Source organism: Hakea prostrata, chromosome 4 (assembly GCF_041222555.1).
Source record: "Hakea prostrata isolate BN-2017 chromosome 4, UWA_Hpros_2, whole genome shotgun sequence".
Taxonomy (NCBI): Eukaryota; Viridiplantae; Streptophyta; class Magnoliopsida; order Proteales; family Proteaceae; genus Hakea; species Hakea prostrata.
In genome coordinates this window covers 41,565,324-41,637,412 of record NC_142603.1, presented here as the reverse complement: position 1 = coordinate 41,637,412, position 72,089 = coordinate 41,565,324, and the positions used below count along the sequence as shown (strand labels likewise).

Genomic DNA, 72,089 nt, shown 5'->3' with positions numbered 1-72,089 from the left:
TCACCTCTTTTACTTATGATTGAACCTAGGTACCTAAAACAATCGCTCTGAGGAATCTCTTTATCGTCAAGTATCACCACCTCATCATCTGCCCGATCATGACTAAAGTTACAAACTAAATATTCTGTCTTCGATCTACTAAGTTTAAAGCCTTTTGATTCCAAAGCTAATCTCCATGATTTTAATTTGGTATTAATCCCCACTTGGGTCTCATCAATCAACACAATATCATCCGCAAAAAGCATACACCAGGGGACCTCATCTTGAATGTTTTTGGTTAATTCATCCATTACCAATGCAAATAGATATGGGCTTAAAGTTGACCCTTGATGTAGCCCAACTGTTATCGGGAATTCATTACTTTGTCCCCCCACTGTTCTAACACTAGTCACCGAACCATCATACATATCCTTAACTATATTTATATATTTACTTGCAGCACTTCTTTTCTCTAGTACTTGCCAAATTAACGCTCTAGGGACTCTATCATAAGCTTTTTTAAGGTCAATAAATACCATATGAAGATCTTTCCTACATTCTCTATACCTTTCCATAAGTCTCCTAATTAAGTAAATAGCCTCCGTTGTAGATCTTCCCGGCATAAACCCAAATTGGTTCTCCGTAACTGTAGTTAAGTGTCTCAAACGGGTTTCAATTATTCTCTCCCATAATTTCATCGTATGGCTCATCAATTTAATGCCCCTATAGTTATTACAACTTTGAATATCTCCTTTATTTTTGTAAATTGGAACCACAACACTTCTCCTCCAATCATCTAGCATTTTCCCTGTGCTCATAATTTTATTAAACAACTTAGTCAACCAAACTAGTCCATGGGTTCCTAAGCTCTTCCATACTTCAATTGGGATTTCATTAGGACCTTGTGTCTTGCCGAGTTTCATCCTCCTTAAAGCTTCTTTTACTTCGGACATCGAAATTCTACGTATATAAGTTCGGACATTGGTGCCTTGGTGAAAAGTGTAATCGTCCGAAACATAAGTGCTTGAAGAATGCTCATTTAGTAAACTAGAGAAATAGGTTATTCATCTTTTCTTAATATCCTCCTTACAAACTAATACTTTACCATCTCCATTTTTAATACATCTAACATGGTCAAGATCTCTACTCTTCCTATCCCTCATCTTAGCTATCTTATAAATAGATTTTTTCCCTTCCTTTGTGCCCAACTTATTATATACCTCTTCATACTTCCTTTCCCTTGCTTTTCCTGCAATTTTCTTAGCTTCATTTCTATCCAACATATACTTATGAAGATCATCAACATCCTTAGTTCTTTGCCATGTCTTAAAACTAGCTTTTTTATTCCTAATGGCAGCTTGAACCTCACTATCCCACCACCACGTCTCTCTATAAGAATGGATAATTCCTTTTGATTCACCTAGAACATCTTTAGCCACCTTCTTAATACACATAGCCATCTCATTCCACATTGCATTAGTATCCCCTTTAAAATCCCATTTTCCTTGTTTGACTACTTCATTAACGAAGGATTTAGAGTACTCTCCTTTCAAATTCCACCATCTTATTCTGGGATAGTTTACCTTGGACCTTTATGTGTTCTTAGGTTTTAAGAGAATGGATGATTTAATTTGATGCTATTATTAAAGCAAGCATGACGCCTCTTGAACCAATCCAACTCTATTTGGGCTAGTTGTCTCAAGGCCAAGTATTTTCCTAAGTCATCTATTTTTCACCCAAAGGTAATGGTGAAATCTAGTTCTAGGGTGTGGAATAAGTTAGGAAAAATTCTTCATGCTCTTGCAAGGATGATTTTTTAAAGGGTGTGAAATGGAAGAAAGACCTCCTTTTGATTTGACCCTTGGGTCTTTTTGACTTAGGATCATAAGGTCGGAGAGTTTAATCCCAATTTTCAGCCAAGGGGTGCTTGTGTTGCTGATGTGGTGTAGAGAAGATTACTAATGTTTGAGGAAAATTTAGTTGTCTTTCCCTACCCCTGTTTCATTTGTTATTACTTCTTTATCTCTTAATCTCAAAACCCGCTAACTTGAAGTATGTGATTTACAATTTGGAGATTTACTACCAAATTGGCTAAGGGCCTTTTTGGTTACATGAATCCAGAAATTTCAAAGATTTGAAATCTCTAGATTCATGAATCTGAGAATTATACCCGTTTAGTTGTAAAAATCTCTAGATTCACCTTTTTACACTAAAAACATGAATCTGTAGATTTGTGGGTAAGAGGTGAAATCCAGAGATTTAAAAAAAGCTATACATTTGCACATTCACAAAAGTCACATTGATCAAAAAAATTTTAAGATGAATCCACATATTTCATTCCACAACCAAACATTTAATTTTATAAATTATGACTCCATAGATTTGAAATCTCCAAACTCATGTAACCAAACAGGCCCTAAAAGAACTTTGTTAGAATGAAATTTCCAAACTTTAACAATGATATTTCTACTTGGTGGACATATCTATGGAAAATCAAAATTCATCCTAAATTCAAGATGGTTTTTTGGCATGTCTTGCATGCAAGACTACCATTTAATGCTATCTTGTCTTGATGGATTCAATTCAAACTTCTTGTGTTTTATGGTGATGGTGTAGAGTCCATTTTACACATTTTTCTTTCTTATGATTGGACTAAGCGCATTTGGGCTACAAGACCTTTCAGATTGAGAACTGAATTTCTTTCAAAGTTCACTTCTTCAGCTTTACAACTCGGTTTTTTTTTTTTAGTCAATTTTGATAAACCAACGTTGAAACTAACGTTCTTTTATATGATGATAACATGTTATTCATCTTGGTCTATGGGTAATGAAGTGATCTTTCCTAATAAAACCCCTAATCCCTCCAAAACTCTAGACTATATTTGTAAATGGATTAAAGACCAAGAGTTGTACCCTCCTAGTATCTGTGGGTTTATATATATATATATATATATATATATATATATATATATATATATATATATATATATATATAAAAGAGAGAATGTTTACGTTGGCATATCAAGGAGCTAATGATTGACAACTCTACTATTCTAATGTGTGTAGCGATAAATAATTCACAGTTGAAGAAAGCCAGATGGACTTATGGGTTTTTTTCCGAATGGATCTTTGCAGACCATTTCTATGGGATATTATGAATCTAACAATTTTTTGAAGGCCTTTTTTAAAGCTGGTTTAGATCATGCTCTCCTTTCTCACCAGGTTCAACAAATTCAGTGTAATGCACAAGAAGTCCTTGATTTTCTACCAACCCCTCGCTTTTAAACAACTTGGCCAATAGACTTAATCCTTGATTTGCTTAACATTTCTAGCAAAATCCATGATGTAGTTTTTGTACCCTTTTAGACTAGATACATTATTGCAATGATTTACCAACTTGGCCATACAATCCATGTATAGCTCCTCTTCTAAGTATTGGTAGAATCTTTGTCCACAAGATTTTTGTACTTGTGCTATAAATTAATAGATATGTTTTTCTTGTTTTATGATCAAAAGAAAAAAGAAAAATAAGGTTTTTAGTTTAGAATAATAGAAACATTGCACAATATCCATAAAAGATAGATCAGAATGGTCTTGATCCCTCAAGCTTGGTGGAAAGACCTGTTGTTCTTTCAATACTTGGTTGTGGACTGTATAACTTGTAAAGGGTCAAGGTTTTGCTTCCTAAACAATACTGAATTTCATTCATACCACACAAAGTATTATGCAGAGATAAAAACAAAAAACATCAATTTAAGAGAAACTTTTTCCAAGATGGAGTCTGAATGGGGAGATTAGCATAGATGAAGTTGTGATCTCTTTTTATAGAAATTCAGTTCTCAGTCCCAAATGTCCTGCCACCCAAACATCTTTAGCATATTCACAAAAAAGAATAGATGCCAAATGATTCTACACAACCACACAGAGAACACAAGAAGATCGAATTGAAATCCATCGAGACAAAGTGGCATTAACCAAGAGCCCTACATTGAGAACACACCAGAAATTAATTTGAATTTGGGAAGACATTTCAAATTCCAAAAATTTTCCACCAAGCACAAAATTTGTTTCTTAAAGAAGATAATTTTAAAAAGAAGTAGAGATCTTTCAAGCAAATTTAACTCTGCTAGTGTTTGATGTTGGTCCCAAGCCTAAGTAAATGAGGAGGGTTGGTGTGTCAAGCTGGTAGTTGACATTGAAAAAAATATAGCCAAATCATTTTCATGGATTCGACCTTATATAATAAACATTATGCTAGAGTGTCCCTTAACAAAAGAAGCAATGCAGTATGCTATGGCCCGAGTATAGTGATAAGTGGGCAAGGTTAGCTAAGACGACCCGTGCAAGATATGCATTGCATCGGCATTTGGATCCAATAATAAATAGGCAAGGGTTCCCGTGCCGTGGATGAGTACAGGTAAAGAAGCTAGTCAAAAAACGTAGGATCAAATTGGCATCTTGAAACATAGGATTTTCAATAGGTAAAAGCTTATAATTAATAGATGTCATGAGAAACAAAATGATTAATATAGCTTGCCTTCAAAAGTGGACATCATAGAACCCAAATAAATTTCTTCCTAACTAGAAGGACTAATAGATTATTTGTAAGGATTGCAAGGTGATACCAGGGGAAAGCTTAATTTCACAATGTAGACTTGTGGTCTTAGATATGTGTCTAACCCCAAAAAGTCACAAAATGTGCAAGGTTAACTATCCAAGATAAAATGGTGGAACTTTATAGGAGAGTACTTGAAATCCTTTGCTAATGAAATAGTAAAACAAGGAAAGTGGGATTTTAAGGAGAACATTAATGCAATGTGGAAAGAGATGGCTACGTATATCAAGAGGGTGGCTAAAGAGGTCCTAGGTGAATCAAAATGAAAGCTCCATTCTGATAAAGAGACTTAGTGGTCGGTTAATGAGGTTCAAGCTATCAATAGGAATAAGAAAATTAGTTTTAAAACATGACAAATGACTAAGAATGTTGAGGATTTTCAAAGTTACAGGTTGGAAAGAAATGAAGTTAAGAAAATTGTGAAAAGAAAGAAAATGAGAAGTATGAAGAGTTATATAGTAAATTGGGCATTAAAGAAGGGGAGAAATCTATTTATAAGATACCTAAAATAAGATATAGGAAGAATAGATATCTTGATCATGTTTAATGTATTAAAAGTAGAGATGGTAAAGTACTAGTATGTGATGCGAACATTAAGAAGAGATGGAAAATCTATTACTCTAATCTACTCAACGAGCACCCTTCAAGCATCTATAATTTAGACGAATATATCATCTACCCAAGCACCAATTTTCGAACAAATATGTGGGGAATTTCCATCTTCAAAATAAAAGAAGCATTAAACAGGATGAAACTAGGCAAGACACAAAGTCTCAATGAAATCTCAATAGAAGTATGGAAGAGTTTAGGAACTCATGGGGTAGTTTGGTTGATTAAGTTGTTTAATAAGATTATGAACACAGGGAAAATGCCAAATGATTGGAGGAGAAGCATCATGGTTCTAATTTACAAAAATAAAGGAAATATTCAAAACTGTAATAACTATAGAGGCATTAAACTGATGAGCCATATTATGAAATTATAGGAAATAGTAATTGAAACCCGTTTGAGACATTTAACCTCAATTACGAAAAACCAATTTGAGTTTATGTCGGGAAGATCTACGACGTAGGCTATTTACGTAATTAAGAGACTTATGGAAAAGTATAAAAAAATATAAGAAAGACCTTTATATGATATTTATTGATTTAGAAAAAGCTTATGATAGAGTTTTTAGAGCGTTAATTTGGCAAGTACTAAAGAAAAAGAAGGATCGCAAGTAAATACGTAGACGTAGCTAAGAATATGTATGATGGTTCAATGATAAGTGTAAGAACTGTGGGGGGACAAAGTAATGAGTTCCCACTTACAGTTGGACTACACCAATGATCTACTTTAAGTCCATATCTATTTGCAACTATAATGAATGAATTAACCAAAGACATTCAAGACAATGTTCATTGGTGTATGTTTTTTAATGATAATACTATATATGTTGATAGATGAGACTCAAGTAGAAATTAATACCAAGTTAGAATCACGGAGAGAAACTTTGGAATCAAGAGGCTTTAAACTAAGTAGAATGAAACAAAATATCTAGCTTATAACTTAGTCATGATTGGGCAGATAATGAGGTGGTAAAACTTGACGATAAGGAGATTCCTCAGAGTGATTGTTTTAAGTATCTTAGTTTAATCATAAATAAAAAATGTAAAGTATTATGTATCCCAAAGAATCAAAATAGGGTTGATGTAGTAGAGAGGTGCATCTAGGATTTTGTGTGATCGATGTATTCCATTAAAGCTTAAAGAAAAATTCTATAGGATCGTCATTCGACCAGCAATGATATACATTGCAGAGTGTTAGTTGTTAAAAAGAATCATATGGATAAACTTAATGTAGCATAAATGAGAATGCTAAGATAGATGAGTTGCAAATTTAGGAAGGATAAGATTAGAAATGATCATATTAGAGTTGGTCTAAAAGTTGCTCCCATAAGTGATAAGCTACGAGAATTCGTCTGAGGTGGCACGACCACATTCAACAAAGGCATATAAATGCTATTCTACAGAGAAGTGATATAATACAAATTGAAGAAACTAGAAGGGCTGGGGGCAAACCTAAGATAACTTGAAAAGAAGTGGTGAGAAATGATATGCATAATTTAGGTCCTGTATCTAACATGGCCTCATACAAAACTGATTGAAAAACAAGATTCCATGTAACCGACCCCATTTAGTTGGGACAAGGCTTATTATTGTTGTTGTGGTTGAGATCTTCTAGCCAGTTTGGTAGAGTTAGAAGATTCCAGTAAGACATATGACAAATTTCCAATAATTAAGGGTGGGTTGTAATGATAGAGACAAATTAAATTAGCAATAGTAGGCGAAAAGGAGAGTCTGACCTCTTTTGTTGGACCATTTCCACTTCTCACCACGTCTGCAACGCTAGCACCTCATAGTTGAAAATGGTAATTAGCCACACCAATCTTATGTTCTGGAGTACACTAAACCCATGGATCATACTAGAAGGAGGTTCTCTTTCCATCTCCCACACATCCGAGTACCATTCCAGCAAGCAAAGAAAAAACAAAACAAAACATAACCTATTCCAAGTCCTTGATCCTTTCTTTTTCACAGAGAGAGACTGGGGAAGTATCCAGCTCAGCATCTAGCTCCAAAGTGAATCTAGATTTGTTAACAACCTCCATCCTTGCTTCAGTAACAAAGTCTTATTAAAATATAATCCTCAACCAAAAGAATACAAATTGGGTTGCAATCCATCCTAGACCTTCCTCCAGAGTTATGGTCCCCTTGGGTCCCCATTTCCTTGAGAGAGAACCATTTAATCTCTTTTCACGTGTGAAATACGAGCACTTTCCCCCTTTATCGAAGTTAAATCTTAACTCCACCTTGCTTGAAATAAGAACAAAACTCTTTAATCTAAATCAAAATAGATAAATCTATATTAAAATCAAAATATGGACACCCATTTATCAAACCCCAATCGAAAGTGACCTAAAGATATAGTTAGCTTAAAGTGAACACAACCTACATGTCACGAAAATGACCATTTTTTACATGATTCATCATCATTGACCCTTGATGTACATCTTTATTGCCAAGTGAAGCTTCCTTCTTTTTCTTTTACCTTTGTGCCTCTTTACCTGTTTGATAATCAACTACAGTAAAAAGTGGGATTATTCGAATACTATCTTTGACAATGATTAGAGACTTTGAGTCAATACAAAGGAAAGAAGTGAAAAGTCAAATATAAATAAAAATGTCTTTTAAATATTAGCTCACTGACATTTTCTATAGAAAAATTTTAAAAAAAATTAAGTAATTATTTTCTCCTCAAATAACGTGTTTTCCCCGAGTCAATGATTGCTTTTCTAGTTTTAATGTTTTTTTCTATTTTTTTTTCCCTCTCCGGTTTATCCGGCTTTGGTCGGGTTCACATCGCAGTCAAAACCTTATTGTTTCTCGTGAAATTCGTTTTTCTCGAGAAACTACAAATCTCGCCGACTTTAAGTCAGAGGTATGATACAGTATTAATTGTATGACCATAATAACGTGTGCGGCACCCTTATAACCATCGGATTAATACAAGCACCAGGTGGGCCAGATGGGTAAAAAATAGATTCCAGTTTCACAACAGCGGAAAGTCTCTCTTCGATGGTGAACTTTTTTTTTACCCATTAACCAACCAGCTCTCTAAATTACTTGAGATTTGTGAAGAATGTTGTTTGGGAAAATAGTCAAAGTTTGACGGGTCAAAATGAATCTTTACGTCCTTGAAGTATCTTTCAACTTGAGCTGTCATGGATCAAAAATGTCAATTGCGTACTAAAATTTTCAACTCCACCGAATTGTATTGTCTAAAATTGCACACCGTATCATATCGTTCAAAATTCAATACAGTACGTGTAGAAACCAAATTTGACTTGGTACGGTATCGATTTTGATAGAATCATATTGCGGTGGTACAATATAAAATCGTATACAATATCAAATAGAGACTATATATATAATTCCGCACTTAGAAAGTGCTTTTCTACTCTGTGAGAGAATCATCTAGTGTTTAAAGTCTGCATTAAATATTCTTTATTTTGTGTTTAAAGTCAAGTAAGTTAATTAGCCCATTGACATTTAAAGTACACGCTTCTGGAGGTTCCTTGGCGTCTAAACTCCAATTCTACAAACTACTGTGAAATATTCTTCCATTTCAACCTACAAGTTACTGCATTTAAGATCATATCCACAGTGACCTAATAAAAATCTTTTTCTGAGTTATGCTCTTCTTGATCAGATATTTGATGATACAAGTAAAAAGCGTTGAATTATCTTTCATGATCCTATGGTCATAAGCACATATATTGCCACTTTGGACAATAATAACTTTCCTTTAGAGCATATGATCTCAATAAACCAATAATAAAAGTGGAATGGATTATTTGGTATACCGTGTTTAAATGTCTCATACCGTACAATTTTTGTAAATACTGAAACCGTACTGTACCATATAAATATGGTAGAATACAGTTCTGGTTTTCAATATTTAAAGTTGATACCATACTAAAACCATATTGAATTACCAAAATCGTACTGATTGACACCCTTGGCATGGATGATATCTCATGGTTTGTTTGGGGTAAAAAGAAAGTAGGTTTTTGAAAACATGGATACACCTAATTTTCTTGCCAAACACTCAATTTGTTGTGGCCCAATAAGCTTTCCTTGCCTATAAGTAACTTAAGTTAATGATATCTACCATATTTAGGGAACTATGGAAGTGTGGATTGCAATAGGGCACTAAAGATTGGGAAAATGGTGAATAATAGATGAACTACTTGATTCCAAATTCGAACCTTATTTTAGCCTAACTCCTTAAAGAACCGTAAAATTCATTGAATAAAGAAGGAGAGTTTATAAAAATTATAATCCGAACATGTCTCTTAGGGGAAGGTGTGGAGAAATAGAAGTTTGGTCTCAAGACCTCTTTGGTTTTACTGTCTCTATATAAGAGACTGCTGCTATCTCTGTGCTAGAAGCACATTTACAATTTAAAACGTTCGTCACTGCATGATCTAAGGAGAGATTATATTCATAACTTGTAATATTATCTTCTATTTTATTCTCTGATTCTCAGATAACCTTATGAATATCCTCATTTTGTAATTGCATGTTTTCCAGATGAAGTATTTGTATCGCATAGACAATTACAAGACTTAAATAGATTTGCTTCTATTGCTTCTATAGATTTAAAAAGATCTAACATTTTTGTTTGCTTGGTTCTCCATGAACCTGATGCAATTAGCCATGGGTGCATTTGCTATGAATATTACCACCAAAAAAGAAAAAGCATAATGAATATGAGAACTAAGTAGGGATAAATCTAGACATGCATGAGTATCTGAAAAGACCATAACAGATCTGTTATGGTTTGAATTCAATTTTTGAATTTAAATTTAAATATTGTAAACGAATCTTGTACAACAGCCATGTTTATTTATAAATACATAAAACTTACCCATCAAGATAATCAACCTACTTATCAAAATTAGAGTTTTTCTTTGCATTCTTTCAGTATCCATGAGATCCATGCAAACATTATGTAAAAACCCTACATGGTGGGTGCAAAGATAATCTTATGACAAATCTTATTTAATAGATAAGATGAAAAATGATCCCCTATCTAATATCTAATGGAGAAACTTTGATATTGATTACATATGGAAGATTTCTCATTCGTAGTTGATTTTCATTATAAGATATTAGATTTGATATTCATCAATGAGGCTTTCTTATTGATTAAAATAGATTTGCTTAGTTGGTCATATTTATTTTCTCCAAGTCTTTCAACTTGCAAAATTTAATGTTAAATTATATAAAAATGAAAACCACTTTAGCAGATATGATTGTGAAAAATCAACTTGAATGAGGGGGAAAGTTATCACATAAAATAAAGTGATAAAATTTAAAACATTTTTCAAAAACTTTCAAAAACTTTCAAATATATAAAATTCTAGTTGACCCCATTTTAATGTCTTTCAAAATTCATTAGAATTATCAAAAATATCACCCTTGGGTATCCAAACCTCCCTCCAAATCTACACAAACTAGAATCACATAAAATCTTTATCTTCTGCTTTTTCATTTCATTGAGTGTTTTTTGTTGACCCATGAACTCATTCTATAAATATTGTCTGATCAGATTGGAGAGACTTGAATAGCCCTTTTTGACCCAAAAAAAAACCCTTTTCATCCATTGCCATTAACCATTAATCTTTCCCAAGCTTATTAATGGAACTTCAAGAAAGCCTTTCAAAGTTTGAATAGAAAGTCTAATTCCAAAGGAGTTCCATGCCTGAAAAGGCATAACATATCCACCTCCATATCTCCAAGCATTGCATTCATATTAATGGAGCTACTTCCCTTATGGATCACACCTGTTATTTCAATGTAAAGAATTTAAGTTCTCCTAATTGGGTAGGAAAACTAGTAAGTCTAGTTGATCAAGATTCAAGATGAGAGTGTTCTATTTGATTTGAATTTTTATACTCATTATTGAAGATTAATCTACACTGACATATTTTGGTGGACAACTTAAATGATTTAATTTATGAGATCTGTAAAGATAGCAGAGCGTTTGATACTATACGAACTAAGCCGATGGGTTGACTCGTTTATCCTATTAAGTTCTATATATGTATGTACTAACTATACATATACATAGTCATTGTGACATTTATGATTTTGACCTTTGAGTTTTGGAGGAGAGTGAGATCTCTATTGTAATCTTCTTTTTACATAGTGAATGTTCGTCCGTGTACTCTGCATTCCTTTTATTTTATCTTGTTTATGTTCAAAATTTCTTGATGTTTATTTTAACACGAAGAAATGAATCAAGTCCGACGTTTCTTCCGTTGACACAATTCAGGGACAAAAACTAAGAGATCAAATGTTTTTTTTTTCCCTTCACTATTGAAATATAAATATAGGTAGGTGTTTTATATTGAAAAAAATTAGATAATTATAAAAATGATAATCAAGTTCATATTTTAATGATCTAACGTAGTAGTTATAGAAAAGCTTCTTGCATGGGTTGCTGGTCAAGATCTGAGAAGTGAGAAGCATCTCTTCATAATAATAATAATAATAATATCTCTAACAGCAACTCCACCGTCCCCTCTTCCTCTCTTTCTCTCTCTACTTCTCTCTCTAAAATAAGGCAATTGGTGTCAGCTGTTGTTGCACTGGAAGATCTTCCTGTATCTCTAGCTTCTCAGGTTTTGTATTATTTTGACTTTTACAGAGATGTCTCTCATGTCTCTTGTGTCGGTAAAGGATTAGATGCTCGATAAATTCAGAGTTAGAAAAGCCTTTTAAGATCCAAACGTGACCTTCAATCATTGAAACACCTCTAATTCTTATACTACAAGATGAAAATGTGTCGCTTTTCTATTTGACAAAAGGAATCCAAACCCTAATAAGAGAAATCAAAGTTTATAAAAGATATTATTAAAATGTAAACCAACCACCGAATCAAGTTTGAGTGGAATCATAGAGGATTAGAGGGCAGAGGTAATGATTAGTCATTACTGTTTAGTTTAATTATTTTTATTTCATTTTCTTAAAAAAATAACAAATTGGTGTGTCAGTTTTTGTTTATTTTTGTTTTCCCAATTGTAATTCTTTTATAATATAGATGAGGAAGAGTGATTGGCATGCATTTTTATTCACTTTTATTTATTTTTGTTTTATTTTATGGCTAAGGTAGTAATATAAAATAGAATAAGAAAATATAACACCCAAGTATGATTTCAACAAGAAGAATAAAATTTACTTGTTCAGTCGGTAATGGCTACAGACACCTCTTAGTGAAGGGTTATAGGTTTGACTCTCTTTGTGATATACATATAATAGTTTTCACCCTAATATAAAGCTACCAATTACCACAATTTTTTTTTTAATATATAACATAGCTTATGCCCTATTAAATGGAGTCACTTTTATAGATTAGGGGTGTCAATGGTGTGGTTTAAGGAGGTTTTGGGATAAAAAACACTCAGTCCAAACATGGTTCGTTACTATTTATGATTAGCTTGCCCATTGACAGTGAATCTTGTATATGGGGAGAAATTTCTTGGATTTGCACATCCCCAAATCTTAGGGGAACTAAATGTTCAAACTGAATAATGTGTTATGTTGAAGAGAATAACTCCCAAACCTCATAAGCCTTGGACATACACTAGAGGATGTATTTGGTACCAATTTGAGCAAAGATGTGAGGTGAAACCTTGAATCTTTGAAGGCATGAACTGCTTCAGGGCAATTTACTAGCCGTGTGACTAACAGTTGCAAGATAATCGGTTGGACGTATGAGCCTCTCAATTGAAAGATGATTCTTTGTTCTTATAACCATTTTCCTTCTTTCTCAAGAAAGAGTCTATTGTTTTCTATTTAAATTAGATTACTTCAAATGTACTTTGATAATTTCTATTCTATTACGTACTCAACCATCGATACGTATCTTCGATACGATACAAAATGAACCGAAACATCTCTTAAAATCGTCCGACTGATACCTTGCCGATATGTGATACTTTAAACCTTAGTGGGGACAGCCTTCCATGTAAGGGTAGTAAGTTCAAAGAGGTCTTGGATTCAAACCTACGTCCATCACACCTTCTCCCCCCCCCCCCACCAAAAAAAAAAATCCTCTAGACCTATATATGGACTCCAATCTTTGTGATTGGTTTGATGATGACCCAAAAAAATAAGAATTTATCGTAGCTACCTGTCATTTCTTACCTTATCATTTCTAGTTTTGCCACTCATCCAACTAGCATGCTCACTTATATTAAGTTTATCTATATGATGTTTTTTAATAGCCCAACACGTTACACTATACATCATAGCTAATCATACAACAATTCAACAGAATTTTCCTTTGAACTTTGAAAGAATACATTGATCACAGAAGCACTTCATCCATCCTATTTTAATTTATAGAGAAATATCATCGTCCACATGGCCGCCATAGGTATAAAGGTTCTTCACATACATGACTACATGTGAAGCATTCAACTGGTATCACAGAAAATGAGTCCCACACAATAGATTCATCTAAGTGTTCCACATCCGTTAATATTCACTTCCATATGTGAAGATTCACTAAGGCTGGACATGCCACATTTGAAATCTGCGGATCATGAACGAATATACCCGTTTGGTGTAAAATCTCAGATCAGATTCAGACACTTTCCCGTGGTGACAATGCTATCATTTCTATTCAAAAATCCGTTGATCATGTTTTTTTGCACATTCCACACACTTAATTTTATAAATATGATTCTGTTTGTCTTTGTATTAAATTGGCTTGAGTGGCTAGAGTTATAGCCACTTCTATTGATGTATTAAGCTCTCTCATTATCTTTCATATTTTTCTTATAGCAAAAGGAAAAAAGAAGTTGGAATGGGTCACATATGGAAAAGACCTACAAGAGAGTACTTTCACTAAAGCAATAAAACCTAAAGAAAGATATCTAGTTTTGATGGTTATACAAGAAAGGAATCATACATGTGTACCATATAGCCCTCTCTTTGATAGCAAAGGTAACTATTAAATTATGTTTGATCTTATTTTTAATTTTTTCTGATTTTCATGATTTTTTTCACATAAAAATAATTTAAATACTCTAATAAGGGAACTAAGGCTCTTTTTGGTATCAATCCTCATTCTCTATTATGCCTATTTAAAATAAATAAGTACAAGAATTCATTTTTGGTCAGATGAATGGTTTGGTGAATTTTATCGAAAATTATGAAATGGAATAAGTTTGGTGTCAGATAAATTGTTAAAAATGTGTCAGTGAGGGAAATTGGTTGTTAAGATGTGTTTGACTATTTTCCCTCATCTTACTTATAGACTTTAGTAAACTTACACAATGAGATATGTTCTCTCTAATCCATTGGCAAAGTTCTTTGGTTTGGGGTTTCTATTTTTTAATAAATAATTCATAGATGCCAAACATTTTTGAATTTCTCATAATTGACAATGATAATTGATACCAAAAAGAGCTTAAGCTAAGGTAAGACTACATAGAAAAATTATTTTCGAGACTCATGTTTGAGTGAAAATTTTCGACATCAATTTGCCCTTTTATAAACTCAATAAGAGAAGTAAACTTAACAAATTATTATATAATCAAAAATCATTTTTTTTTTATTTTGAATTTTATCTCAACATCTTCCATGATTTTTTTTTGTTGGGTAGAAATCTTTCATGGTATTCACTTGTAAACAAACTAATAAATGTGTTTTCTTTTCTAGATGTTAAAAATGGGTTTTGCCTTTAACCTTGTTGCACGCCCAAACAACCTTTTATTTTTTATATAATAAAATTAAATTAAACAGAAATAAAAGAATAGAGTTGAGAGAGAGAGAGTGACTGTAAAAAGAAAGTAAAAATAATTAAAAAAGAGAAATTATAGATCTGAAGGTAAGAAAAGATTCTTTAAAAGTGAAGTAACAAAGTGGGGGTGGTAGGTGGAGTGGTTTGGTTAGTCTTGTCTTTCAAATTTTATAATTCAAATATAAATTATTCTGTCGGTGTAATCTGCTAAAACCAGAAACAGTTTGTAAAACTGGCGGCTTAAGCATTTCAGACTACGTGGCAAGTGGGTCGTGCTTCAGCGCTGCCCATAATGCTGTTTACGGTCAGGATTCAAAATTGTGGTCGAGATTCGATCTCGACCGCTCATTTTGTTTTTTTTTTCCTATATTTAGTGTAGTTCAAAATAAAAAAGAAAGCAGAATAAGTGTCGAAATTGAATCTCAACCAGAAGTTTTGATCCTGACCATTCATGCCTCAATGCTATGCAAATAGTTTTGTGCATTAATTCTGCAACATTGAATCCAAACGCATGATAACTGGTAAGTGAAGAATAATTTTTTATAAATGTTGAGTTGAACTTAGAATGCGAATGGCACGATTGTCTTGCTTTATTTTTGTTGTATGAATAAGACGGAAGTGTGATTTAGACATTTTTCTTTAACGGTTGAATGATTTGGTCATTTTCATGTTAGGGTTTTCTAAGAAGAACTCTTGCCATGGCTTGGATGTGTGTTACTTGCTAGAATTAGTTTGTTTCTTTGGGTTTCTTTCAGTGTTTGTGTTAATACAAGTTTATATCATTAATGACAAACAAAAGATCTTATAAGATCCATCGGGAGTCTCTAGAAAGGATTAGTTACTCTAGAACTCGTTGTTTTTCTAGTGGGTGTTCCTTTGAAAGAATGATAACATATTTCGATTTCTTGTTAGATCATGCATGAGATTGTCGTGTCAAATTGATATGATCCATCGGGTTTTCTCACCATATAAGTCAATGTTGATTTCATTTATACTCATATGAATGCATTGATTCATAAAATCGACAGATTAGACGGATAATCCGCAGCTAAGTAGAGAAACAAAGAACCCATTACAATAATCTTCAAAGTTCATGATCTTATCTTTTAAAGGCTCCGACGGTGGTTTATTGCAAGGTAGCTTCCTAATTTTTATTTTGTGTTAACATTGACAATCAAAACTAGACTTCATGTACCACATTGAAGTTGACATCCGAACTAATTTATTTTTAGGTCTCTTTCACTCTACTATTGCACTGCATGCTTTTCTATATGCATGCATGCAACCAAAACTTTTGTGGTTAAAATTATTCTTTTTGGTAAAAGACTTGGATCTTTTGACGTGTTAAACTCCTGTTGGCTCATCTCTCAAAAGCCAGGGATCGAATAGAAAACCAAAGTGTCACACGAGATAATGACAGAGCCCTCTTTGCTAGAGCTTCAATTACATTGTTTTCAATCTGTTCAAACAAAAGTGAAATTAATGAGTTGAAAGAAAGTGAGAGTCGGCTTTCTTTCAACTTCGTCATAGCTAATACAATTGTATATATCTACGTAGTTGTGTATAATGTTGAAGTGAATCCTAGCTAGCATTATTGATAACCTTTTAGTTGTGCTAGATGTATGTAAAAAGAAGATGGTGACCCAAGATAAACTTGTGTTCACTAGGCATCATATCCCGACTACTATCTAGAATCAAAATATTTAAGCCTGACCCACACTAATAAATGTGTTTACAGACTATGAAAATGAAGGAATCAAATCTAGTTTTTCGATTTTTCTCATATGTGGTGTTGCTTGCTGATAAGGACAAAATAAATAGTCAACCGGGTTCCACCACAGTCGGGTCAAGGATCCCGGTTGGGACCAGGTTCAACCACGATTGGGTTAAGGATCCCGATCGAGACCGGGTTTAACCACGGTCGAATCAAGGATTTCGGTCGGGACCGGGTTCAACCACGGTCGGGTCAAGGATCCCAATCGAGGTCGGTTCAAGGGTCGAACCAGTAATTAGCGTAAGCACGAAGAAATCCAATGGTTTAGAAAGAAACTTGCTCTTGTCAAATTTGGGATGCACGATCATGCCTTACATGGAAACTACAACTGACTCATTAAGAAGGGGAAAAACCCTACAATCGGATAGCCACCAAGAAGGATCATGAACGAATTCAATCTTCGAAAATAAGAGGTAAACCTTATATAAATTAAAGGGTCGTATAAAGCAGAGATATCTGAATTGTGTCCCTCCATTATTGTTTTCAATTAAAGTTCTGCAACTAGTCAGAGCTCTGTGATGATCCATTATTGATTTAACTTTCGGAGGTGGCTTCCCGATAGTGCGATCGGCCCACATCTAACCTTGTTTTGCATGCTAACTTCAAGGAATCTTTAGGTGGAACAATTTTTGGACGCATCACTAACAAAACTTTGAGTTGATGCAGGTTGTTCGTTAAATAAACTTGCAATAAAAAAAATAAAACTAACAATACATACCATCCAACGGTTGGTTAGTATACCTACACTTGGACTTAATTTCTACCTTAGAATCAATATACCAATGTCATTGATCAAGGCATTGTACAATTATTTTATGGGACCATCTTAAAAGTTAAAACCAAAGTTGCGTGAATCCAATGCAATATGGTTTGAGGTCCCTATCTCGATAGGGATCTTGGTCCCTAAAAAACTCCAAGATCTTGCTATAGGGGTCTCGGTCCCTCAAAAAATTCGAGACTTAGTGAGATCTCGGCTGAGATTTGGTAAAAATTTTCTAATCAACTTTATCCAACTCGAGAATCCATGTCGATGGGTATTAGGGATTAGTTTGGATTGGAATTTGGTATTTGGTCTATTTTAGCCTTTCTGAACACAGCGGTTGCTTTAAATTTGTGAGAAACAAGATGTACAGATGAGTTCAAATTCGACCCTAACTTCGAAACTAATAAGCTGAAGAAGTGAACATGCAACCTTACAAAACATGAAATACACAATTATTGCAAGGTCTTTGAAAAATAATTTTATACATTCTTACCCTTATTTTTAAGAATAGATTGTTTTCAAACTTAAACTCATTACCACTCAAAAATTGAATTATTAACATTTAATAGCAATTTGAGATTAATTGGATCTCTTCCCCCCAAGAACCAAAAACACTAATTTTGATTTAAATAATCACCTAATTGACTAATTGGTTAAATAAATAAAATAGTTAATTAAAGAACTCCCAAGCATCAACGGTTGGAGATTCCCTATATTATGTATTCCAACTACTTCTTTCAATCCTTTGTGCTTTTATCTACTCATCAACAGTTGTGCTTCAATTTTTTTTTTCAATTCACAAGAACCTTTCCAGATTGAAAGATATCATCTTTTTGACCTATTCATATTTTTCTTCTCTTGATTAGCTATTAACATTTTTCTTGATCAGCTAATGATCCATATGAGAGAGAGAGAGAGAGAGGGAGCTTTGCAACTTTAACTTACTTACTAATGGTTTCTACCCGTTGACTTTATCTTACCCATAGTTTGAAGAAAACAGGTTTTTCAATTTTTTATTTTTTCAAAAATATAATATGTTAAATTAATATATTGCTTATGTAGTAACCCAAGCATGGAAGGGTGACTTTATGGATTCCTTAATTTAATTAATGGGGGAAGAGAAACACAAGAGATTAGGGTGGTTTGTTAGTTACACAGTTCTCGATAAACTTGTCTGGAACTACTTACGAATATTCTGAACATGGAATCAAATGAGTCCATGATTTATTTTGTTAGTATTCGGAGGTGGGCCTAATCATAAATGTGTAGTAGAGGGGGGCGTCAAAGTAGCGATGATTTCGATTTGCACGAAACGCGATCTTTTTTCCTCTTCTTAGGTATATTTTTAATGGATATGTGATTTCATGTATCATAATGCAGAGAGTTATGGATATAAATCATATTATCTTGCTAGGTTATAGTGGTTGACTATATAATGAAGCAAATTTCACCCGTTAAATGGGGGTGTATTTCAAATAGTGGGTCCTGCCATTGGGCCATATGGGCCCAAATGTTCACTTCATGACACTTCGAATGGTTCAAATAGTCCAAGCCCACCTCCAAACATATATGTATACATAAAGACAAATGTGGGACCTTATCAATTTCTTAATAGAGAGAAAGAATACTAAAATGTTATTAGAAGAAAAAAGAAAGAAGAGTAGAAAGGGGAAAAGTCACAAATTTTCTTGGCAATGAAGTGGGCCCTTTACAAAGATTTTTCTGGTCCATTTGAAGGCCCACTACAAATGAAACTTTAGGCCCTTTTATTTAATTTTCTGGCCAACAGAATAGTAAAGGTAAGGTTCTTTTTATTCTTCTTTTGTTTTTCATTTTAAAAAACTGCACAATCAAATGCAGAAATGGTGGATGTGTTGCTAGCATAGTAGTGGAGTTTCTTATGCAAAGGCAATATGACTCAAGAGGTACACACTTTTCTCCACCCCCACTTCCCATTTCTTGGGCCTATGGGCCCCCAGTCATTGTGGTTGCCTGATGATGATTGAGGGGAAAAAAGCCAAAATAATAAATAATACAACTATAATATGAGATTTACATATTTCATCCCAAGTCAATGTACATGGTCAAGAATTGTGATGGATTCACAGTGGAAATGAAGTAATAGAGAATATAGCTTTCATTCATTTTCAACCTACTTTCAAACAATGACAATTGATGAGCTTTTGGCACAATGATAAGAACTTTTATGTAGAAGCAGTAAGACCAGGGATGTCTTGGGTTCGAACTTCCGTTCTTTCACACCTTCCCTCCTCCAATCTCGTGGGCCTATGGGGCCCGAACATTGTGATTAATTTCATGATGATAAAAAAAATAAAAAATTCACCTAAGAGAATAATTATAGGAACAGTAAACCCTATTTCGAAAAAAATAAAATAAAAAACAGAATAACTACCCTTCACGCCCCCTCCCTCCAAAAAAGAATCTGAAAAACAAAATAAAATACAAAAAAACATCTCCAAACATTTTTGGGTCCACAACTAGTAATTTTGAAGAGTTGGAAATATTAAACATGACCCTTTAATTACTTGGCAATGGTGAACGATATTTTCTAGAGGTTTAATTTAACCCTCTAAACATAAATTTTTTTTTTTGGTGAAGGATGCTTTATATTAAACTGGAAAAAGAGAAAAAAGGGGAAATATTACATTCTAAGATACCGTTTCCCCTTGGCATCAGACTGAATAAGCTCAGCTAGCCTATGGGGGAGGGCGGTAGGGCTCAGGCTTATCTTAGGAGAGAATCTTGCAAAGTTGGCGAGGAAGTCCGGACAATGGTTTGTTTTACGCAAATGGTGAAGGACAACACAATGTTGGAACGTCGAGCAAATGTCGGCAATATCTTTCACGAGTTCCAGAACTGCCCAAGGGGCACTTATCCTGCCAGTAACAATGTGGACTGCAAGTTGGGAATCAGACCGCACTTGGATTTTAGTCGCATCATGTTGGTGAGCACGTGCTTACCCACATCTTATTGCCTCTAATTTCATTCTCAAAACATTTGCAACAGGACTTCCACCAGCTCTGCAAAAATGACTTGACCAAGTGGAAATTCTACCAATAGAACCATAACCACCACGCACCCCAGCGACAGAGCCATCACAATTTACTGCCATCCATCCTCGTTGGGGTCTGATCCAACAATGAAGCGAACTCCTACGATGATGGAATTGGACCTAAATACCCAATCTTTCAAAAAAAACTCTGTTAACATAATTATCCTCCACATTGAAGTTACTTATTGAGAAGCGCCGGCTAGTGTCTAGGAGAATACGATTCAGAATGGTAAAGTAAGAGGTAGCCTCCTGACGGTGTATTGTAGAAGTTTTTCCATATCTCCAAAACTCGTTAGCATTTTATTATTGTTTTTGTCTCATCCACCAAAATAATAATAGACTGTATCCAAAAATAAATTCTTTTATCTCTAAAAAAAAAAAAAAACCGAAAAAGAAGAAAGAAAACCAATATTCCCTCTATTCCTAAAACTGTTTGTTAATTAGGGGAAAAAATAATACTGCAAAGCATCTTTAAATCTCTTTGCTTTTTGTTTCTAAAAGAAACTAAACTGAATTTAAGAGTTAACTTAAATATGCTCAATTTCATATCATGTTTCTTGATAATTTATTTTCTATCACCATCTAGAGTGCCTTGGTAATCACAAATCTTGATTCCAAACATACCTCTAATGGCTTTAAACCAAATATTTACAATGCATTTAGGGTTGTATATATAACATATTATCATTATCTTTTACTTGTTGTGATCCTTGGGTTGTGTTAAACACCCATAGTTTGTCCTTATGATTTTTCAGTAATGGGCTATATCAAATTTTAAAGGATGTAAAGCATAATTCTTTTATGTCCCAATCCTTAATATAGCCCGAGTAAGCTTACTATTTCAAATCCAACCTCTCCGCAGCCTTCGCCTTCGTAGTTTTTCGCCATCCGTTTTTCTTTAATTGAAATCTAGGGTAACCAAGGAAAACCAAATGTGTTGCAACTATACAAGACCGATTACTTTGTAATGAGCCACTTGTTCCAAATTGCATTCCTACTCGTGGGTTAGATAAAAAATTATTCATGGGTTTCAAGATACTCTTGTACGAGTTTTCACATTCTTTAGGGCAAAATGAGTGTCAAAGGCTTCCACACAAGCAAAGTCCAGAAGACGGGTTCTGAGAGCATTTCTCTAACAATTTTGATGCCTTAAAAGGCCTTCTTAATTCTCCAATCCCATCAAAGAGGTAAATTAACCATGAATCTTATTTTTCTACCTGCCTTCCAATTTTCAGCCCTAAGTGAGCATTGTTTAAGTCCCAAGTCAAATACCTTTCCACCAACACCATGGCCAATCTGTTGGTTGTTCATGAGGCAAGAAAACCTAATTTAACAGCAAAACTCTAGATGTTGGAGATCTATGTAGACAAAATCTAGAATAATCAAGTATAACCCAAATATCTAAATTACTTTTAAGTTATGTAAATAATGGCATTATTATATAGTTCTCTCTTGTCATTAAACCTGATTCTTTGTGAAGCTTTGGTATTGCCTCAGCAAATCTGCCATTATCATGTGAACTTACCTATCAAATGGAAAGGAGAGATCTTCCTTTCTAGGTTTTAAAGGGAAGTAAGTCTTCCATTTGGTGTAACTATTCCCTAACAAGTATAATAATGAAATCTTAATTAAAAAAACAGTCTTCTTTTCTTAATTGATTGGTTTGGATGAAAATTCATATTTTTATAAGTGATCAGTCAAGGAAAAGAAAAGATTACAAAGGGTGCAAATACAAAATGAATGTTGTATCTTTGATATATTTGACTTGGAATCCTTATTCTACTATGGTAGAGGACTGGGCTTCTCTCACATCTTTCAGTCACATATTTAGGAAGAGAATCCACATGTAGTCTATCTTACCAGTATTTAAAAGTAGACATCCCTTCTAAATGTGTGATGGAAGTGTCTGAAGAGAGCAAAGTCCTCTACCCGTGGATCCAAACTCAATATATTTTATCTTTGAAAAAATAATGGTCATAACGCATATCTCTGTGTTTGGACACAAGAACAGGGCACCATATGCACAAGTAAGATTCTTTCTTCAATTAACTAAATTACAGATCTCTTGTTACTCACAAAACTAGACTAAGTTCAAAAATTACTGTTACTTACTAAAAATCTTAGACCTGAAAATTTTCTTTGAAATGCATCAATATGTAATCACCTACAAATATTGACTCTTTATAGTATTGGACCTTGATCTACGTGTCCTAATTGCTCATTGTAAATTGTGCTTGGCATGAGTTTCATGATTTCTTTTTCCCACACTTGTAGCTTGAAGCCAAAGTATCCAAACAACCTCTCAACAAAAAGTTATTGGAGTAGAATGCAAGAGAACTTCAAATTCCCTTTCCCTGAGAGTTCTTGGCATTATTTCTACTGGCATCAAAGCTTATGATCCATAGACCAATTTAAATGGGGTTTTTCTTGTTGGCGTTCGAACTGTTGTTCTGTAAGCCCAAAACACGTTTGGGAGTTCTTCAAGCCACAAGGCTTTGTTTGATTCCAATCTTTTCTTAATTCCATCTAGCAAGGTTCGGTTGGTTACCTGCACTTGTCCATTGCTTTGGGGGTATGCTATAGAAGTCATTCGGTGCTCGATCATTTAAGTTCCATAAAACTGGGTGAATTTTGGATTATCAAATTGTATTATATGATCGGTAACAAGAACCTTCGAAATACCAAATCTGTGTATTATGGATTCCAGCACAAACTTCTCGACCTTCTTTTCAGTGATGGTAGCAAGTGAGACCGCTTCAACCCACTTGGTGAAATAATCAATTGCACCGCTTCAACCCACTTGGTGAAGTGATTAATTGCCACAATCAAGTATTCCCGACTGCCAGAAGCCCTAGTGTACTTCCCCATGATGTCAATCCACCACATAACGAACGGGACTGTGTCCAAGATAGACGACAGGGGTGCTGCCGGTCTTTTTGACACTATTGAATGTATTTGGCAATTCCTACAATGACGCACGTATTCTAGTGCATCCTCTTGTATTTGTGGCCAGTATATCTTGAGCCTGAGTATCTTGTGTGCCAACGTTTGTCCACCCATATGAGCTCCATAGATACCCTCGTGCACTTCTGCTAGTGCACACTTCAATCCTTCAGGCCCCAAACATCTGAGTAGTGGTCCAGTATAAAATCTTCGGTATAATCTTCCATTTTGGATGGTGAACCTTGTTGCTTGAACCTTGATGAGTTTTGCTTCTTTCGGATCTTCGGGCAACTTATCGTCTTGAAGGTACTCCACGATCGGGTCCATCGAGCAATGTTTTCCTTCCACGTACATTACTCCTTCATTCTTCATACTCGGGAGTTCTAGTTTTTCAATGTAGACCAAAGGTTCGAGGGTTCTCTCGTTTGCATTTGCCAATCTTGACAATTCATCTGCCATAGCATTCTCCTTTCTCAAGATATGAAAAACTCGTACCTCTTAAATTCCTTCTTTAGCACTTGTATCATTTCCTGATATTTTTGCAACGAAGGCTCCTTAATCCCAAACTTTTCTTGTACTTAATTAACTTTAAGTTGAGAATCATTACAAATAGTTATCTCTAGAATAGCTAGTGCCTTTGCCAACCAAAGACCTGCTAAGAAGGCTTCATACTCAAGCCTGGTGATGTGACAAGCTAATTTTCCCACCTTAAGTATTTTCAAAACCCCACAAAATATGTGAGACTATGTGGAAAAATAAAAAATGGGACTCACAATTATTATTTTTTCACAAAATTTCTTCATCGGGCTCACATATTTTTTTATCCACCCCACTTTTGCAAACAAACGCAGTCTACAAAGTCCCACACATTTTGTGAGGTTTTGTAAAGGCTTGGGGTGAGAATGTTGAATTGCCACATTACTAAACAAGTTTCCTTAAATTAATAAAACTTGTCTCTAACTTTCCCACCCTAAGCAACGAAACAAACTATACGTTTAGGATTTAAATGAAAAGTAAGAAAAATTTACTTTTTTCAAGAATTTTCTTACCCAATTTTTCTCATCCCACCTTTATTCCAACAAACAAACGAAGCTTAATGGAAGGTGATTGATCTAAAGATGTAGCTAACTTAAAGAGAACACAACCTTCTTGACACGAAAATGACCATTTTATCATGATTCATTATCATTGGCCCTCGATGTAGATCTTTATTGCGAAGTGAAGCTTCTTCTTTCCTTGTGCCCCTTTTCCTTCTTTTACCTTTTTACCTCTTTAACTGTTTCGTAATCAACTACAGTAAAAGTCGGATTATTACAATTTTACCTTTGACAATAATTATAGACTTAGAGTCAATACAAAGGAAAGAACTGAAAAGTCAAATATAAATGAATATGTCTTTTTAATATTAGCTCACTGATGTTTTCTATAAGAAAATATAAAAAAAAGGTAAAACTAGATAATTATTTTCTCCTCAAATAACGTGTTTTCCCCGAGTCAATGATTGCTTTTGTGGTTTTAATGTTTTCTTCTATCCTTTTCCTTCCGGTTAATCCGGTTTGGTTGGATCGGAGTCAAAACTTTCTTGTTTCTCGAAATTCGATTTTCTCGAGAAACTACAAATCTCGCCGACTTTAAGTCTTAGGAATGATACAATATTGATAGTATCACCATCATAACCTATACCCCTCACTTATGACCATCGGATTAGTATTTAGTACAACAAGAAGTTGGGCCTGATGGGTTCAAGTAGATATTCCGTTCTTACGACAGAGGAGAGTGTCTCTAAATAATGAACTTCTTTTACCCAATAACCAACGAGCCCCATTAAAAACTTGAGATTTGTGAAGAATGTAGTTTGGGAAAATAGTTGACTGGTCAAACTTAGCATTTGAACGAGTTCAGTGAATCTAAAGATTGGGGAAAAATGGTGAATAATAAATATATATCTACTATCTTAGCCTAACTCTATAAAGAACCATAGAATTCATTGAATAAAGAGGGAGAGGGAGGGACAATTCATAGGATTTATAACACCCAACATATTCCCCGGGGGAATGTGTAGATATGAATTTAGGTTTGGACCCAAAACCTCCTTGATTTTGCTGTCTCTATGTAAGAGGTTACTGTCACTATATGAGAAGCACATTTACAGTTTAAAACATTCTTGGCATTGAGATAGGTAAAAATAATGTTGATAGAGCAACTGGGTTAAACCATAGTAGACCAGAGTCGTCCGATTGGGACCCGAGCAACACTCTAATCATATGGTTTATTGTGTAAGAAAAAATTTGACTGTTAAGGTGGGAATTGTGATCTCGTGGGATTCGGGATATAAGAATAGAAGGCAATTGTGCCTAGAAAGGAATGTGCAATTAACTGAGATCGAAGGATCTAAACCCTATGATTGAACAGCAACGGAGATGGTCTATTGATTAATCTGATGGTCGGGATTTAAAGTAAATCACATCTAAGTTAATGTTTAGCATGGAGAGGTAACTGAATTGTTTTCCCTCTGCTATGAGTTTCAATACCTTTGCAACTTACCATAGCTTTATGTGATCGATGAATAACAATTCCAATATCTAATAATAAAAATCATAGTAGAGGAGAAAAAAATCCCACATAAAATAATAGGCATAAAAATTAAATCAATTTGCAAATATATAAGATTCCAGTGTACCCATTTTAATATCTTTCAAGAAATTCACTAGAATTATTACAAATGTCATCCTAAGGTATTCATACCTCCAAATCAACACAAACCAGATTTATACATTTTATTTGATTCTTGACTCTTGTGTTGTTCTAATTACCAAAAAAATGAAAACGACTATTTTGCTATTCAGGGTAAATTCAGTTTCGACAGAATATTTTGGGGTCTGTTTCAAAGTTTAAATGCGCTCAAATCACAATTAACTTGCAGATGTTATAGCTGAAGTTGATCAATTATGTTCAGATCTTAAAAAGTTTATGTGAGAATCACGTAAAGTCTGATCTTCTTTTCCATTTCATTGTTTTAACTTTGTTGAGAATGACTCCTGTAATTTGCAAAACTGATCAAGAACTGAGAAGTGAGAAGCATCTCTTGATGATAATATCTCTACCAGCAACTCCACTGTCCCTCTCTTTCTCTCTCTACTTCTCTCTTTCTTTTCTTTCTCGCTCTAAAATACAGTGGAAGATCTTCCTGTATCAAGCTTCTCAGGTTTTGTATTATTTTGACTTTTACAGATATGTCTCTTGTGTCGGTAAAGGATGAGATGCTCGATAAATTTATAGAGTCAGAAAACCTTAAAGATCCAAACGTAACCTTCAATCATTGAAACAGCTCTAATTCTTAAACAAGAAGATGAAAACGTGTCGCTTTTCTATTTGACAAAAGGAATCCAAACCCAAAGAGAAATCAAATTTTATAAGATATTATTATAAGGTAAACCAACCAAAGAATGAAGGTTGAGTGGAATCATAGAGGATTAGAGGGCAGAGGTAATTTAGTCATTTCTGTTTAGTTTAATTATTTTGATGTAATTTTTAAAAATAATAACAAATTGCTGTCAGTTTTTGTTTATTTTTGTTTTCTCAATTGTAATTCTTTTATAGTATAGATGAGGAAGAGATGATTGGCGTGTTCTTTTATTCAGTTTTTATTTATTTTTGCTTTATTTTATGCCAAAGGTACGATGAGTAGAAACAATAATAATAAGCCATCCGGGTTGAACCATGGTAGGTTGGTTCGTCCCGGCCTAGACCGGAGTGAATAGCTAACTCAAAGGTTACTTGAGCATGAAGAAACATAACTGATATGGAAGACCCAACCTCAACTGCTATGGTAAGAGATACGATCCCGTCAGACTTGTGATTGGCAATCTTGCCCAATAAAGAATGTAGAATAAAAAGGATTAGGGAAGTTTTTAAACCCTAGGATCATATGGTTGCAGATAAGACACATTGATTGATCCGACAATCGGGATTAAAATGTAAACTCTATATAAATTAATGGAGAATGCAAAAGTGAGGGAACTGAATCGTTACTTTGCAACGATTTAGAGCTCTTTAATGGTGCAATTATTGACTTAGCCATCGGAGGCGGATTCCCGACCGACAAGTTGGCCCTCATATGACTCTTGTTTTGCAAGTTTCTGACGGTTGGACGATTTTCAAACACATCAGGTACTAATCTAAAATAAAAATAAGAAAATAGAACACACAACTATGATTTCAACAACAACAACAAGGTCTACTTGTTCAATTGGTAATGACTTGCACTTCTTAGTGAAGGGCTATGGGTTCAACTCTTCCTGTGATATATGTAATAGTTTCCACCCCGTAATATAAATCTAACAATTCCCCCCTCCCAACAAAGAAAAAAAGAAAAAAGAAAAAAGCCAATATACAACAGGGCTTATCCCAGTTAAATGGAGTCGCTTGTATGGAACTATAGATCGTTGTCTTCCAATCAGCTCATTTAAAGAGATACTAGATACGAGGCCTAAGATATGCATATCTTTTCCGATCCAAATCCTTTGTAGTGCCTGAGTGATCGGGCGGCCATCTAGCAACCAACTCTTAAGGAGCGACACTTGTCCCCTATTTATTTTTAACCCCTGGGATTGTTCATTATTTGGTTTGATTAATGAACCAAAGTGATTATGCCAGTTTAAGAAAATATCATAATCCAAGGGTTGGAAATACATAAAGGACACGTGGCACCTATTAAGAGCTGGCTACTGGATGACCACTCACTTGGGCACTGCGGAGGATTTTAATCCTATTTCTTTTTACCACTTCTCATGAGATTATCTTAGGTTTGCACCTAGTTATTTAATCCTTTTCTTTGGACTTTCTATTTGCTGTTTTGAGATACTTTGGGTTTTCTAACAAATGGGTTGGTTGGATCCATGAAATGTGGATTTCCTTTACTGGACCTATTGGTTTATTTGAGGTAGAAAGGGGTCTTTGATTTTTGCTCTTTTTGATAATCGCAGAGATAATAGACAATCAGATAAAGAACAACAACAATTTTGTTTGGACGATCGAGAGTCCTCAAGAAAGAGAGCATTCTTTTTCTCTCTTTCTCTCTATCACTATCTAAAAAGCCTCACTAGCTCACTTTATCTCACCGATTTGACGGCATGTTGAGCTAAGAATCTCTCTAGTTAGAGATCAATTTCGGTGCAACATCATTAGCTTGTCGTTGGTTGTCGGAGTGGTGGTTGTGCATTTCTTTTTCCCCCTTTTCTTTTGTAGGGTGGTTCCCAGTAGGGAGGGTTTCAGTGGTGGTTCAACCAAGGTGAGAAGATGGGTGAAGAAAAAAATCCCTTCACCCACCTATATGGTTGATGAAGATGGGTTATTGGGGGTATTTTAGCTATATCATATGTATAAAACAACGTCAAGGGTGTTTTGATCTGTCTAAGGTTGAAATTTGAACACTTATCGGTGACTAATTGTGTTTGTCTAGTTAGGACCCGAACGTAATATATTACACTAAGAGGACCCAATACTAGTTTAAGATCAACTAAAAAGACCCATAGGTAAAAAACTCAAATAGAAATAAAGGCTGGAGTTGAGAGAGAGAGAGTAACTGTAAAAGAAAAGTGAAAATAATTAAAAAAATTATAGATGGTAAGAAATGATTCTTTACAAATGAAGGAACAAGGTGGAGGTGGTTGGTTGAGTGGTTTGGTTCCTCTTGCCATTCAAATTTTATAATTCAAACATTAATTATTCAAAGTCGGTGTCATCTCCAAAAAATTTTTGATGTGGATCCAAAAACCATTGAGTATCTTCTTGTTATAAGTGTTGGGTGAACTTAGAATATCTGTCATGATCCAATTATAGAGAAGTATTGTTTTGCTTCACTATTTTTACTGTATAAGTAAAAAGGAAATGTTATTTAGACATTTTTCTTTAATGGTTGAATGATTTGATCATTTTCGTATTAGGGTTTTCTAAGAAGAGCTTTCACCATGACTTCGATGTGCATTCCTTGCTAGAATTAGTTTGTTTCTTCGGGTTTCTTTCAGTACTTGAGTTGACACAAGTTCATATCACTAACGAAAAAAAAAATCTTAAACTCGAATGAGACTCCTTAGAAAGGATTAGTTACTTTAAAACTTGTTGTTTTTCTAGTGGATGTTCCTTTGAAAGAATGGAAACATATTTTGATTTCTTGTTAGATGATACGAGAGATTGTCATGTCAAATTGACATGATTTCTCGGGTTTCTTTCACCAATTAAGTCAATGTTGATTTCATTTATATTTGTATGAATGTGTTGATAGATAAAATCGACAGATTAGATAGATAATCCGGAGGTCTCTCTCTTAAGTAGAGACACAAAGAACCCATGACAATAATCTCCGAAGTTCGTGGTCTTATCTTTTAAAGGCTTGTGAGGTGTTTATTGAAAGGTAGCTTCCTAATTTTTGTTTTGTGTTAACATGACAATCAAAAGTGGACCTCATATACCACATTGAAGTTGACATCCAAACTAAATTTAGTTTTAGGTCTCTTTCACTCTACTGCACTGCATGCTTTTCTATATGATGCATGCAACCACAACTTTTGAGGTTAAAATTATTCTTTTGGGTAAAAGACGTAGATCTTTTGACGTGTTAAACTCCTCTTGGCTCATCTCTCAAAAGCCAGGGATCAAATAGAAGCCAAATTGTCACACGAGATAACGACAGAGCCCTCTTTGCTAGAGCTTCAATTACATTGTTTTCAATCTGTTCAAACAAAAGTGAAATTAATGAGTTGAAAGAAAGTGAGAGTGGGCTTTCTTTCAACTTCGTCATAGGGTAGACAATTGTATATATATCTACGCGGTTGTGTATAAAGTTGAAGTGAACCCTAGCATTATTGACAACCTTTTAGTTGTTCTATATGTAAAAAGAAGATAGTGACCCAAGATAGATCTTGCGACAGTGTCTCAGTCTCTCAAAAACCTGATATCTAGCAAGATCTAGGCTGAGATTTGGTAAAAATCTCTGGTCGACTTGATCCAACTCTAGAACCCATATTGATTGGTATTTGGGATTAGTTCGGATTGGAATTTGGTATTTAGTCTATTTTAGCCTTTTCTGAACATAGTGGTTGCTTTACATTTGTGAGAAACTGGTGTATGTATAAGTTCTAATTCGACCCTAACTTTGAAACTAATACACTGAAGGAGTGAACATTGCAGCCTTACAAAACATGAAATACACAACTACTGCAAGGTCTTTGAAAGATCAATTTTATGCATTCTTACCCTTATTCTCGCATAAATGTTGTTTTCAAACTTGAAGTCATGACCACTAAAAAATTAAATAATTTTTTTCCCCTCTTTTGTTAACTAATTTGGATCTCTTCCCCAAAGACCAAAAACATTAACTTTGATTTAAATAAACACCTAATTGGATAAGTAGTTAAATAAATAAAGTAGTTAATTAAAAACTTCTTAACTAAAGAACTCCTAAGCATCCATGGGTTGGAGATTCTTGTATTTTGTGTTCCAACTACTTCTTTCTATCCTTTATGTGCTTTTATCTACTCGTAACAGTTGTGCTTTGATTTTTTTTAATTCATTAGAACCTCTTTTTTTTTTCTTTTTTTTTTTAATATAAACTATTATATTAATATATCCCAAAACAAAAATGACTCAACCAAAAGACATTTTAAAACTATTTATTTTTTTTGTTTTTTTTTAATGTAGTCGCTTATGTAGTAACCCAAGCATGGTTAGTTTATGAATTTTTTTTAATTTAATTAATAGAGAAGACATGAGAGATTAGGGGGAGGTTTGTTTAGTAACACGGTTCTCAATAAACTTGTCTGGAACCACTCACGAATATTCTGAATATGGAATCAAACGAGTCCGCGGTTTATCTTGTTGTATTAAGAGGTGACCCGACCCCAACCCGACCCCCTCGTATATGTGTATTAGAGGGGACATCAAGGTAGCAATTTGGGGGGTAGATGATTCAAATTTGGACCAAACACCATCTTTTTTTCCCCCTCTTCTTAGGTATATTTTTAATAGACATGCGATTTCATGAATCATAATGCATTGCATTATGTATTTAACCATATTATCTTATGGGTTATTAGTGGTGGGATGTATGTCTTATTTTGACTGTGTAATGAAACAAATTTCACCCGTTGAATGGGGGATGTATTTCAAATAATGGGTCCTACCATTGGACCACATTGGTCCAAATGTCCATTTCATGACACATAGAATGGTCCAAATGGTCCAAATAGTCCAAGCCCACCTCCAACCATATATATATAAAGATAAATGGGACATTATCAATCTCTTTAATAGAAGAGAAGAAAAACCTAAAGAGTAAAAAAGAATGTTACAAAATTTTCTTGGCATTGAAGTGGACCTTTGCAAAGATTGTCTGGTCTATTGGAAGGTCCACTACAGATGAAGCTTTAGGCCCTTTTATTCAGTTAGCTGGCCAACATAATTGTAAAGGTTAGCTTCTTTTTCTTTTGTTTTTCATTTTAAGTAGGAGAAAAAACTGCACAAATGGTGAATGTGTTACTAGTATAGTAGTGGAGCTTCTTATGCGAAGGCAATATGACCAATGATGTACTGGGTTCGAATCTCTGTCCATCCACACCTTTCCCCAACCCCACTTTCCATCCCCTGGGCCTATCTCCCCCCAGTCATTATGGTTGGCTTGATGATGATCGAAGAAAAAGAAAAAGAAGCCAAAAATGATAAATAATATGATGAGATTTACATATTTCATTCCAAGGCTACATCCATGGTGAAGAATTGTTACGAATTCACTGTGGAGATGAAGAAAGTAATAAAGAATGTAGTTCTCATTCATTTTCTACCTACTCTCAATCAATGAGAATTGATGTGCTTTTGGCATAGTGATGACAACCTTTTATGAAAAGGCAGTAAAACCAAGGAAGTGTTGGGTTCAAACCTTCGTCCTTCCAAAGCTTTCACCCACCCCCACCCCCTCCTCCCCTTCCCATCCCCTGGGCCTGTGGGGCTCAAGCGTTGTGACTCTTTTCACGTGGCAATGTTGAACGATATTTTCCAATGATAGAGGTTTAATCAAGGTTCGACATGTCGACCCGTGTCGCCGTGCCGAACCCTAGCGACACGGCCTACATGTCGCCTGATTTCTAAAACCTAAATGTCGAATGTTTTTAAACCTAAATACTAACGTCTTCTTCAGTGATTCAGTCTTCTACGGTTCAGGACCTCAGGTTTCTCTGCAACTTTCAGGGTTAATTGCCGTCAGCCATCCAAAGTCCAAAGACTCCAACCCACTCGATCTCCTCCTCCTCCGGTGGCAACTTTCTCTCCTTCCCAGGGATACTCGCCGTCAGCCATCCCAAACCATTGGATCTCCTCCTCCTCTGGTGGCTGGTTGTTCGAGGTCGTCGGTGGATGGTGGCGTTGTGATCGTTATCTGGGGTTTCATTTTTTGTGATCGAATCTGGAACGGGAGAGGACCTGGATGGAGAGTCAAGGTTTTTGCGTTTTTCTTTAAAGCCGTGGAAGGGTTTGGGTTGGGGTGGAAGTGGAACTTAGAAGCCATGGATGGCTTCGGTTGGAGAAGAATTCTGGTTTGATCAAGGGGCTGAAGCCCTCCTGTCTGTTTATGTGCTTCTCCCTCCCTCTCTCAACCTCTGCAACATTATTGCCGGTGGTGGTCAAGTGGTGGGTGGATCGACACAGGTCACCTCCTGTCTGTGTGCTTCTCTCTCCCTCTCTCGACCTTTGCAACATCACCACCGGTGGTGGTCAAGTGGATCGACACAGGTCAAGTTTTCTATATATCGCAGGGTATCGTCGACATATCACCGGGAATCGGCCGACTTAATGTTAAGTCGGTGTCGCCTGGGGGTATCGTGTCGCCCCCTAGCGACACCTCGAAATTTCGCCCGGTGTCGGCGATAAATCGCCGACACTAGGTACCATGGGTTTAATTAGCCTTCAAACATAAATTTCACTATTGTAGAAACTTTTCGATAACTCCAAAACTCGTCGGCATTAATTCTTGCTTTTGTCTCGTCGACCTAAATATTTTATCTCCATTAAAAAAAAAATTCCCCTCTATTCTTAATATGTTAATAAATCAATCTTTATAAGATTTAGTCCTTTCCATTCAAATATTTGGTGATAAATATGGTCTTGCTAACCAGGAAAAAATACTGCAAAACATCTTCGAATCTCTTGCTCCTTTTTTCTTTTCTTATTTATTTATTTATTATTAAGAGCTTCTTATATACCGGGGATGGGAATGAGAATATTAATCGAATAGGTGCAAACCCAAGACCTCCCCGTGGGAGGTTGCTCTTTGTTTCTAAAGGAGGCTAAACTTGATTTAACTCAATTTCATCTCATGTTTCTTGATAATTTATTTTCTATCACCATCTAGAGTGCCTTGGTAATCACAAACCTTGATACCAACCATACCTCTAATGGCTTTAAACCAAATATTTGCATATTTTGGTAAGATATGATCATTATCTTTTAATTGTTGTAATCCTTAGTTTGTGGGAAACACCCAAGGGTTGTCTCATGGTTTTTCAGCAATGAGCCATATCAAATTTCAAAGGATGCAAGACATAAGTCTCTTCTACGTTAGCAGAATAGAATAAATCCCAATCCTTAATATAGCCAAAGGAAGCCTACATTCACTTCCTTAGTTTTTCGCCCTCCATTGTTCTTTAGTTGAAAACTAGGGTTTTGAAACCCTAATGGAGGAAAACTATGTGTTGCAACTATACAAGACCTATTACATTGTAATGAGCTGCTTGTTCCAAATTGCACTTCTCCATCGCTTGTGGGTTCGATAGAAAGGAAAAATTGCTCATGGATTTCAAGATACTCATGTACAAGTTTTTACATTCTTCAGGACGACCCGAGCGTCGACAAAGGCTTCCAACACAGGCAAAGTCCAGGAAAAGAGAAGAATTTTTCTAAGCAGCCTTACCCTAACAATTTTTGCTAAGACACGATTTTAATGCCTTAAGGTCCTTCTTAATTCTCCAATCCTATCAAAGAGCTAAATTGATCATAAATCTTATTCTACCTGGATTCCAATTTTCAGCCTAAGTGGGCATCATTTGAGTCCCCAGTCATGTACCTTTCTACCAACACCATGGCCACTCTGTTGGTTGTTCATGAGGCAAGAAAACCTAAATTAACAGTAAAGCTCTAGATGTTGGAGATCTATGTAGACATAATCAAGCATAATTTAGTATAACCCAAATATCTTATTGTTTTTCTTTCTTTTATTTAATTTTTAATTTTAGTTATGTCGGTTATGGCATTATATATATACATAATTCACTCTTGTCATGAAACCTGAATCTTTGTGAAGCTTTGGTATTGCCTCAGCAAATCTGCCATCATCAATTGAACTTACCTATCAAATGGAAAGGAGAAGCATTTAAAGGCCCTACCCTACATGTTTCCATTGTGATTTGGATTAAACAAAGATCAATAATAGAGATGTCACTCTCTTGGACTAAAAGTGGGAGATTTCAAATGCATGAGATATAAGGACAATAGTCATTGCACAAAACAAGTTCAGTAATAAACAATCTTACTGTATATTCTAAGGATATCTGTCAGTTGGTTCAGCCAGTTCTGATCCAGCTGAACCAGTTCTATGTGGACAAGAATGGGTTAATTCTGAAACCAAACCGCTATAGAAAGTTCAATTTCGATTATAGTTTCTTAAACTTACCTTAAATCTTGCATAAGAAGATACCCAAAACACAAATGGCTCTATTCTATCTTGCTAGTGTTCAGAGTTAAACTTCCTTCTTCTTAAATGTATGTTATAGGAATGTGAAGAGAGCACAAACCATAGATCTTAACTCAATATATTTCACCTTCTATAAAATAATGGACATATCGCAAGTCTCCATGGCCGGACACGAGAACAGGGCACGTTCTTTCTTCAATTAGTTAATTGCAGATCTCATGTCCCTTACAAAACTAGACTGTTAAGTTCAAGAAATTAGTCTGTACTTGCTAAAATCCTAGACCTTAGAATTTTCTTTGAGAACTATCAACATGTTATCAACTATAAATATGGGCTCTTTATTGCATTGCACCTTGATCTAATTGTCCTCATTGCTCAACATCAATTGTGCTTGGCAAGAATTTCTGATTACCTTTTCTCTCACAGTTGTAGCTAGCCTAAGGCCAAAGTACCTAAATAGCCTCTCAACAAAAATTACTGAAAACTGCAAGCAAATTGGAGTGGAATTCAATCAAGTTTTCCCTCCTTGTTGAGGTAAACAACACAGTGAGTTTTGAGAGCATAACTGGGTGAAATCCTAGGCTAAAGAGTTCGCAAATTTAAGTACTGTCAAACAACAAAACAATCAACTTAACTTTCTCATACCAAACGAGCCAGATCCTTGTGCTCTAGCTGTTAGAGGGTCACACCTGATACAAGACTTAAGCGATGCATGTCTTTTCTCCCTTTTCCAAAGGTTTTTCTTTCAATCTGAATTAGAAAACTCCAAACTCGAGCATCCAAAGTTCTATGATATTCTCCTCAACGATAAAGTAATAACAAGGCATTCCCAAGATAAAATAGCTGCAAAATAAGAAGTTCCAGTGATCATTCTTGCATATATCATTAAAATCTCTAGGCATTAATCATGTTTGTGTTTGGAACATAATTTGGTTATCAATTGTTTATTATTTGTTCATAGGTTAATATGTCAACTAATTTTTTTAGATATTACTTTCTAGTCAAATTGATAATGACATGGCACTATTGATATTAGTATGTGAGATTAAATAATCAAGAACAGTCTCAAGAGATCAATGCGACTTACCTGCCAAATGAACATGTAAAAAGTGTATGCTGCTGAGTTGTTTGTAATATCAACAGATCTAGAATGGAACCATAGAACTAAAGCAAGGAAACAATGTCCTGCTGCCTATATACAACAAACCATCATATTGGATTACAAAGGAGTTGAATCAATGCCATCTTAGAACACACACAGTACATTATAAAACAAATTGTAAGTAAACATTAAGTTCATAGGGGAAATTTATTTACCATGGCAAACTTGCTAAATAATGTAGAAGCAGAGAAAGCTCCTACTATAATACCAATTGCATATTCTACCAAAAGAACATTGACGCCAACAAAAAATGCCTGCTCAAACGAAGGCAAACATGTTAGGTTCATACTTTATTGTGAACTCACTACTAGGGGAAAACTTGCTTTCCTAGAACAAATATGAGCAAAATAATATGGAAAAAATACGAAAAAATAAAGTGTGCTTCATACAGTTATGGAACTTGATACTCATATCTAGTTATCATACATAACCAACCTTATATATATATAATAAAAGACAAAAGAAACAAAAAAACTTCTAAATGCAAAGTAATGCAAGGCAGGCCCGGGATTTAGGGTTTTCAGTAGAATGTATAAGGGGTATTAGGGATGGATTCAGGAAAGATCGATTAGGGATTTAAGATACTTATTTTGGGGGTTTAAGGCTCATCAAAAGGAAGAAGACGATGGATTTGGGCTAATGATAAAAGACCTCTACATGCTTGGAGTGGAACTACCCTGTTTGTTGGCAACTAGACCTGTAAACAGATTGGATCGGCTCGGATACAGCACTAGCCAAATCCAAATCCAAATCCGACAAGCAAATTTACTATCCAACCCCAATCCGATATCCGATGGAGATTTACAAAAGGATTCTAAATTCGAATCTGAAAAGATAGCAAATATCCGATAATTATCTGCTCCGGTAAAGTATCTAGTTACTAATTGTCAATTTTCAGTTTCTGATTTCCGATTACTAGAATTGGGCTCTAGTGATGTTGGGTAGAAGTCAATATGAGAGAACCCTAGAAATTAAAAATTCAAGAAACCCAACTGCCAATAGAGAACTACAAAAATGAAATGAAGAACCCTAAAATTCCAAATTAAGATAAAAGCTTCCAAACTTGTAAACTCAGTCTGAAAGTTGACCATCACCCATCGATGATTGTTTCAATTTCTTAAATTGAGTTCTTTCTATAACATATTTCTCCTATGCAGATTAAATACTTGATTAGATCATATATTAAAAGAAAGTTAATCAACATTGTTTAATGTACTTTGTCTGTCACGTTTTTCTTTTAACTATTAAGTCCATGAAAACCGAAGTAATCATGGAGTCGCGGGTTGGTTCTGCAAGTGAGGAATGAATGAGGTGTTGGCACTAATTTTGATTTTTGGGTCGATTGCTAAAGCAACACAGCACAACTAAGCCATTTGTAACCCAACAGTAGTTCCCCTCCTCTCTAATCCATACCTTACCATGGTATTACCATGGGCAATAAACCCCAGAAACCAATACAATTATAGGGGCATCATTTCCACGGCCCCTTGAAAGATCAGAATAGGTATCGACCGAAATTTTGACCATTTCAACATTCAAACTTATTTTTCCTTAGTTTTTGTTGATTTCTATCCATTTTCATCTAATTTCCACGACTCCTTTGCCTTCAAACACCTCTTTTGCTCATTTTTTGCCTCTAAACACCTCCTAAGCCACAACAACTACAAAGGAAACTCCAGCAACAATAGAATGTGAAGCATGAGCCATACCCAACAGTTCCAAATTTCCCCTTTTTTATTTTTGTTTTGTCCTTGCCTTAAATGATCTTGTATTGCCTTGAAATTATTATATATTTACCCTAGGACTATGATCTATGATTGTGTTTTGTTAAACTTATCTTTTTATTATTTGCTACCATTTTTTGATTTTTTGATTTTAATAATTATTTTCTAAATTATGTATTTATTATATGTATATATGATATATAGGCTTCAACTTAATATACGTGAGACACCATCACTTGATTTTTTATGTATATATGATATATAGGCTTCAACTTAATATATGTGAGACACCATCACTTGATCTAGTCGGTCATTTTATTTTGTTGACTTGTTGTATATGTAACCATTCTACCAAACAATTCATGTATGCTGATGATTATATGCCTGTATGCAATACAATTTGCATGTCGGAACTAGCCATTTGTTAGTATACTTGAATGATAAACTTTCAATGGTTTTTTTTTTTTGTGAAATACTAGTTCCATTGTGTTTATTATGCTTGAAATAGGTAGTATACAAGAATCCAAATAATTTTGAGTCCATATGAGGCCCGAAATTGAAGTTCCAATTTCCAGAAAAAAAAAGTGTCCAGTTTCGACCGATATTTCGACCTAAACGTCGAAATTTTGGCCTTCTGCAAGGTCGAAATTCTTGTTTCGGTCGAATTTTCTTCCTTGCCTCAACCTAAAACTTTTCAAGGGTTTCTATTGAAATTTTGGAAATTAAGTACAAAGACTGCTCAAAGGGATGTGTTGAATCGATTTTTTTTTTTGGACATCTTCTATCCAGCCCACCATCTGTACATGCTACCAAGGAAAATTTTCAATTGATATGGTAATTTCGACCTTGAAAAATGTCAAAATTTCCATGTTTCGGTCGAAATTTCGACCGAAACTAGATACTTTTTATCTGACTCTTGAATAGTCAATTTTGAGCCTCAAATGCACTCAAATTGATTTGGATTTTTGCATACTACCTATTTCAAGCATAATAAACACTATAAAACTACTAGTTTACTAAAAAACTACTGAAAGTGTAACATCCAAGTATCCAACATTCCAAGAATATAGTACATGAATCAGAGAAGCAGCGGGAATGTTATTACTTACAAGTTAGTGAGTTACAAGTCTATTCTATTCAAGCCTCAAGGTCTCCCTCTTCCTTCTGCACTCCATACAAATGACAATACAACTCCCATGATGTTTGCCCCATATAGTTTTGGACATAGTCAACAATTGCATCTCTGTACGTGGCCTCATCCACATGCATAAGATTTCCTGACGGTGGGAAGTTGTGAATCTCCAACTGGTGGTGGTGGGTCTTGTGGCTGTGGAATAGTGTGGAAGATCTGCTCAACAAATGAAAGAGCACCTTGGCTCTCAGGACTAGGAGAAGGATAAGGATAATGATAAGGTCCCAATGGCTGACTCCGATAATTGACAGTGGGAGGGACACCATAAGCTCCATAGGCTGCTCCATAACCATAAGGCTCCACTAGTGGCTGACTGGCTTGACCCTGAATTTGATAGCCAGGAGGGACACCATATGGTCCATAACCATAAGTTGACTCGGTAGAACCAATACTCTCCACAGAAGTATCATATGAGGACTCCACAGGGCTATGCCATCCGGATCCTCTGGAGGTGGAGTCTCTAGCATCATCAATGGTCATCGATCTCATAGATCCCACCAAGCTCTCGGCATCAGGTGGATGGTAGGACCAATATGATGACATGTCCTCTGTGCTCCAGCCATGCTGTCTCCCCTTCCCCTTCCTCGAATATGTAGAGGAAACATTTTTGCCTCGAGATGCAGTTCCAGTATGGTCTGAATCTTGTGTCGCGCGGGTGAACTGACTCTCGCCTGTGAATCTCGGTGGTCGTCCTCCCCCTTGACTCTCACGAACTGCTAGTGGTGGAGGTGGTCTATCCTTAGAATCAATTGAATCCTGATCACGAGGTCCCACACCCTCCTCATCCCCTCCACCATCGTCGTCATCGCCGGAGATCTTAGTCACCTCATCCTCAGTGTCGGACCAGAGAATCAAATCCTCACTCTGGGTGGATGCACTAAGGTGTGGCACGAAGGGACGGGCGGGCTCTGCATGTGCCCTCCCTTCCTGGGCCATGTACTCATCCACATCAGCCCCCATCTCCTCTGCAATCTGTCTACTGGGACGACCTCCCTCCTCATTCAGCAATGGCGCTTCACTGTCCCTGATCCAGTCAACTACTGGGTTATCATCGTTATCCATCTCAAATATGTCGACCAACTCGATATTGGTGCTCTCTCTGTCCATCCCCTGTCTAATATGATCCTCTCTCAATCTCATATTATAATGTATGTAGATAAGGTCCTCTAGACGCTTCACACCCAATCGGTTGCGCCTCTTCGAGTGAATGAGGCTGAAGGTGCTCCAGTTTCGCTCACAACCAGTGGCAGAACATGTTTGGGAGAGCACTTTGCTTGCAATCCTACTCAAGTTATGTGAATCACGTCCAAACAACCACCACTCAGCTGCAACAAACATAGACTCCAAGTCATTTTAATACTTAAATAACTAAATTAAAGATACAACAACAACAACAACAACAACAACAATAAGCCTTGTCCCAACTAAATGGGGTCGGCTACATGGATTCTTGCCCTCCAATCAGTTCTGTTTGAGGCCATGCTAGATACAAGGCCTAAGCTATACATATCCTTTCTCACCACTTCTCCTAAGGTTATATCTTAGGTCTACCCCTAGCTCTTCTAGTTCCTTCAATATGGATTATATCACTTCTCCGTACAGGAGCATTTATAGGTCTCCGTTGAACGTGGTCGTGCCACCTCAAATGACTTTCTCTAAGCTTATCACTTATGGGAGCAACTCCCAGACCAACTCTAATATGATCGTTTCTTATCTTATCCATCCTAGTTTTGCCACTCATCCATCTTAGCATCCTCATTTCTGCTACACTGAATTTATCTATATGATTCTTTTTAACGTACCCTAACACTCGCACCGTACATCATAGCTGGTCGAACAACAGTCCTATAAAATTTTCCTTTAAGCTTTAATGGAATACGCCGATCACATAAGACCCCGGACGCCCCTCTCCACTTCATCCACCCTCTTAAAGATAGAATATAATAATTAAATGTATAATGAAATAAATGAATGAACTTACCTGCAGGGGCGGTTTCCCGTCCCGATACGGCCACAGCACAACCGAAGCTCCCGGTGGCATCCCTAAAAGCCTTTATCTAATATATAAAGAGAAAAAACAATAACTAGTTACTAGGTTAATGACTTAGTGTAAAACTATGAATTGTGAATATCAAATGGTTCAAATCACTATCTCACCTCCATAAGAATGACTGCTTGTTTAGTTGAATCCGGTTCGAACTTCTCCACTACAGTTTGGACATCATCCATCAAATCTTGCCTCATCCCAAGATTGTCCTTGTAATGGTACTTGGGATTTAAATAGTATGCTGTGTAAGAAAGAGTATGTCATAAAATGGGAATAGTTAATGCTTAATAGTGTGATAACATAATGAAAATTAAATTAAATACTAAACTTAACAACTCACCAGCCTTATGTAGTGGATGCTGCAACATAGACTCCCATCTAATGTCGATGATTTGAAGGACTTTCTTGTTGCCGCGTGGGTGGACCTGAGCAACTTGCTGCTTCATCCTCTCTACTGCAACAAATATGTGTGCTAGAGTAGGTTTTCTCTGCTGATCTATCATCCTCAACACATTCACCACAGGCTCAAGCATCTTCACCACTATCCTCACATTGTGCCAGAAAGTCTCATCGAGTATGGTCAACTGTGCTCTCCTTCCTCCCACTGATGAAGAACCCTCCTAGTTAAACCACTCCTCTAATGCAAACATACTCCTAAGGCCAGTTTTCCTACTCTCAAAGCTCTACAGTGCTATCCAATTAGTAGCAAATCTGGTTATGCCTGGCCTCACTAACTCACCTTGACACTTGTTGTAATACCCGCACCCCAAAATTCCCGATCTAATTCGAATTTTATTTTTATCCAAAGAACCAACTCGGACCGATGAGCCCGGAGTCGACACCATCGAACCGACAAACGAACCACTGGAGACCCTTAGCGAGAATGTCATTCCAAAGAGGTACGATTTAATTATTCGAGAATTCATTTATTTCCTCATGACCGATACATAGTAATGTTCATAGATCTCATATCCGGTGGAATTAGACTGAACCGAAAATAAGGAAATGATCAGCATGATTTTCTGAACCCGGTGGTATTAATATTGCCCAGCGTAAGATAATAGAGTGGGCCCATAAAGAAACCCGCTATTGAATTAAATATTAGTAGGTATAAGTAATATAATATATATTAGATATGTTACTTATATAGCATGTATTATATATACTATATGTTAGTATATATAAGATATATATTATGTTCAATACGTGAGAAATGGGGATTTGGGTGAGTGGAGGAGGGAAAGAGGGAGGAGGTGACACCTCCCACTTTCCCACTCACTTGCATGGCTTTAAGAAAGGAAAGAAAGAAAGTGAGGTGGAGGTAATGTAAGGATGAAGTGTCATCCTTGAAATGAATGTGGCAAATGGGATGACTGAGGTGTCACTTTAGAGGGCAAGGTTTTAAAGATAAAAGTACCTAGCTCCACATATGGAGCTAGGTGATGAAGTCATAAAATGCATGAAAGTAAAAAGACTTTAGGAAGTCTTCATTTCAACCACCCACCCCCACGTGTAGTAGGAGGTGGTAATTGTGCGGAATAAATTATAGGTTAAAATGATGAGCGTGTGATATATTACTTTATAAGGTGTCAATCTAATAAACCATGATTTGTAAGTGTTCTTAAAACCAAAAATCGTGAAACCCTTATATATATATATATATAAACACGAGATTAGGTGGGAAAGAGAGTTTGGTAAATCTTCGCTCACAGAAGGGAAATAAGACGTGCAAGCAAGCTATCTTACAGTGAATTTTACGAGTCTTACGCGGAATCGACAAGAAATTGGTGAGTGGGAATTTAGGACTCTCATGCATCATGGATCTTTACATTATTTTATTGGTCATGCAAGCATGCGTATATTGTGTAGAATTGATGTAATTAGGACATGCATGGCATAGCATGATATTTATATAATCGCAACACATGTGGATATGATTATGATTGCATGCATACCCTCTGGTGATGATGTGGGAAATACCTTGAATGTGTGAGCGTACGCCCCGGTAGAAGTGTATGATGGGTATTACACTCCTGGACTGTACACTCGGTATTCCCACACTCATTACTATGATGGGTATGAAATGACTTAATTATAGTAAACATCATTTCGTTCTAATTCTATATTGCATACGAGGCCAGCTGTATGACTGTGGACCTGTGGTATGAGACACAGAACATATTCCGGACCCCGCATAATCATTATAGTAGATTGCATGGCTAGAGTGCATATCTGAGTGCTACTTCCCTTGCCAACAGGGGATTAGGTGTTGGTCAACCAATGGGATGTGGGTGAAATGTGAGTAACTCATGGGCCTCATGCGGTTGTCTAGGGTGAAATGTGAGTAACCCAACGGTCCGGTGGTATTCTTGTGGTTATGTGAATATGATTAAACCCCATAGGGGTACTGGAAAAATATTGCATCGCGACCGGAGTAGCGCCTAACCCTCACGGACCTAGGCATTGTATGTTAGAGCATATATTTGTGCATCATAACCTCATGATATATTGTTGTCTTTGCTTTATAGATGTTTCCCCTCACTGGGCTCTGTGAGCTCACTTTTTATATACACGTGTTCTACAGATTCAATATTATCGGAGGATGCCAGTCTTACCCCTCCCGACTTCCCGTCTGAGGCACTTTCAACGTGTGTTCCCAATTACAAGGATTGGTGGACCCCCACTCCTTCTAATCATGGAAATGGATGTGTGTGTGACATTTGTGCCTACTCAGGACCCACTTAGGTTGAGTGGGATTGCTGGTGACCTAGCAGCTTTCGGCACAGTAGATGTCCGTGTGGGGAATATGTTACGCCTTGTACCTGTGTGATATGAGTCTTATGGTGGAGGTAGTGTTATTTCTGTTGTATTTTGTACGTCACTTGTTGGCTCGGCATCATGTATTTCTTTTTGGTGTGATGCACCCTAGCCCAGGAGGGTATGTGTATATGTACAAGTGACTTTTGATGGGAAGGAAATAACACGTTCTCCCTTTTGTCCTTAGTTATCTAAGTTTAATCCAGTTGCCTTGTTATGGTTGATACTTGTGACGAATGGGTGTATATTACAACCTGATCTTGGTTTGGTGCGAGAGTGGACCGGTAAGTGTTCGCACTGTTGCATCTTCGGTTTGATGAAATTGGGGTGTGACACTTGTCCCTCATCATCCTTAATGCATAGGTGTGGTTATATATGAAGGTGCTAACATGTCGAGCTTTCTCCACGGGGTTCTTCACAAGCTTAACCTTTCCAATGTCCTTCAACATTAAGTCAGTGCAGTGAGCAGCACAAGGAGTCCAAAAGAGCCTATATCTGTCCATCCATCAAGGCATCAAGCCATCAATACAAAGTTATAAAGTGTACATGTATATGTGTAATGTAAATATATGTATTTACAAATAAAAATTAATACTATATGTTAAAATACCTGAAGTTCTCTTGCATCTTCAACCCAGCTTTCTTGTAGTTGAAGCCATTATCAGTCACAATTTGAACCATATTTTCCACTCCAACCTCCTTCACCACTTGCTTCAATAATTTGTAAATGTATTTTGCATCCTTCTTCTCACCGGATGCATCTACTGACTTGAGGAACACTGTCCTCCCATCAAAACTCAATATGAAATTGATGATGGACTGGCCTAGTGGGACCAGCCCGATCTACTTTTTAGAGTGATTGTACGTTCTGTCTATCGAACTAAGGTTCACACACTAGTCAAGTTCATATATTCCTATTCAACCCTAGGTCACACTTCTTAACTCTAAGGTCCAGGTCAAGCCACTCAGTTGTTTTTGTAACTCCTGGGAGGCATAGAACAACCCTGCTCTGATACCACTTCTGTCACACCCCGATTTCATCAAACCGAAGATGCAACAGTGCGAACACTTACCGGTCCACTCTCGCACCAAACCAGGATCAGGTTGTAATATACACCCATTCGTCACAAGTATCAACCATAACAAGGCAACTGGATTAAACTTAGATAACTAAGGACAAAAAGGAGAACATGTTATTTCCTTCCCATCAAAAGTCACTTGTACATATACACATACCCTCCAGGGCTAGGGTGCATCACACCAAAAAGAAATACATGATGCCGAGCCAACAAGTGACGTACAAAATACAACATAAATAACACTACCTCCACCATAAGACTCATATCACACAGGTACAAGGCGTAACATATACCCCACACGGACATCTACTGTGCCGAAAGCTGCCAGGTCACCAGCAATCCCACTCAACCTAAGTGGGTCCTGAGTAGGCACAAATGTCACACACACATCCATTTCCATGATCAGGAGCGGGGGTCCACCAATCCTCGTAATCGGGAACACACGTCGAAAGTGCCTCAGACGGGAAGTCGAGAGGGGTAAGACCGGCATCCTCCGATAATACTGAATCTATAGAACACGTGTATATAAAAAGTGAGCTCACAGAGCCCAGTGAGGGGAAACATCTATAAAGCAAAGACAACAATATATCATGAGGTTATGATGCACAAATATATGCTCTAACATACAATGCCTAGGTCCGTGAGGGTTAGGCGCTACTCCGGTCGCGATGCAATATTTTTCCAGTACCCCTATGGGGTTTAGTCATATTCACATAACCACAAGAAAACCAACGGACCGTTGGGTTACTCGCATTTCACCCTAGACAACCGCATGAGGCCCATGGGTTACTCACATTTCACCCACATCCCATTGGTTGACCAACACCTAATCCCCTGTTGGCAAGGGAAGTAGCACTCAGATATGCACTCTAGCCATGCAATCTACTATAATGATTATGCGGGGCCCGGAATATGTTCTGTGTCCCATACCACAGGTCCACAGTTATACAACTGGCCTCGTATGCAATATAGAATTAGAACGAAATGTTGTTTACTATAATTAAGTCATTTCATACCCATCATAGTAATGAGTGTGGGAATACTGAGTGTACAGTCCAGGAGTGTAATACCCATCATAAACTTCTACCGGGGTGTACGATCACACATTCAAGGTATTTCCCACATCATCACCAGAGGGTACGCATGCAATCATAATCATATCCACATGTGTTGCGATTATATAAATATCATGCTATGCCATGCATGTCCTAATTACATCAATTCTACACACAATATACGCATGCATGCATGACCAATAAAATAATGTAAAGATCCATGATGCATGAGAGTCCTAAATTCCCACTCACCAATTTCTTGTCGATTCCGCATAAGCCTCGTAAAATTCACAGTAAGATAGCTTGCTTGCACGTCTTATTTCCCTTCTGTGAGCGAAGATTTACCAAACTCTCTTTCCCACCTAATCTCGTGTTTATATATATATAAGGGTTTCACGATTTTTGGTTTTAAGAACACTTACAAATCATGGTTTATTAGATTGACACCTTATAAAGTAATATATCACACGCTCATCATTTTAACCTATAATTTATTCCGCACAATTACCACCTCCTACTACACGTGGGGGTGGGTGGTTGAAATGAAGACTTCCTAAAGTCTTTTTACTTTCATGCATTTTATGACTTCATCACCTAGCTCCATATGTGGAGCTAGGTACTTTTATCTTTAAAACCTTGCCCTCTAAAGTGACACCTCAGTCATCCCATTTGCCACATTCATTTCAAGGATGACACTTCATCCTTACATTACCTCCACCTCACTTTCTTTCTTTCCTTTCTTAAAGCCACGCAAGTAAGTGGGAAAGTGGGAGGTGTCACCTCCTCCATTTGGAGAAAGTCATCCCCACTTTTTCCTTCACACTCCCCCATAAGTGCTTCAACTTCCTCTGCTTTTGCTCAGGCCTCCTAAATAGGGCCAGATCATTGCGAAGAATCTTAAGATCCGGATTTGTAGGATGTGCTAGCGAAGCTTGACCCCTTGTAAGGGCCCGTGGGATAGGAGCCTCTTGCCTCACACTCTGAGTCCTCCTCAAAGGGACTTGGGAGCCACTTGTGCCTCCTATACCTACTAGCTCTCTAGAGGACCCACAACCTAGACCCCTCTGTTGCCTCCTCATGTCATCAATCCTCTGTTGCTCCCTACTCATCATCATCGCCCTCCTCAGCTGATCGGCCGCTGGATCAGGGTCAGTGTCTCCTGGCTCATCCCTACCATAATCCTCAGGATTTGGAAGGTCATCTGAGTAGGCATCCTCAAACTCATCCCCCTGTGTTCTCTTCTCTTTCCTCTTTTGCTGTCCACCAGTAATATATGAGGCCATTGCCCTCTTGACCTCTACGGGCACCCTGTTGCCACCAGCTAGATGCAGCTTCAATCTAGTGGCCCCACCTCCTCCTATTTGTTTCTTACAATAATTACACTCGCTCTTCCTCTTATCACCTGTCAGTGGCTTCCCATGTTCCCAAGCTATGTCTGACATCTTTAAAAGAGAGTGCCTGATACAAGAAACACACTAAGTATCTTGAAAAGCTCCACAATATGCTCCAAAAATGACATACATGCTTCTAATAATAACCTCTTATTTTTAAATATAAAAAAAATATATGTATAACTATATAAGTTTTTTTTTTAATATATAAATAATTTTAAAATATATAAATACACACAAACTATCTTAAAAATATCCACAACATGCCCCAAAAATTGCATACATGCTTCCACTAATACTCCGCTATTTTAAAATTTAAAACAGAAATTAATTAGTTTTTTTAATATTTAAATATTTTTTAATTATTTAAATATATATTAAATACAGTAAAATTACATAATTAACAGAAAAAAAATTAATTCAACACCATCACAGAAATATGGTGAACTCTCACATACATTCATTTGAAGCTTATACATGTACTATACATATACATTTTTAGCAAAATACATAATTTAGTAAATAATTTTTAATAACAGAAAAAGAAAAAAAAATAGTAAGAAGAATCAAAAAATAATTTTGACACTTCAAATTCATAGATCAACACTCTAAAGTAAACATACATAAATTTGGAAGCAATCTAACATGATTTAAGGCACAAATGAAACAAAAATAAAAAAATGAGGAAGTTGGTTACTCACCTTGCAAGATTTGAGAAAATGAACAAATGGAGGAGCAAATCAAGTGTTTGAAGGAAATGGAATACTAGAAATTAGGTGTAGAAGGGGATGAAAGCAAGAGAAATCAGCAAAAATTTCCAAAAGAGGTCGAAATGCAGAGGGCGATATCGCTCGGTAGGTCGAGATAGCGTCGATAGGTCGAAAAGTGGCTCGGTTTGGACACTTTATAAGCCTCCACAGTAACATTTCAGCCTGATATGGTATCGGGCCGATATTTCGACTCGTATCAACTGATATATCGGTCAATACAAAACGATATGGATACTTTCTGTTCCTACTACTACATTTCGTTTCGAATTCAAAAATGCCAGACATATCGATCGATTTTTGTTCCATGCATGCTACTAATGTCCTCATATGACTTTATCACAATGGATCAGAAGATTTCTTCACAATTTGGTGATGCATATCCCACAAAAGTTACTTACAGACCAATGCACATTAGCTCCATCGAGCCCTGAAACTACCAGCACAAGCACTGGCCCCATCATTGTAGCCCCACCAAAGGCCTATATAGTCCACAGAAACTGGTAGTGATCCCATGCCAAGGCCAAAGAGCACACAACTGCCCAATGTGAGAAATAGAGGAGCAATTGAGATTCAAACGTAGGACATGGGGGCTACTAAACCGCTTGGGAGTGAGATTGGGACCACTAAACCACCAGCCCCAACGGTAAACAATTTTATTAAGACTCAAGAGAGTATGATGTGATAATGTCCTTGAAAATTATGTACCTAGTTATTATGAACCTTTGAAAATATGAACTAATATTTCACTTCATTACTTGTTTAAGCTTAAACTGCTTATTAATAATGCTCAAGTACTTAAACAATGTATAAATGTGTGCCAATCAAGGGAGCAAATACAAAAACCAATCTAGGTAACTATTTTTGCAATATGATCATTTAAATGCATCAATATACCCTAAAATACAGTTTTCATGAATATGAATTCATATTTCAAAAATGTTCCTGTATGAAAATATACTCAGATTCGAGTGCATACAAGCAAGCAAAAGTGCAACAACCATTCTCGATTATCTTTTAACCAAACCGATCATGGACAAGTATTCATAGCATGGTTCATATCTCCTGGATACTTTCGAGAAATTGCGCGTAGATCGCTATGAAAACCAAGACAAAATCATAATGAGGAAGAAAAAAAATATCAGCGAGACTGGTTTCGAGTGAAATGGTCCAAACATCTATAGGCTTAGTTCTACCGTGTTTCAAGCGACATCTACACAATTCGCAGATCTCGCCCCGATACTGCCAGATAGGTTTCAATCATCACTCCAAAACTTAGTTTTTGGCTTCAAATCCCTCTTTCTTCCTCAAATAGACCTCTACTTTGCTTGATGGTTAGGGATTAAACATCATTTGAAGTTGGGTATGTTTACTCTTTCACAATTTTGATTTCTCGATGGTTGATGCATCAAAACATGTTTGTTTCTTTTCAAATCAATATATGTTTAGTTTAGGAGCGTGGTCTATGAATGCATGTTGTTTGAGGAATCCTAGTATTTTTCTTTAATTTTTTTGGTTTTCAAAATTAATTTGCATATGAACAATGATAGATGACAATGGATCTAATACATGTTAGACACCAAAATTCGATCTACATTTTGATGGCATTGAATATATTTTCCTTTTGTTAACTATTTATTTAAATCATTTTTAAATTATTAAATAATTGTTGTAATTGTTTAAAAATGGAAAATTTTCAAGAACATCCCAAGCTAATTGGCAAAAAGCATAGACACCTCAAAACTATGCCAAATTGGCAGTCCCCCCCCCCCCCCACCCTTTTTTCCATTAGAACCATTGGTTGGTTAGAGGAAACGATGAATATTACGCTTAGTTGTATTATTTTGTACCTTATAATATAAATAAGATGAAAAATGGAAGAAGAAAAAGGAACTCATAGAGGAAGAAATTAGGCAAAATTTAGGAACATTGTAAAGTCACAAGAGATTAATAGCAATTTAGGAAATAGACAATTATCTAACCATAACTTAACAGAATTTGCTAACAAGGTGTACTATTATGCAAATTTAAGAGACCTTTTGGGGGGTCATTGCCAATTTGACGTAGTTTTGGGGTGTATGTGCTTTTTATCAGTTAAGTCCCTAAAATTTTTCAACTATAAAATTGACAAATAAATACCAATTATTTTCTGTTTTATCCTTAAAAATAGTCGAATTTTAGTACAAGTATGATGATGATGTTAATGTTTTTTTATTAAATTTAGTTAATCATGTGCTTAATAAATATTATAGTAAATTAGTAAGGGACAAAAATTATTTCAAAAAACCAAAAAAATTCTCAACTTAGAGAATAATTCAGTATATGCTTTCTTTTTGTTTAGGGCTCTCATTATTAGAGTGTTAGTAATGTTTTTTAAGAAAATCAATGTATGCTAACGCATGTTGTTTAACATTCTATTTGACTATTTGAGACATTTATAAATACAAATGTTATAATTAATAGACAACATGTCTCCCAATTAGTAGGATCAGAATGAGTACTTTTCAATTGAATTTATTTTAACACAAAATACCTCTTCCATTGTATTAATTATGCTTTAAGTAAGATGCATGCAATAACCCAAGTCCAAAAACCCCCCACCAAAATAGGGTCAAAACCAAGGACCAAAATTTCTAAGCAATAGTACTTAGCTCCAGCCAAGATGGACAAAATTTTGACCATGTCTTGGTTTCGAACCGAAATTTTGAACCCTGGTTTAAGGCCTTAAATAGGCTGTCCAAAAAAAAAAAACTGAACTTTTAAAATTACCATCACTGAATTATTCTTGTCATTGTTTCATCCTGTTTTCAGGGTGACCAACTTTGACCAGCCTGTCCAGCCTGTCATATGTCGAGTTTTACTCAACATTACCACCTAATTATTATTTCCAATTTTCTTGGCACCTAGTAGCTGCAGGGGTGATGCTTATGGCATCAAATAGTAGGTTCACTTTCTAATCTAATGCCTCCCTCTGCTATATATTTGGAATCGCATAAATGAATGGTGGTAACTAATAAAAGAGGTCCTATGGTAAATTAATAATTTGTCAAACAAAAAGTCATTACCTAATCTAATTCGAAAGACAGATAAAATAAAATAAAAAGCTGGAAAACCCAAAGGAAAAGAATCATTTGCCATACAAAGAGGTGTTACTCTGGCATTCATAGTATTTTAGCATTCATGAAACCTAGCTTAATTTTGTTTCCCCATGCAATACCTACTTTATAAATAAGAAAGAACTGAGACTGTTGCGTCTTAACCATATGGTCATTAATTATGCAAAGGGTTTTCTAGATGAGTATGTTTTTGGAAAGCAAGCAAGATTTTCCACTTACTTTTTCTCGTCCATGGTCAGTGCTGAAAGTTTGTACGCCATTTACTTTGTCTCCTTCTGTATCTGGTATATCCTGTCAATTGCCACAAAATGATAATGTATTGATAAAAGAATACTTTATAATTTACTCTCCTATGATAAAAAAATTAAAAAAAAAAAGTCCGCTAAAAAATGGGGTTTCCCTTGGTGTATGGGACGGGACAAAGTGGGATTAGTAGCTTGAGGGTCTAGGTTTTCAACCATCAAATACATTTGGCATTGGCTCAGGATGCCCCAACTAAGGACGTATGCTTCAATACAACCCCTATAATCAAGAGGTCAAGCATCCCCTGCACTGTAGGAAGGGATAGATGATCTCGAACCATCGTTGATGAAATAATAATGTATTGAATGTTGGCAGACAATTTCTAGATGAAAGGAAATACTCCCATACTTGAAACCCTAGACCAGAGAGTGATGATGATAATTCTTGGAATTGTGTGTGCGGCCTAATTTGAAGATAAAAAGTAATGCAGAATTGAAGACATATTGAAGAAATAAAAAGCCCATTGGTTAAGCCCATCAAAGCCTAAAACTATCACCTGAATCAGCCTATGGCTTTCATGGGCTAGGACTGTTTTAGTGGGTCAAAGTTAGCCCACATTTGTTGAACTTCATAGTCTATACCTAAGCCCAAGTCTAGTTTTTGAGAAGTCAATAAAATGGGCTGTGGTTTGAAAATGAAAGAACTCATTGTCAAAGGAGTTTCCCTTTGTCAAAGAGTTAGGTAGTAGTTGAGTTATTCATAGGTAGGTGGTGTTAGCTAGTGATTGGATGTTACCATTAATGTTTATGTCTCTTTAGAATGCCATATAAAGAAACTTATGTAAGAGGTGAAGACACAACTCATCAATTGAAATCAAATTGCTTTGTTAGCATTCCTTCTCTATGGAGAATCCTTGTGTTTGATCAAAGATAGGTTGATGTTTGATCAAATCAATCCACCATGCGGTGTGAAGCCCGGGTGTTACATACTTACATTGTTATTCTCAATTCCCTCATATTGTCCTTTCAATTTCTTCATCATAGTTCTGCCCTGTTTTGAATATCTATTCAGCCCGTATTGTTATGTTATTATCCTTATAATACCACTCTAGTTTCAGCCCTCTTTTACATCTAAATTATGTTTCATCTTAAGTCTATCAAATCTGAACTTGATTCCATGTGACGGGTCCTATTTGGCTACTGTTTTGATAAATCAAATACAGTACTACATTAAAAAGCCTCCCTGATCTTAAACCTAACCCAACTTGGCTGTCTCCACCGAAGTGATTTCAGGAAGCTGTCCTAAAAAGGACCGAACAGACCATGATAGGGTTTGACTAGCTTAATGACCTTGGGTTTCCCAAATTACAAGTACAGGGTTTTCATCATTAAAAAACAAAAATAGAAGACTAACAATGCATGTATCCAAGGGTCAAAGGAAGGATGGACCCGGGACTGGAATGTATCCAAGGGTCAAAGGCAAAATTTAACGAGCGCCCCATTCCCTAGTTAAGCAACCACATTTGATCTAAAACAGGGTAGCATCATTTTGATGCCATGCCACACCCTAGACCCATGCTTCTGGGTAATAGAGGGATCAAATAAAGAAGTTTTAGGGAAGTATTTGGCTTTGAGTCCTTGCCCATATAGAATGATGTTGAGTGAGCAGCCGCCAGGTCTGTTTGAACAGGAGGGCTTTATTTTGATCAGAAGACCAACAGAATCCTAGACTTCCATGGGAAGTTGGAGAACAAGCCTTAGCCCAAGCAATACGCGAAGAATCACAACCTTGGTGGTTCTTCCCATTCCAGAATTTACCAAAGGTAGGTAGCATCCAAATGAGAACAGATGGATTTTGGGATAGAGAAAAGAGACATATGATAGATGGGAATGGACGCAAGAACAGATTTAATCAAAGTAGTTCGTCCAGCAAAACTTAAATAAGAAACTTTCCAAGTCTTAAGCTCGTAGGAGTTTAATGCTCCTCGGTGGCTAAATGGAATTCTGAGGTATCAGCTCTATGTCTTTTGTGTGCTCAACAGCCTGAGACTAAATGGCATAGATTTTGTGCTTGCCCATGATCCTCCCACATTTGGAAATCTACTATTAAACAATTCTGTCTACATTTTTTCTCCTATGAGCACTTCACTAAATCTGACAGAGAATTTTTTTTTCCCCATCTTTATCATTTTCTGTAATTATATATGGGAGGGACGTAACCAGGTGGTGTTCTCTCAATCTCAATCTACACCTGAACAAGTTATCAAGCAAGAAAACTATTGGATTGACCTTCTACATTTAACTGAAAAATTATATATACACCCACCACGACTGGTTTGAACTAGTAATAACCTTTCTAATTGGCCCGACACTGAGACGCCAACTTTGTGGATTGCAGGTAGAGTAAATGAAATGCGAAGACTTGACGGGATGGAGTTTCACTTATATACGACATGGCTCATGAATTGCTTCTAAAATGGATGCTGTCTTACTTGGACTTTAAGAGGCTTTTGAGAATCCGCTTTTAGATTCTGTTACCCACTTATGTATTCGTACTAATTGCACCCTGCTTACTAGTATTCTCCCTCGACCAGTGAGGCCCTGTCCCAATGAGTTCATACCCCACCTTTTGAAGTTTGTGAATGGGGGTATATCTATATCAATAGAATTATATGCTAGTTCTATCTACGAGTGACGACTTATATCGACTACCACAGAGGGGGAGGGCGATGTTTGAAGTTTGATAGTTCGTCCATATTTGTTTTGGATTTCTTATTATGCATGTAAACAGAAAAAAAAGGAGCATCAAACTTGCAAAAACAGGCCTTCAAAATGGTTTCAAACATATACTGAGCTGTAAACTTACCTAAGTTGGAAACTAAAGATGACAACAAGGCACAACATAATCAATAACTTAATCCCTCAAATAAATTTCTTACATATTCATAGTATAATAGGGATTTACCTTGAATAAAAGGATAGCAATACAGTGTACACATGTTATGACAGTTGCAAGTAACACTGGCTTTGTAATTACAACTGGCCTTCCAAGTAAGTATCTCTGTGAGTTTGTTAATAATTATCACTATGGTTAGTCCACCAGAGACAAGAAAATTTTAGAATAATGTGCCGTGTGTAAAAATGTACCTGAGAATGTATGAAGTTTGGGATATAAATGGACAAAGAGTCTAGAAACATAAGGCACACTGCTGCAAGTAAGGGATTTTTTTTCCATCTGAGAAAAGGAAGCTACTTAAAAGGAAAAAGAAAGAAAAGAAGTTAGACAAGTAAGCCGGAAAGATCTATTTTTTAATAAATGAATCAGGATGTTATTCATCCCAAAAAAAAAAATCAGGACATTAATCTTCCTCATTCTATTGTCATAATATGTGATTCTTCAGAAATAACATAATAGAAACCTTAATTTGGAAAACTATGTACTGAACAAACAGATTAAATTGTACGAATCTTGTTTTCATAAATGAAGATTATATTTCAACGTGATAGAAGTTTATCTATTTCAACCTGGTGGAAGTCCTCTCCATCATGGTGGGAGAACTCGCGAGATATCTCGCTATTTTGAGATAGCGAGACGAGAGGAGAGGCGAGATCTGCGAGATGGGAGATCTCACCACATCTCGCCGAGATCTCGCCATATCTCGGCGAGATCTCGCCTCTCTCTCACTACAACCATAAAAACTTGCCGAAAACTTGATTTTTTGCCGGAATTTGTTGGGGATTCAACTTCTAAACATCTTTAAGACATCTATAACATCAAATTATCATCATTCAAGCTTATTTCAACTAGCTTTTCAACAAAGGTAAGATTTTCCCCCAAATTTGAATTTTTTTCAAATAGAATGTTCTACAATGGATGTGTAAGTCTAATGTAAATATATGTTGATCCACAAGCTTTGATCTACACTTTCATGGAAACCAATTTAATGTGACATTTAAACCGATATGTGACATACTACAGTGATGAGTTGACTTGGGAATCATATGTGGCCACCGTTCAGAATCAGTTGATGCAGAATGTTGAGTAATACTCTTGCTGTCTTGTAATCTTATTACTCACATACTCTTGTGATTGTGAATTTATTGATTATGATTTATGACTTACTAAAAGTCTAAAACTTCTTATGGTTGTAAAATTTTGAAGACATTTAAGTTCTTTGATAGTTTGATGTGTAATGCATTTGATAATTTATAGTTGATAACATGAATTACTTGATATCTCTACATTACATGTTGTCTAACCTTGCATTTCACAGCACTTTGATTTTACACATGGGATCGACTTAGAAGACATACTTAGGGTTATTTTCTCACAAATCTAAGGCCACCAATGTGTTCAAAAGGCCTTAAATAGGCTAAATACCAAATTTCAGCCCAACCGGGGCCCTAAAACCCACCGAGATAGGCCACCGAGATTACGCCAAAATTTTGGTAGATCTCGACCGAGATCTCGCCATCTCGGTCGAGATCTTGCTATTTTGGAGTGGCGAGATCTCACTCTCGAGCAAGATCTCCCACCATGCTCTCCATTAAGTGCAACCCAACCTTATCCTAACCTTTTAGTTTTCTTCTTTCTCTATTATTGATGTTCAGCTTTTCCTTGTTCCTGTCCATAGGTATAGCAGTTAATGAAGCATGTCTTGATTTTCCTCTTTCCTTTCTTGCTTCTCTTAAGATTCTGAATGCCAGTCCTTCTAAAACCATTGACTTCTAAACATACTCTTTCCTTCACAATGAAAAATCAGAGTATTTAAAATAAAAAAAATTATACAAACGGACCAGAGAAATACTCCAAACAGAAACACAAAGACCATAAATCCACTTTCAGCATTGCCACCAGAAAGGGATTGTTTCATCATATTTTTATCAATTCGACAGTTTGCTGGACTCATTGTGTTGCTGGGTATCATTGGGAATTGATAGGGGGATAGTTTATCTTATTCGTATCTCTTCCCTCACTCTAGATGACAAAAAAAAAATCAAAAGAAAACCTAGTATTATGTATTTAGACATGGCATTTCTTAATGTCAAATTAGAACATATGTATGAAAACCCTCAAAAAACTTTGAAGCCCCTCTAGTTCAATGCAAATGCTGTATGCTTCACAAGTAATTAATCTGAAAACTACATATCATACTGATTAGAGAGACAGAGAAGTGGGGGGGGGGGGGGGGGAGGAACTTCACATGTTAATAAATTTGAACCAGTAACCTTCTTAGGGAGGAATAATAGAAATAGGTCTGTTGCTAATTTTGAGTTCTTGAGTCCCTACTTGTTCAACTGCTGGGATTTGAGTAAAACATTTCAAAGAATCATGTTTTAAACCAGTAGGAGCATTCACTTAAATATTTGACTTAATCTAATTTGGTGGGTATACTGTGGGAATGTCTGGGATTGTTGAATTTGGGGGGAGATGATGAGAAATATTTTTCCAAAGATATACCACAAACATTTATAAGATGCAGTACTTCCATGAAAATTTTTAGATATATGCCATATTATTCATATTTTGAGGTAGGATTCTCCACATACTTAGCCTTGGATCTAATTATTTGCCGTCCCTAGCTACGTAGAAACCAATAAATTTCTAAAATGGATATTGCATCATCGGATCATTTCAATTCAATTTACAATATTAAATAATAAATGAAAATTTTCTTCCCCATAGTATTTTCTCCCTTAATAGAAATATTTTCGTCTAGTTTAAAAATTTCTCTCTTTCCTTCTTTCTTTAGTTCTTACTAAACTTTCTTATTCGTTTTTTAACAATGTCAATGCCTTTTTCTGTTTACTATAATACGAAATTGAAAAAGAGAAAGAAAATGGTTTCAGCGAACTTACATTAACGGAATATACAGTTCCAAATACGAAAGAAATGAGTAACCCACACAAAAGTGCTGGAGACTGGGACAAAGTCCCGATACAAAAGCTCTGCGAAAGAAATACTCAAAAAATCACAATGACAGACTTTAATGGTATATAGAAAGCTTGGGACGCTAATGAAAAGTAAAAACAAGTAGAAAGCAGGGAAACAAACAATGATCCATAAGCAATTAAATCAACCCCAGTCCCTTAATAATTCATACGTCAGTATGTCCCCAGCACAATCCCAAAAGGAAGAACAAAGGAAAATCGACAGGAATATCAAATAGCAATAGCATTACAAACTTTTATTTTTTAAAACTAAACTGGAAGTTGAAACAAGTGAAATGCAACTAAAACTCACAAACCTTGAAAGTAATAGAAAGAAAAGATGCAAACAACTACTGTTTTGATATAATTAATAAAAGAAATAGAAATAGTTCAAACATGACTTACTAGGGTCATTGTACTCTGTCCAAAACACCAGCAATTCATCCTCAAAAGATGCTAAATACCCCTACTAGTAACTCCTAAACGGGGGGCAGAAACGGCAGAATGGTATCTCAGATATTAACATTAGGTATCAAGCCAACAAACAAGCCCCCCCCCCCCCCCTAAGGGAGCTCCACCCATGCTCGGAAAGTTCGTATCTGAGAGACAAATTGACCTTATTCCACTCCATGGATGGCAGAACATTCCAATAAACAAGCCATACCAAGAAAAAGGAGAGTTCTCTCTCTTCGTCATCTTTATCTATGGAGGACAGATTTGAGAGAAGTAGTTTTTTTTTTTTTTAATATATATAGTCTCCCTAGAACTATACATAGCTTGTCTGGCTAGGTTGGTAAAACAATGAAGCAAAAATTCATTCTTAAAAGGACTAAATATGGCTGGCTTAGAGAGGGTTAGAATGTTGATCAGGCTGTTAGAAAGATCTAAAGGCCAAGGTTTCTTAGAAGGTCTAGGAAGGAGATCAAGGAATGCTTGCTCAGTACACCAAATTTCTCTTATCCTGGTCTGGGAAAGAAGCGCTTGATCTAACCCTGATTGAACGCAAGAAAGCAAATTCTGCAAAAAGCTACTTGACACAAAACATCCCAATGAAATAACTTTGAAGGACCCTTCCAAAAAAATTCTAGAGATCCACCCTGTCCGGTTCAATTTTGAATTATGAACCTCTGCACACAGTAGAATTGGACCATGAAGTGAGAGTAGATCTTGTAAAGAAGAACAGATGCAGGTATTGAATGTGTGATAGTACCACTTTTCCTGGATCAACCCCGGAAATCCAGGGGGTTCAATACATTGTTTACCTCGCCAGAGATACATAATTCAAGACCCTATGCGGGTCCGCAGTTTCTTTTTATTAAAAATTACTTTGTTACGAATCAACCATATAAAATAACAAGTTGAAAAAAAAAAAGACAGACATCATCCATCTAGCAGAGGGTTAATCAAGAGAAAATTCATGAATTAGAGCATTGCAAAGGTGAAGCCAAGAGCGCGAGTTAAGAACTTAATTCTCAGTACTAACAGTCCTGCAGCCCATACGCGCTTAGTCCATTCACAAGAAATAAAAATGTGCCCAATGGATTCGGCACAAGTGCCACAGAAAACACAAGATTGCATTGTAGTCCACTGGGTTAGGATAGCCTTAACTGGAGTGCCTACATGTAGAACACGCCAAAAAAGGAAGAGATAACTTCCAAAAAATTTCCGCCAGGCAGAAAATTCAAAATGAACTGCAGATTACTTTGCTTGAAATAAAGCTTTGCCAGCCAGTTTAGAGGAGAATAATCCTGATCAAGGAGTAGAAATCCAAACATCAGAAGGAGGCTGAAGTGAAAAGGATAACAAATAAGGTAACAGATTGGTAGGGAAGCAATTGAGAATAGTAGGATCTAAAGGAGACCCTCCTCCCACCACATCTCAACTCGGGCACCCCGTGGTTGAAAATTGTAATTAGTCTCTCCAATTTTATGATCCTGAGTGATATGAACTCAAGGATCAAACCAGAAGATCTCTAATCCATTGCCAACACATTTGAAAACCATCCCTGCAAGAATAGGTAAAATACTGCGTAAGCTGTTCCAAGTCAAAGAACCCTTCTTATTCATCACCTTGGGATAAAAAAGAGATGAGTTAGGAAAAAAGGCACAAAGAATTGGGTTGGGTTGGGTTGGGTCAAATGTCTCCATCCCTGGTTAGAGCAGTCTTAAAACCTCTTGAAACCAAGACCCCCAGCATACTAAGGAAAACAGCATTTATACCAAGAATGAGGCATAACTTCTTTTTTTCATCTATCCCATTTACCCAACCAAAACTTCTGACAAACAACCAATGTTTGATCCTCTATTTTCCAAGGTAGCAACCAAGGTTTTGATCGTCAACAACCGAAAGGATTTTTTATAGGAGATTGATTTGCAAAGGTGAAAATAGTCAAATTAAATAGGTTTGGGATTCCTATCTCACTGTTGCATCATAAGTCTCTGATATGATTAAGCTTAATCTACAGTGGCAAAGAACCAAATAGGAACAACCAAAAGGTAAGATAAGAGAGATTAATGACAAATGAATAATTAGGCTACTGCCTATAATTTGTATCATTGCATCACATTATTTACAAAGTTACAAGCCTCTTGGAAAAATTAGATATAGACCAATAATCATAACAGTGCCCATTCATGAAATGATGGAAATGCTTTTGGTCTCAGATAATGAGATTGCAATTCTAAAGCCTAGATACTAGTTTCATGGAGAGACACCAGAACAAACCCTCAAATTTTTCACTGTATGGATAGGAGCCCCTTTCCCTATATTCATAAGACCAAAAGAAACTGCTATCTTCTCACTGTGGAGTTTAAGCAAATCCTGTTTGGCAACACCAACCAGAATCTCTCTGTTTCACCAAACCAAAGCTTGCATTCTTCTATCAAAAACAGTTCAAACACGGCCAATTGGAAGTTGAAACTTACCAACTTGGTAAATCTAGTCTCTCTCTTTTCTTATTGCCCATGTTTTATTCATTATAAAGTACAAATCTGATTAACATCAGAACACTGCTAACCTTAACATATTGTTTGTTTGACTGAAATAAAGTGGGGTAGAAAAGAAGTGGTCGGAAAAAGTAAGCTTTTCGACTAAATAGCAAAATCTGGGTTCTTTTGTTTAGCCAGGGTCAACTAATAGAGAGAAAACCCTCCATGATTTAAGGAAGTTGTCTGCTTACGCGGCAAAGCAACTTTTCCACCCCATCTCTTGTAGCAGTCCTACACTTTTAGGTGGGACATTGTGAGAAAGGGAGGAAAATGGGAAAAAAATTAATAATAATAAATAAATATAACACATGGGAACCACATTTTAAAGTTTTCAATAAAATCCTTTCCTTTCCTTTCCCGTTCCCCTCATAGTTGTCACGGTGACGAGGCGATGCAAGGCGGTTTAGGCTAATTGAGGCAATGAGTCGACGAGGCGCCCTCCGAGGCGCTTTTGAGGCGGTTGAGGCGTTTTAAGTGAAATTTTTAGTGTACATCTCATTCACTCTAAATCTATCATATCTTATATAATAAAAATACTAATATCAGACTACCTCAAGTCATCCAACATACTACAAACCACACATAATAGGTCCTAAATAAGAAGTCGCAAGAAAAAAGGAAGAGAAGAAGTTGCTTGTCATTGACCACTGCTTGCCGGAGTGTCGCTGCGGGAATGGAAGAGAAGAAGAGAGGAAGAGAGAAAGAGATTAGGGATTAGAGTGAGAGTGAGAGTGTGAGACTTGAGTCAAGAACTTAATCTCTTTCAATTTTGTTTGTTTTTATTTTTATTTTAACATTTGATCACATGTAGCGTCATTATACATATGCATATAGGTTCAAACAATAGATACTTTACAATCGGAATCTAATAAGTATTTCAATATATGCCTTCAATTAGGCATCTTTCTCGTGATTTAAAAAAGAAAGAAAAAAAAACAGACGCCTTATTGCCTAAAAATAAGGCGACGCCAATTTGAGGCGCTCCGAAGGAGCCCAGACACCGAGGCGACGATTAAGCGACGCCTTGACAACTATGGTTCCCCTACCCCACTACCAGTGGGTCCATCATTTCTATCTTTCCCACGCCTTCTTCTCTTGCAAACAAATGTCTGTGACAGAAAAATTCACCTACTGCTCCTCTTCTTTCTCACTGTTTTAGATGAGGCAATAAATCCCACTTGTTCATTAAACCACAAACAACTTAATAAGCCCATATTAGTAGCACTTGGGAAAATGGATCCAATTTCTAGATCCCAGAAATCAAGGTTGTATTGTCATGAGAAATGTAAAACATGAACTTGTAAAATGTAACTTTAATTACCTAAGCTTTATATGAATAAAGCTCTATAACATTATTTTTTCACTCCCTTTAAGATTTCCACTAATTATCTTTTAGGAGAGAGACTTAGTAATCCTTTCTCATTACATATAAAAGTTCTTAGAATTTTAAGAATTTTTTTTTTACCCCTCAGTAAGTCAAAGTTTTACTCATGTATTTGAGACAAATAAATATAACACTTATACCAGCAAGGCAGCTGCGCAAGTAATGGCCCAAGCAGTTTCAGTTGAATAAGCTCCGGAAGCCAGAGGGAAATGTTTTTTGTTAATCTGAAAACATAGGAAAAATACTAAGAAGCAAGCGATGAAAATAGAGATTAAAGGCAATCATGTTAACCATATGTCCTTAAACAAAATGAAAAGACATTAATTTAATCATTAAATTACTTGCATGTAACCAAATAAACCAAATAATCACACTCAGTCATACCTTGTCAATTTCAACATCATATAGGTGGTTTATGCCACTAACATAAAACCTCATCACCGTCATTGCAACTGCAGCCTGAAACAAAATAACATCAGTAACATACCAATACAAAGGATATATTATATCTTCCTAACCTTAAATGTTACCTGTAAGTCCTCAGAAAATTTTGGAAAAGATTTTGAATCTATTGACAATTTGAAACCTTAATGCTTACCTGGAATATTCCCATAAAAAATTTAGGGGAAAGATCAGCAATAGCTTCTACTGGAAAAAGAGACGCTGATATTATCCCCACAATCTGATCAGTAGAAAAACACATAAACACATATATGGTGCTCTGAGAACAATTTCACTTTTTTAAGAAGTATCAACTTGTCACATTTAGAGTGTAATAGAAAACTTACACCACCAAAAGAAGCATAAGGACGAGTGAACTGTATAAGTGTATCCACCGCTTTTAAGAGGCCAGGCTGGCGAGCATTACCATTTTCATTGTACTGCAGCTTTTCCACGGTTTGTTGATCATCACTTAATGCTGAAAGTCCTGGGAACAATTTTTTTATTTTTTTTTATGAATATATAATTCACTAACCAAAGAAGAAAGAAAAAAGGGGGGGGGGGCGGGGGAAGAGTACAATAAGATATGCAAAGGGCATAGCCCTACAGAAGCCAATAAAGCCCTAAGCAAAGGCAAAACGAAGAAAAATAAACAGGCACTAAGCGGAGACCAAAGAGGCAAGACAACTCAAAAGCAATGCTATTTTCATATTTTTCTTCTTCTTTCTCGAAGACATGAGCTCCACAGTGAAGTTTTCACCAAGGCGGTGAGCCTTCTGGTGGGGCAACTCCTTCTCCTGCTTCAAAGCAGAGGTGAAGGAGTTTTGGATTCAAAAGAACTACCATGCTCGGAAATGTAAGAGGCAACCTGCATACAATCAATGCTGCCAGAAGACACCAAAATTGTGGCCAAGGGGGATTGGAAGGATGGGAGGGCGAAGCAAGCTTAGGACTGGTAGGAAGAGAAGGCTGAAGGTCTGAGGAGGGTAGAGAAGAAGGATGAGATGGGAGATGGGCCCAAGGTGTCTAGGGGACAATGTTAGATTTGCTTGGAAAGGAATTTATTTTGAAAATTATTTAAGTGAGATTTTTGAAACTTGAAATGGTACAGAAAAATTTGCAGTTTTTAACCCAGATTATATGATGTGACCAGATTCTAGGGTTTAGGAATTTCGATATCAAACCCTAATATTGGGTCACTCCAGGATTCTCTCCTTGTGAACCAGCAATCAAATAACTAATGCTTCAGAATCTTGGATCAAATATTATAACTCAAAGTAGTAGCCTAGTAGTTTGAGGATTGTGTGGGGGAGGGTTTGCGAAAATTAGGGTTTTGACAAGACCCAAGATGGGGTGGGATTGGGGAAAAGTTAAAGAGTTTAGGGAAGAACTTGGGAAAGTTTAGGTTAACAGTAATCTAGACGGGATTGGTTAATTTGAGAAAATAGTAATCCAGCTATGGGATCAAATTCAGGTGGAATGGGGTGGGGGGAAAGGGTGTGGAAGGCCTGCGGCTAGGGGGAAGGGGTTGCAAACTTGCGGTTGGGTCTTGGGAACATTTAGGGATGAATAGGGAGAAGGTAGGGGAGCTGTTCTAAGGTTCTTGACATATCTCTTAAATTCTTGAATAATTCTTGAATTCTTCTTTCTTCTTTTCTTTTTCCCAATTTTATTTCTTTTATTTTCTTTTTTCTTTTTTTCTTTATTTTATTGGCTTCCTAAGCTGCTGCAAGATAAAGAAGGGGGGAAAGAAGAAGGAAACCGAAGGGGAAGGGTTCTAGAGGTGTCACAGGTTAGGGAAGAGGGCTGAAGGGGATCTGCAATGGGGAAAAGTTGCTGGAATATCCAGAATTTAGGTGGGAGGGGTGAGGGAGGCTAGTGGTAGGAAGGGAAGGATAGGGAAGGGTGCCGTAAGCTAGGGGAAGGGGGGCCGGAATGGGGAGGGGAGGGGGCTAGACTTACTTGATTGAGGGAGAAGGCTGCTGTTTGTGTTGAATGACTGCTGTAATTTGAAGAACACTTGAAGAAGACAACTCTCAAATTCCACCATGGCCCTCCCAAGAAGACCATAACCTAGATTTCCTCCAAACTCAGATTTGTATACAATTCAACTTGAAAATTACATAGCTGGAGGGCTTTAACTCCAATGAGAAATTGAAAAGGACTCTTAAGTTGGAAACCAACTACGACTCTAATTGGGTTATCCAACAAACTCAAATACTTTGACATTAAAAAACTCTATAACTAACTCCATAGGACTCCAATCCAAATTCTAAGAGTAGATATAAAGTCTTAAAAATAAGGATATTAAAGTGGACTCAAATTGTGGATTGCAAACTAACTAGGGATCTCACCTAAACAAGGACTCTCAAATATCTTACAAAATAATAATCAGAAAAATAAAATAAGAATAAATCTAGGGTCCAAACAACACACTAGACTCAATGGGACCCAGACCTAACACACCCGAAATTTTTCAAATGACAAAAATACCCCTGGACAAAATTCGGCCAGCCCTTGGTACGCACATTGGGCTTGGTTCTAGGGTCCATCTTTGAGGGTTTTAATTTGGGGTATGGGGTGGGGGGGTGGGCCTGGTTTCATCAGTATACTTAACCTGATTTTGGTGGTGTATGTTTAACAAGAAGAAAAAAGGTTATTTCCAGGTAGCAGCAAAACCATGAATGTGATGGAGGGGCTTTTGGTCTTGGAAAATGATAATGGCAATAAAACAAGAGGAAAACAGAAAATAAATATTTATATTCCTTGACACTAGAGAATGACGTGCAACAACTACCGAAGTCCACTTCATTATACACAAACCCTATAACCACCCTAACCAACCCTTATATCTTGGCTAACTGAATAGCTCTTTCCTGATTGCAGGGGAAGAAACAAAACTAAACCTGGCAAATAACACAAAGCTGGAACCTCCCCCCCTTGAATCACCTGGACTATTGGTCATACACACAAATAATATTGAAATAGTCTAATGGGATCAGGAATCTAACCACCTTACCCTTTTATGCAAAGTGACTATGTCCATTGGCTTCAAAATTGTATGGATTTGTTGTCTGCGTCATCATGAATTTATTTCCAGCATGACCTAAAGATGCTTATCAACATAACGATTGGAATAATCAACTCTTTGTAAGCAGGATGATCCAATAATTTGGGGGGGGGGGGGAGATTTCATAACCTAAATGCTGACTTATTTCTGAATAAGATAGCAGCCCTTTATTTATATTAGTGACTTGCAAAGAAAGAAATAGGCATTCCTCATGTGGGACTATTACAATGAGAATAATGAAAATATCCTAACAAGACAATGCTACCCCTATTAATAAAACTAATACCATGCAAGTGTGAGGAGTAAGGACCATGCATATACTGGCTAACAAGATTGACAGCAAATATGATATCCGATCTAGTATGAGATAGATAAATCAATTTTCCTACCAACTTTTGATAGCTTGTCTTATCAACTGGTTCTCCTTCTTTTGCCTTCAAGTGTGGATTAGGCTCAATAGGAGTCTCAATTGGCTTGCACCCTAACATTCCATTCCAGTAGACCCAAAGTATACTTCCTTCAAGAGAGGGAAACACCACTGGCCGAATATGTTAATTCCAATAGTAGGAAGCACCAAAGCTTTCACATGTCTTTGATCTCAAATTCGATCCCCAGAAAGGTCTTCCAGGCTGAAATCTCTTCCTCACAAATACATGTGATCACAATGTCATTCACATATACTATAAATACACTAGTATGGAATTCTCTCCCTTGATGAACAAGGTATGATCTATATTACTCTGTTTGTAACCATTAGACACCATGGCTTTATGAAATCTTCTAAAGCAAGCCCTTGGATATTTTTAGCCCATACAATGCTCTTTTCAAATTGCACACTTTCCCATGAGTTTCAATGGTAACATATTTAAGTGGTATATCCATGTATACCTCCTTCTGAATTTCTTTATAAAGGAAAGCATTCTTCACATCCAGCTGCTACAAGCTCTACCCCTTATTTACTGCACATAAGAGAACAACCTAAATTGTACTCTTCATCTTGGCAATTGAGGTAAATGGTTCCTGAAAATCTATTCCATAAGTTTGAGTGAAGCCCTTGACTACTAATCTTGCCTTGTATCTCTCCACGGTCCTATCTCCTTGTGTTTGATGACAAATACCCATTTGCACCCAATAGTCCGCTTTCCTGTAGACAAAGATACAAGTTCCCAACACCTTTTTTTATCAAAGTTCTTATTTCCTCATTTATTGCTTTCTTCAGTTTGAATGAGAGAATGCTTCCTGCTATGTGTTAGGAACACAAGTAAAGGACAAAGAGGGAACAAAGCTTTGAAATTCTGGGGATAGGGACTAATAAAAAACAAATTTGAGATAAGAGTGTTTGGTACATGTAGGTGGTTGCTTTCTCGACGCAATTAGTAAGTCCAAAGTGGGATCAAGAGATGGTTCAGAAACAGAGTCACCAAGAACTATTACCTCATGATTAAGAGTAGAAGCTTCCAACTAAGTCAATTCAGAAGGGGGATCTTCTCTTGCAAATCGCCTTTAGTAACTCATCAGAGGTCGTTGCTCCCCCAACACATCATTATTCTAATCTACCAATTGTTCCTATCTGGTCACATCATCTTCCAAAGGAGGATCATTAGCGGGAATCTCAAGAGAAATATCCTGTTGGATTCTACTAGTAGTTAAATTAGAGTTTGTATTCATGTAGAATTATATTCCTTGGAATAGTGTACTTTCCACTTAATTATAAATAAAGGGCTTGAGATCATTGATCAAAAAAGCCATTCACCACAATCGTTTCTTTCATCATGGCATCAGAGCCTAAATTCAATTAGAATTTTTTCTTCTCTCTTCTTTATTTTTTTCTCTCTTTCAAACCCATCGCAAACCATTGCAATTGGGTCACCATCGTTCTTCAGTTACTACCGCTGCCTATCTTTTCTGTTGCAAACCTCGAAAACCAGAAAAAAGAAAAAAAAGAAGAAGAGAAGAAGAACCACGCTTCATATTACCGCCGCTGCTGCTTCCAGTTACCACCGCTGCTGAGGTACTGCGCCGTTTCCTTCTGTGCAATCGACGAGAAAAAAAGGAGGAGAAACAGCAGACGCAAAGACCCTGCTACTACCGCTGCTGCTTCCTGCGCCTAACAGTGAGTTTACCTCTGATTTTTCTCTGAATTTCTGGTGTTTTAAGTCTCAATTTCGTTGCCGAAGTCCCTGCGATCGATCACGATTGAATCGCTGAATAGTTTCTTTGTGGTGCTTCATCTACCGATTGAATTTACCGTCAATTTATCGAATTAAAACAAGGGGTTTATTTTGTAAATTTGAATTCTCTCAATGACTTATTAGTAAATTAGCATAACTGCAGGGACTTATGCGTAATTTGCATTTTTAGGGACCTTATTGTCATTTTCCAAAATTCCAGGGAGTCATTTGTAATTTCCAGTTTTTCAGGGGCATACTTGTAATTTTCTAAAGTTAAAAAAATTGGACCCGTTGCACTTTGGACCGTGTTTGTTTTTTTTCGGGTATCCTGGAAATGTATATTGGGTGATTAAGTGCATGTCTAGGAAAATTTTGTCTAAGGAGTCTGGTATTTAAGCGAACCGGTTGTGTCCCTCCAGTCTTTCCTGGTGTACTTTGGTTCAACAATATATTAATTGGAGGTAACCTGAGGAGATACTTTTCACATGTTATCATTACTTAGAATTGTTTTGGGTTGTTAGGCTATTGCATTCTGCAACATTTATGTTACTTCGAAAGGTTGAAGACTGAAGAACTGCAAATAATTTTGTCAACATGACAACTATTGATGGTACTCCTGCTCCCACCGGCTTCGAACATTACCCCACTCTTCATCCTCTTTCGGTAAGCTTTAATGGGACAAATTATTTGATTTGGTCCCAATTTGCTTACCTGACTATTGCCGGAAGAGGACTTGTTGGACGCATTACAGGCACCACTATCAAACCTACTACCACAAGCGTTTCATAGGATAAATGGATCTCGAATGACTCTCTTATTATGTCATTTCTTTTGAATTCCATGATTCCAAATATTGCCCATGGATATCTATTACTTGATACTGCAGCCCAAATCTGGAAGGCTACTATTGAAACATATGGACAGTTGGGGAATGATGCACAGGTTTATAAGCTACGAAAGAAGCTTCATGAGACTACCCAAAAGGAACTAACTATGGCCCAATATTATGCCGCGTTGCGATCTCTTTGGCAGGAGTTGGATCATTATGGGGATTATCATCCCACTAACCCAGATGATGTGACTACTTATAGGAAGCACATTGATAAGATTCGGGTATATGACTTCTTGGCAGGTTTGAATGTGGAGTACGATCATATTAGAGTACAAGTCTTAAGTCGTTCTCCCTTTCCTACACTAGAACAATCTTATGCTCTTGTTCAGTGTCAGGAAAGTCGTCGCTTAGCCATGTTTCATACTCCTATTATGGAGAAATCAGCATTACAGTCTGTTCGAACTAAATCCGATCCGGCTAAGGAGATTGTCAAGTGTGAGCACTGTCACAAACCATATCATACCAAGGCAAATTGTTGGAAACTGCATGGGAAACCTGTTGATTTTGAGCAAAAACGAGCACAAAAAAAGGGAAAACCAAAGGTTAATCTGTCTAAGACAGTTTCCACCACACCCACTGTAGACATTGGTTTTTCACAAGAGGAGTTTGCTACTCTGCGACATATTCTGCAGTCTTCTACTGCCGGTACAGCCTCGACCACTGCTTCCTCTACTACCCATACCAACTCCTACCTTGCTACTTTAGGTAAAACTTTTACAAGCTTTCAAGCTTCTTCAGTTTCTACTCCTTGGATCATTGATATAGGAGCCACAGATCATATAACAGGTTTATCCTCCACTTTCTTACAATATTCTCCAACTTCTGGAAAGGATAAAGTTCGAATTGCTGATGGCTCCTATTCTTCCATTGCTGGAAAAGGGACCATTCAGCATTCTCCATCACTTTCTTTGTCTAAAGTTTTACATGTTCCCTCTTTCTCTACTAACTTGCTCTCTATCAGTAGTCTTACACATGACTTGAATTGAAAAGTGACATTTTTCCCATCTTATTGTGTCATCCAAGATCTGGTCACGGGGAAGGAGATTGGACGTGGTAAACTAGACAATGGACTTTATTGCTCGAGCCGATTGGAGAATCTGCGTCTGCTTTGACTACATCTTCTAATCCGGTCCATTCGGGAATATCAGACCTTCATTAGTGGCACCGTAGGCTAGGTCACCCCCCTCTAGGAACTCTTAAAAAAATATTACCTTATTTGATTTCTTCTTGTAATGAGGATAATTTTTTTGTGAAGCCTGCATTTTTGCGAAGCAAACTCGTTCTACTTATTTACCTTCTCTTCATAATAGAAAACCTATTCCTTTTATGCTAATTCATACTGATGTGTGGGGTCCTTGCCGACGTGTGTCTAATACTGGCCATAAGTACTTTGTTACTTTTATTGATTGTCACTCTTGTTCTACATTGATTTATCTTTTAAAATAAAACAATGAGGTTTTTCGATGTTTTCGTGATTTTCATAATATGATTAAAACTCAGCTCAATGCCATTGTGAAGATCCTTCTTAGTGACAATGGCACGGAGTATATTAATGGTGAATTTCAAAGATATCTCTATGACTTTGGCATAATACATCAGACCAGTTGCGTTGATACGGCTGCCCAAAATGGGGTGGCCGAAAGGAAGAATCGGCATCTCTTAGAGATAGCCCATTCCATTATGATTGCTATGAATGTACCTGACCAGTACTGGAGTGATGCTATATTCACTGCTTCTTACCTTATGAATAGGAAGCCCAGTAGGATACTTGGTTTTAAATGTCCTAATGAGATTCTTCAGGGAGCCTCTTATTTTGTTATTCCCCCAAAGGTTTTTGGATGCGTGTGTTATGCCAAAATCACAGCCCACCAAAGTAAGCTGGCTCCCCGTGGCCTACACTGCATATTTTTGGGGTACTCTGCTACTCAGAAAGGGTACAAATGTTATCATCCTCCCTCCAAGAAAACCATTGTATCCATGGATGTAATTTTTCATGAGTTTTGCCCTTACTATACACCTCTCCAAGGGGAGAGTCCTAGAGGAGAGATGTTCTTTCCGACTCTAGGTCTTCCTATCACACACCAACACAACTTAAGAGTCCCAGAAGAGTTTCCTGACCAGGGGGAGACTTCGGCCAATATACTTGAGGAGTCTAATCCTCCCCCTTCGATTTCTGAACCATGTGAAGAACCTAGCCAGGGGGAAACCACTCCTGTGAGACACACTATTGGGGTCTTTCAAAACCAGATTGACCAGAATAAGGAGGTGCAGACTTATTAAAGGAAGAATTACAACCGGCTAAAGCAGGTGGAGAAAGGTGATACGTTACCACTTCAGGCTCCTGCTCCAGAATCAGATTATACTGTTCCCCTTAAGGTATCTTCTTCTGATCTTCATATTGCTGTTAAAAAAGGGGTCAGATCTTGTACTCAACATCCTATAGCTAAATATGTTTCTTATAACTCTTTGTCTGACTCCTACCGTACTTTTATATCCTCTCTGTCATCTGTATCTATTCCTAAAGTTGGCAGGAAACCTATGCTGATAAGAATAGAAGGTAGCTATGGTAGAGGAAATGCAGGCAACGAAGAAAAATGACACTTGGGAGCTCGTTACACTTCCTCCAGGAAAAAAAACCCAGTGGGCTGCAAATGGGTATTTGTGGTTAAACAAAATACGAACGGATCAGTCAACAAGTTGAAAGCTAGACTAGTTGCAAAGGGTTTACCCAAACCTATGGGATTGATTATCAGGAGACCTTTGCCCCTGTGGCGAAACTAAACACTGTCAGAGTTCTGTTGTCTGTAGCTGTAAACAAAGACTGGAACTTACACCAACTAGACGTAAAGAATGCCTTTTTGCATGGGGAGTTAGCAGAAGAGGTCTATATGGAAATCCCACACGGTTTCTCCGATGACAATATTGTAGGGAAAGTTTGTCGGTTGAAGAGGTCAATATATGGGTTAAAACAGTCTCCTAAATGCTGGTTTGGACACCTACTGAAGGCAATGACTTCTATTGGGTACAAGCAAAGCAATGCTGATCATACACTATTTGTCAAGAAATCAAGTACTAACATCACACTTCTTATTGTCTATGTAGACGATATTGTCATCACAGGGAATGATGGTGAAGAAATTCAAAAGTTGAAGGACTTTCTTGGCAAAGTTTGAAATTAAAGATCTAGGGAAGTTAAAGTATTTCTTAAGGATTAAGGTGGCTCGATCAAAGAAAGGTATATCTATACCAAAGAAAGTATGTCCTAGATCTATTATCAGAAGTGGGAATGTTGGGGTGTAAAGCAATTGATACCCCTATTAAAGCTGGAGCTAAACTTAAAGATAAAGAGGGAGAACCAGTGGACAAAGGAAGATACCAA

At 36.5% G+C, this 72,089-nt stretch overlaps 2 protein-coding genes across 2 annotated transcripts; both read right to left on the bottom strand.

Moving 5' to 3' along the window:
* Positions 1-35,347: 35,347 nt before the first annotated feature.
* Positions 35,348-64,059, bottom strand: LOC149018911 (putative homogentisate phytyltransferase 1, chloroplastic). The gene is made up of 12 exons (XM_089153030.1): positions 63,446-64,059; positions 62,925-63,064; positions 62,735-62,818; positions 62,521-62,595; positions 62,277-62,360; positions 57,694-57,783; positions 54,982-55,083; positions 54,800-54,895; positions 51,812-51,883; positions 36,560-36,658; positions 36,330-36,434; positions 35,348-36,085 (listed from the first exon to the last, which is right to left on the bottom strand). The coding sequence occupies exons 3-12, from the start codon at positions 62,747-62,749 to the stop codon at positions 36,044-36,046; spliced, it is 780 nt and encodes a 259-aa protein (XP_089009156.1). The 5' UTR covers positions 62,750-62,818; positions 62,925-63,064; positions 63,446-64,059; the 3' UTR covers positions 35,348-36,043.
* Positions 37,292-42,632, bottom strand: LOC149018912 (uncharacterized). Its single transcript, XM_089152834.1, has 4 exons — positions 41,708-42,632; positions 41,478-41,608; positions 41,200-41,377; positions 37,292-37,368 (listed from the first exon to the last, which is right to left on the bottom strand). The coding sequence occupies exons 1-4, from the start codon at positions 41,898-41,900 to the stop codon at positions 37,292-37,294; spliced, it is 579 nt and encodes a 192-aa protein (XP_089008960.1). The 5' UTR covers positions 41,901-42,632.
* Positions 64,060-72,089: the final 8,030 nt, after the last annotated feature.

Bases quoted from the DNA above. Each gene is read 5' to 3' on its own strand.
- LOC149018911 (XM_089153030.1), bottom strand. The intron at 55,084-57,693 runs GTAAGTTCGCTG...CCTTTTAAGTAG, and splicing joins GAACTGTATATTCCGTTAAT to CTTCCTTTTCTCAGATGGAA. The intron at 51,884-54,799 runs GTAAATCCCTAT...GGCAATTGACAG, and splicing joins TTGCTATCCTTTTATTCAAG to GATATACCAGATACAGAAGG.
- LOC149018912 (XM_089152834.1), bottom strand. From the start codon at position 41,900: ATGCTTGAGCCTGTGGTGAATGTGTTGAGGATGATAGATCAGCAGAGA. The intron at 41,609-41,707 runs GTGAGTTGTTAA...TTTCTTACACAG, and splicing joins GCATCCACTACATAAGGCTG to CATACTATTTAAATCCCAAG. The intron at 37,369-41,199 runs GTATTCCATTAA...TTTAATTTCTAG, and splicing joins CGGGGTCTTATGTGATCGGC to GGTTCTCTCATATTGACTTC.